Source organism: Pyrus communis, chromosome 10, assembly GCF_041283825.1.
Source record: "Pyrus communis isolate YQ-2024b chromosome 10, ASM4128382v1, whole genome shotgun sequence".
Lineage (NCBI taxonomy): Eukaryota > Viridiplantae > Streptophyta > Magnoliopsida > Rosales > Rosaceae > Pyrus > Pyrus communis.
In genome coordinates, this window is record NC_142574.1 from 9,790,159 (window position 1) to 9,862,247 (window position 72,089).

The window sequence follows — 72,089 nt, forward strand, 5'->3', positions numbered from 1 at the left end:
TATAATTTTCATAGAGCGTAATGATTCTTGCTTGTATCTCTATTATGCAATCATGTAGGGGACTTGTGGGGAATGTTTTGGGTTGTCGTATGCAATCATCCAATTCAATAACGTTAGGAAGATTTGAAAGTTAATTTAAGCGGACCTAATTAACTTGGAGCATTGAGAATTCATGGTTTATTGAAATGCAATTGGAAATCTTTTTATTATGCAAGTGTAACATGTGTGGAGATGAACCCCTTGGCTAGCATCCATTCATTCCATTTCATCAATTTCATATTTACATTCTGTTTTAATTGCAATTTGTTCATTTAGTTTAATTTCGTCAAAACCTAAATCCCCCTTTACTTTAATGTCAAATTAGTTAGAAATCAATTTAGTTTGTGTTTTTAAGAGTCTTAAGTCAAGTTACAACTTAATTTCGTCCAAATTTGTGTTTGTACTCAAAACTGCCCAGAAAGTGTTTTTAGGCAGATTTGAGTGTGTTTGTGCTGTTTTGAGTCTTTTAGTTTGTTTGAGTGTTTTAAAGTTTAGTTTTGCATTCTTTGAGTCTAGTATAGTGTTCTATATTGTGTTTTGACGTTTTTGAGTCAAATCCAAGTGATTAACAATCCCTCCTAATCCTCGGTCCAGAACGATCCCTACTTATACTTATACTACAATTGTCAAAAAGAGGGTTTAATTTGTGTGCGTATAAATCATGCATCAGGACCCAACCAGTAACCCATCTGAATTGGACCCACAAGTTTATGTTTTTTAAGCTCCCATACTGGTTCAAGCTAAAATTGAGACACAACCTCGATGTTATACATGTTGAGAAAAATGTGTTTGACACATTGATGGGCACAATTCTAGATATTGAGCACAAGTTGAAGGACAGCTCATCTAGATCTAGAGCAAATGGGCATACGACCTAGTTTATGGATGAATAAGGATGGCGACATAGCCGAAAGGTTCCTTGTGTGCGTTTTTTTCACCAAAACCGAATGAAAGAAAATAATTTTTTAAGGTTTTATCTTCAGTCAAGTTTCCAGATAGGTATGCTTTAAATATTGGGTGTTGTGTGAAAGTTGACAGCAGAAAACTTGTAGGACTAAAGAGTCATGATTGCCATGTGATTCTACAACCCTTACTTCCGGTTGGTATTCAGCACATGTTGCTCAATGATATCATGAAGCCAATTATATTGTTGTCCGTATTTTTTTCCCAATTGATTGCAAGGTCGTGAAAATTGGATATTAATCAGTTGCAGCACGACATTGTCCAAGTCCTCTACAAGTTTGAACAAATATTTCCTCAAGCTTTCTTCACAAGTATGATCCACGTTATGGTTCACTTGCCGGAAGAGGCATTGCTTGCTTGACCAGTTAACTATCGATGGATTTACCCAATAGAAAAGTATAAACTCGTTTTTCAAATGTTTATTCGTCGTCATATGACATGTTTATCTCATTTCTTTGCTAATGATGTTTGTATTTTTGCAGGCTTCACAGTGACCTAAAAAAGAGTGTACGAAATATGGCGAAGCCCGAAGGATCCATTATAGATGCTTGGGTCACATACGAGACCTTTACATTTTGTGGAATGTATCTAAAAGATGTTTAGACGACTTTTAATCATCTTCAGTGAAATAATTACGAGGGTGTGTGAAAAGAGAAACTTTTGGTTTTTGTCCAAGTCACATGACCCTTTGGCGAGCCTGTTCAAAGGGAGTCATTTACCAAAAAGGACATGGAGGTTGCACATTGGTTCATATTTAACAATTGCGATGAGACAATGATTTACCTGGATAAGCATGAATGGATGATGAAACGGGATTATCCCTCAAATATATGTGCGAATAAGCACCGTGAATTGTTTCCTCAGTGGTTTCTCGAATATGTAAGTTTTAAGTGTTTGTATTGAACATGTTATACTAATTTCATCAATATATTCGAAGTGGCTAAAAGAAAAGGTTATTTTTTGCTATCATGTCAGGCAAATCAGTTAAAAGCATCCAATTCACCTGCTTACACTGAAGAGTTATATAACTTGGCATTCAGTCTTATTCAGGAAAAATTGTACTCTGGTTGCCATGTTAACAGGGTCAAGTTTTTTGAGGCTGAGCGTGATGACAAGTTGTGTACACAAAACAACGGTGTCTACGTCTCAGGTGGTGGCGAAAGTACAAACATTGAGTTTTATGGCAAATTATCAAGTGTCAGACAAGTGTTGTACGAAAGCAGTTACCAAGTGATCATTTTTAAATGCCAATGGTTTGATACAAACCCATATAAGCAGGGAAGTGTTAAAAGGGACCATGGCTTACTCTTAGTCAACACTACCAGAACTTGGTACGATGACGGCCCTTATATTTTGGCAAGTATGGCAAACAGGTTTTTTATGTAGATGACCCGAAGGCCGAAAAGGGTTGGAAATTTGTTCAAAGGATAAGCATAGGAACATGTATGTTATACCAAACCAAGATCCTAGTGCCAATAAGGATGACATCAACGTCTTGAGTTTTCGACAGAAATCGGTGTGGAAACAGTACGAGATAATAATCTTTTCTAAGAACCATTTCAGAGATCGGTAGTTGTTGGAATCGAAATACTAATTAACTCAATTTCAATTGACCTCGATGATCTTCCCCAATACGACCCACCAGAGGTTGCGAACGACGACGGTGACGTACCTATCGACGAGGAGGAATGGGACACTTAAGTTAATAATAACGACGATAGTGAAAGTTATTATAGTTTGGAGGAGGATTAATATTAATGTAATATAATTTTGAATTGTTTTGTAAATTAAATGCAATTGTATTTGTAATAAAATAATTTTAATTAAATATATGTAATTTTACATATTTATCTAATGCTGGATTTTCCAAAAAAATTTCAATTTTTTTTTTAAAATTCAGACACTTGTGCGACGAAATATTTAAGTTCGTCGCGCAAGGGTTTTAATTTTATGTGGGGATACCAATTGGTATAAATGTAAGGGACCATGCTGACAACTGAAGACAGGGTAGGTTACCCGGGTAACAAACAATCGTATCACGATAGGATACGAAGAGAGGCATCGGTCTACACTTATAGTGGGGCAGCATATGCATTAGCCCACGACGTGGGACATGTCGTTAGGACCGAGTACCCTTTGTTGTGGAAATCGTGACGAGATCCCCGCGGAGACGAAGACCCTGGTCTGCAATTGTTTATTGGTAAGTTCTTAACTTTGTTTTATTCAATTATATATCAAGTTCATATTTTTATATTAATTTTTTTTCCTTTTTCAACTTTAACTTTAATTTTCATTTTGGATTTTTTTTATTATTTTAATATGCAGTTTGACATCCTGAACTATTTTTTTGGTAAATTTACCCCCGAACTATTTGAAATCAGCCAATTAAGCCCTTGCCATTATATTCCGTCAAATTCAAAGGCATATCAGTCTTTTCATTGTCATTTCTTACTTACCATCTATAACCACCAATAAAATTATGACACATGGTGTCACATCCCGGCTCGGGCAGGACCACATCTCGGGCCCGACTCCACCGTAGCACGATATTGTCCGCTTTGGGCCCCCAGCACACCCTCACGGTTTTGTTTCTGGGAACTCACACGAGAACTTCCCAGTGGATCACCCATCATGGGAATGCTCTCACACGCTACGCGCTTAACTTTGGAGTTCCGATGGAACCCGAAGCCAGTAAGCTCCCAAAAGGCCTTGTGCTAGGTAAAGATGGGAATATACATATAAGGATCACACCCCTGGGTGATGTGGGATGTTACAATTCACCCCCCTTAGGGGCCCAACGTCCTCTTCGGCACACCACGGCCAGGGTTAGGCTCTGATACCAATTGTCTGGGAAACTATACAGGTTTTACGGCGAGGGGTTAGAACTTTTGTTAATGAAACGATTTTGAAAAGCTTTGTTTTTGCCCACTCACACTTTCTGTTTTGCACCCCTCCAGGTTCTAGTTTGGATTGCTCTTTTGGTGGCTCACGAGGAATCCACGGTATATCTGACAGATTATCACCAGTGTAGGACCCACCTCTGGGTATGTTTAGCTAGTGTTTGTTCCTCTGGACTGCATTGGGTTTTCTATGCTCTGAATATTGTTTTTCACACTTACGCTTGCACATGTATGTTAATTACTCTGTGTGTAGTTTGATTTTTATTTATTCATATCTTTATTATTATTTTTGCTTCCGCGTTGTGCACATGGCTACGTCACCCTCACGTGACAGCCAGCACGCCCTGATTTCGGTCGGGGTGTGTCACATGGACACATAATAATTCAAAAACTTAAATCATAATAAGAAAACATAAAAGAAACCAAATGTTTATATAATGAACCATTTCACATTGTCATTACACATCATTATGGGTCCACTTGTCATAATTTTATTGGTGATTACAGGTGACAAGTAATAATTGATGATGAAAAGACTAATTTGCCTTTGAATAGACAGAATATGGACGAAATATAAAAGTAAAGGGTTAGTTTTTTTATTTCAAATAGTTCCGAGGGTTAATTTACCAAAAAAATAGTTTAGGGGTTAATTTCAACTAGAGCGATAGTTCAGGGGGTTACTAGGGAAATTGTAGACAAACTACAATTTTGATGACATAAACAAGTTGATAGACAACTACCTAGACATGTTGTTTTACAAGCGGTACAAGCAGTGGAAGAGCGACCTCCACAAACATTTTGAGTTGTTTGATGATCCGAATGTCGCTCTAGAAGAGGGTTGCCTGCTAAAGTTGGAGGATTGGGCGGACGAGTGGGCGAGGCTTTGCGGCCATTTTCAGGAGCCCGTCTATGTGATACGTTTTTATATATGTATTACTTATTTAATTTTAATTTAAAAAAAAAAATATTCCTACTTTGGGTTATGCGTTTATTTCATTTCCTTTAAATATTACACTAATACATTTATTTTATGTTAATAGAAGAAAATGAAGGCGAACAAGATCAACCGGGAGAATAAGACTCTTATCCACCATTATGGTTTGAGACCCTTCTCCTATAGGATGGAGGCGCGACGATAGGTAATGAGTGTTTAATATTTGCACTTCCAATTTCTTACAAATATTCAATTTGTTTTCCACACTAACAGTGTCTTTATAGTTTTTTAGGGGGTTATGAATTCCTTGAGATAGGCGTCTTTAAGGACGTCTATGTTCGGCCAGAGGATAAGCTTGTCGACCAGTTGCACGTAAGTACAACTTCATTTGAAATTCCTATTTTACGCTTCCAAATATCACAAAATTTAGTTTAATATTAATTCTTACCAACTTATTGTCATAGGCGACGATGGCGGAGAAGAGCCAAACCGTCATTTCAGAGTCTGCCTTCCAGCTTCCCCCGGACATCCCCATTGAGTCTGTGGCTCCACCTGAGGATGCAAGGTTTCAGATCTTGACTGAGACCTTGGATGAGACCCTTAGGCAGAGGTTGGGGAAGTATTGTCGGGGGATAAGGTAGGCTCGTCAGCGCGTTATTAGGGCCTCATCATCATCGCAACCACAAGGTCCCAGAGTCACTGAACTGACGCATGAGGTGGCCGACCTTAGGAGTAAGCTCGCGTTGATCATTGAGGCCCTCAACTCTAATGGCATCCTTCTCCCACCTGGCATTGTTATCCCCTCCACCTCCGAGCCACAGAACCCGTCAACCTCCATGCCCGTCCAATAGCCTGACTGTCATCCTCCCCAACATATCGACTCGCCACCCAACTCGCAGCCCATTCAGTAGCTCTACTTCTAGCCTGACCTGCAAACGACCCTAAAGATGACCCCATTTAATGACCAAATAGATTATAGGTCTCTTTTTTCTTAGTTTTAAATGTTTTTACTTGTACATACATTTTTCTTTGATATATAAATGTTATTTTTTTCCTCAATTCATTATAGTTGCAATTTTAATAAATAAAATAAAAAGTGGTTATTATTTACATAAATTATGTAACCAGAACAAAAAAAACAAAAGGAAATTTTTTTTAAAAAAAAATTAATTGAAAATTGATCCTTGCGCGACAACATGTTCATCACATAAAGTAATATCGACAATTTTTTTATTTTTTTAAGTTAAAATTAATTAAAAAAAATTGACCTTGCACAAAGATATCGTCAACTAGTGTCCGATATCACATATTTGTCGTGCAAACTTACTGGCCACGAAGGCCAATCATTCGATGTACTGTTTCCCGTTGAGCTCACTTTGTTGCATCAGCTTACGCACGACAAACTACTTTCGTTCTCTTAAATTTTGTGCGACGACGTCTTTGTTGTCACGCATGTTCAATCTTGTGCGACAAAAATTTTGTTGTTGTTGCGCAAAGTCTGTTTTCATGACCTTTTCGCGATGAAGTTGTGGTCGCATAAATTCCAATACGACGCTATTATGCTTTACATGAAGAATTGCCATTCGTCTCGAAAAGTGCTAAATGGAGTAGTGATATTAGTTGCCACAAAATATAAATTTCCAACATAAATTATATAATATGTAACCAATGATCAAATGGGTATTGAATTGAATAAAAATGGACTCAATTTGAAATTACATTAGGAGGGCAATCTCTTAACTAAGAAGAGGGTTAATAATACATCTAGGGTTTCAAGGAAATTGTTTATGCTCATGTGATTTTTTTCATCCGTCGATTCTCGGCTTGTAAAGAATAAAAGTATTTGCTCGAAGGAGGAATCCTAGAATTCAGTCTATTTTCTCGGTTTGGAAAATTGCGGATTTTCAAGAAAAGGAATCCTATGATATGTTGGGAATCCTTTATGATAATCATCCACACCTGAAACGTATCTTAATGGTAAAAGTAATGGTGTTCACATCATGGCAGTCCATACTGTTTCATCAACCTCTACAACCTTATTCTCGATGTTGGCGGCTTGAGTTGTAGGGTGAAGTTGGTGGTTTTGAGTTGGGATTGGAGGTGATGGTCTGATGTGGGTGGTGGTGATTGTTAGCTGGTGAAGGCTATGCTTCAATGATCTTTAATTGATTTTGAAGACAAAATAAGTTCTAGTTAATTTAACAGATTTTTAAATGGGGCTTAACAAATGTGACATTTTCAATAGGTTGGGTACTGTTTGGAATGTTTAAAAATGTTGAGACAATTTTACAATGAAACTAAAAGGTTGAGGGTTTTAGGTACTTAATCTTTTAAAGTAAAAATATGTGATAAGTTTATACATAATTTAATATAAATATATTGATAACACCACGTAATGTAAATATGTAGTACCCAATACAATCTTATTGTGCATATAACTGTGATCAAATTTCCAGTTTTCTACATTCATGCTAATCATAATTTGACATATTTTGATGAATTATTGTTGGACACACATTAGAAGGAGCCAAGCAATTTACACATTAAAATATTAATAGTTGTGGGAATATAACTTTCAATATTAATTCATGGGAAGTGTTATTGGCACTCTCAAAATTTCATTCTACATTTCTCACAAGTGTATTTTTCTTTCCTAATATAGAAAGCTTGGAGTGTATAATGATATTTTTGAAGTGCTAATAATAATTCCCTTAATCCATGTGATCAGTATACAATGAAATTATTGTCATCTTAATACAAAATGAATGTATAATTTTTATTTTTGAATAAATATATAATTAGTCACATCATAAAGTTTATGAAGTTAACATTATTTAACTATTCATGAAGTTAGGATATTCTAAATAATGCTACTTGTTACATAAATACCCAATACACGTAGATTGTATATTTCAAATTAGGGTAAATTACACTTTACCACCTTAGATTTGAGGTTTATTACAACTTCATACAACATCTTTAAAAAATTTCACTTTCATACCTCATATACTATTTTATTTCAATATAATACATTTGTTACATTTTTCATCCATTGATCCGTTAAGAGTTGACGTGGTAGTAGTAAACCCCATTACACGTTAGCCCACGCCCACCAAATCTTGGACACGTAAATATTCATCAGCCATGTTAAATAGGTTGAAAGAGTTGCAAAAGGTTATGGAAAGGGATAATGGTAGCTTCAGGGATCTCAACATGTCGATGCAGAGGATCCTCGACAGACTAGTTAGATCCGTTCCCGGCGACCCACTTCCGATGCGCCTCACTCGTGGCGGTAGGCTCTATAGGCCTAAGCAAATCGTTTTTCTGCAATGTGCCTTCCATTTCATCTATTCTGCTAGGCAGATCTAGGATTTCAAAATTTTGAATTTCTGGGTTGGAATTAAAATACCAGACGGATGTGAAGGAGTTTCTACACCGGAGTAAAAGTGAAGAGCCGAGCAACAGCCGCAGAGTTCGACCTTCCTAAACTTCGCCGAAATCAGAGAAATGGCCGTGACTGGTCCTTCTTTGAATCGGCAATCATTCTCCACTTGTTTCTCCAATCCAGTTCTTCCATGGTAGCAACTTCAAATCCCTTTTAGGTCAAAACCCCACAATCCCTTTAGCACCATGAAATTTCCATTTATCAACCAAATCCCATTTTCCTAACCAAATCCCAAACACCTAATTTCTCACTCTCACTCCTATTGAACACACTTGTCAGCAAAATCCCAAATGAAAATCTCATTTGCTTCCCAAATCCCACTTCCCAAATGCCAAAATCTGTAAAAAATTAGGATGAACCCAACACGCAGAGCATCAAGATCTGCACTCCAATTTATTTCTGGCCGCATTTAACATCCCCCATCAACCTTCTTCCGATCTCTTCATTCTTTCCATGAATTCCTGGGTCCGCTCATTATTCAGCATTCTCCTTCTCATTGTGTTCACCGCCACGTTGAGCTGCCCAACTGTGTGAGATTTGCAGGGAGGAAAAATGTTGCATGAGGAAGACGAGGTTGAAGTTCTATAGAGCGGCGGAAGAAGCTTCCCAAACCCAGATGAGATTATTGGTTACAGACAAGCACAGAGGAGATGGGATGAAGTCGAACAAGAGTGGGCTCGACGTCGTGGTCACGGCAGCAGCCATGGTTTGTGTTTTCCGACGAGAACTAGCTGGATAGCTGGGTACCGAGTTTGAAGGGGTGGTTTATAATTTATATTTTAGTCCATGTGTACATATTTGATTGCCACATCAGCAAAGATGTGAGACCCACAGTTGACACATCATCATTTTAAAGGTCAAACTAACAGATTGACTAACGGATGTATGAAATTGAAATGAAATAATACTAAATATATGGAATTGAAATGTTTTAAAGATGTTATATGAGTCTATCACCCTAAAAAAAAATTAAATTAACTTATTCGACAAAAAAATTAAATAAAATTGCTACGTTTAAAAGAAATTATAAATTATGAATGAAAACTGAGAAGAAGACCCAGAGTTCAAACAAACCGATCTGCTTAGTTTAGAGACACAGAGACGACGGTATCAAAATGCTTGCTTTCTCACCAATCACTTAGTCATGAATCCTATTAAATCCAGGTTCGGATCATTCCCCACCAACACATCAATTCTCGACGACCCACGTCCTCAATCTCCATTTCTTTCAGAAAACCTCGCTTCTTTCTTGGACAATTGTTCAGACGCTTTTTCACTGAGAAAACTCCACGCTCGCATTTTCGCTCACGGCCTCGGAAACAATATATTTCTCGGCTGCAAGCTCCTGAATTGCTACGCAAAGTTCGACCTTTTATCAGATTCCAGATGGGTTTTCGACAGAATTGTAACGGGAATGTGTCTCTCTGGAATGCAATCCTTGTTGGGTATTTCAGAGCTGGTAATTCGACGAAGTTCTTCGGCGGTACGTAGATTTGAGGCGGACAAAGCAGATTGGATCCGGGATTGGGTAATAATTCATCTTTAGAGTTGCTTTGTCCGGAAAATGGGGTTATAGCAGTACATAACAGTTGGCGAGCTGGGCCAACCCAAGCTAGTCATAGGCGAGCACTTTCCGAGCTCAATCTTATTATTGGCCAACTCATTTAAATTATTACATTATTGAACATAAATACTTTCTTTATCAGAAAATATTAAACGTTAATACTAAGGGCTGGTTTGATATTTTTGTGCTTTGAAAAAAAGCTGCTTCTGCTGTGCTGTGAGAATAAGTAGCTGTGAAATAAAGCAGCAGAGTGTTTGGCAAACTTTTTTGTGAAAGTGTTTTTGAAAAAAAAAGGCCGTATTATAGTGTTTCGTAAACTTTTTTGTAAAAGTGTTTTTGAAAAAAAAAAACAGTATTATAGTATTTGGTAAATTTTTATGTAAAATAGATGTGAAAAAAAGCCGGTTTTTCAAAGCTGGGTTTTGCAGCTTCTTGTTTTCGGCTTTTTTTCATTCAAAACTGTGAAAAAAAAGCTGAAGCTGAATGTTTACCAAACACAAAAACAGCTCCCAGCTTTTTTCAGAATCACCTCAGTACCAAACCAGGTCTAAACAACCCTCTTTTTGCATGAATTCAAAGAAATCATTGTGAACTAACCCAACCAAAATACGAATCATGTAAGTACTTATTTATTTTCTTTATTCAGCCAAAACATTTTTACAGTTTAGCCATTAACATGAGTTGAAATAAAAAAAGGTAAACAATCTTGGGAAAAAAAAAAATGGTTTTTATAGAGATGATTGTAACTTGTTGAGTGACATGTTGAGACAATCTTATCACAATGTAGTTTTTAATATTCTTTTATTTGGCTGCAATCAATCACATACACTTTCTCCAAAACAAATTTTAATGTCTTTGAAACCCTTGAGGAATGGTTTAGTATTTTAATGATCAATCACTTGCTTAATTGCATGATTAAATAAGAGCTCTCGGATAACGCAAGGGTTAGTTGCTTCAATGTGGTACGTATTATCAAAACTCCAGCTTATCCTAAACACTGTTTCCGTCCAAGTTCCAAAAGGTGGTTTGGTATTCAAATCAAAGGCAAATATGCATATGGTGAAAAGCAAATAAATACATTGGGAAATTTGTCATTTAATCTGTACCACTATCAAACATACAATTTTACGTGGCCAAACCAACGGCTTCATCACAATGATAAATTACTTTAACCATTAACTGCGAGTTTAAACGTATCAATGAATAGACTATAAGTGAATCTCATTTTCAAATTGTTGACAAGAGCTATGGGGGAATGTGACTTTTGGTCGGCTGTAATAAAATTTTGTCATGTACTCTGTCAGGAGAACACACACTACTGCAGCACTAACATCGTTGACTCCTAAAACTCCAAATGACAGAGATATCGTTTGTACAACATAAAAGCCATCCAACAAAAAGACTCCCCCAAAAGAGAGCCCTACAAGACGGACTTCTAAAATAGTTCCTCGAGAGTTCAGGCACAGTTATGATGATATCAATTAGTCTTCAGGACCCTCTTGTCTCTTGCACAGCCCGTACACGAAGAATGTGCCATTTGGCTATTCAAACTTCCACTATAAGAAATCAACCAGAATACCTGCATGTCCTGAAAAAAGTTCCTAGCGTAATAACCTCATGTATTCTTCGAGCATGACACATTTGGTAATATCGGCACACTTGGTAAGATCTGTAGGCTCACCATGAGAACGCAGATCTCAACAATGTCTTCGACTGGTGGATTGTTCGTTACTCCATATCCTCTAATAAATCAAAGAAAATGTGTTCTCAAACTCAAAAGTGCATACTTCCATCAACAGCTGCGAGAGACCCAAAGCAGGGTAAAGACCCCTGACACGTTAAATGACATCAGTTCCATAACTAATGTTTCCGACAACATACAAAACATTCATCTAAGAAGCAAGAGATGAGACATAAATCAGCCATTGCTACATACAAAACCATCAGACCTATGCTCCATTTGGATCCTATCAAAATGCAATACAACAAAAACTAGAAAGTATCGTGGGTTGCTGTATCGAAACAAAAAGAAAATCAGTCTCATACAATAATCTGTATTTGTCGAGTCCTTCAGTTCTCAATACATACGCAGACAACCTAGAGCATGCTTACACAAAAAGCAACAAAAATTTCAACTTTCTTTACCTTAACATGCTAATCAACCAAATGTCGAAAAACCAATAATAAATATTGAAATCACTGAACCCATCAGAGATTTCACAACTCTAATGAAGGGTCCATTTAATTTCCAAGGATTTGGCATTCCATTGGGACCTGATTCCTTGCAATGCCGAATCCAAATGTAAGGAGGGTCCTCAGACCATACTAAATCATTGAAACTGGGCTAATCTAAGGGCTACCCCCATTAAAAAATCTTGAGAAGTGAAAAAATTGTGTGGGGAAAAGCGAAGCAGCTGCCTGCAGGGCATCTTCCGCCAGCAATCCAAACGCAGACAAATCACTAGAGTGATCCTTGATTGTAGATAGAGCTTGGGTGGAGTCGCTATCAACCATGACCTCCCGTACGCCTAAGCCTTGTGTCACCCGAAGCCCCTCCAACACTGTCAACATCTCAATGTGTAACACAGACCCAACGCCCTCTTTTCTCCAAGCCCCAGCTGCTATGAACCTGCCATTCCAGTCCCTGATAACCACGCCCACCCCACCCAAGTTATGCACCAACCGAATAGCTCCATCCACATTAATCTTGACCCACCCCTCTGTAGGATCTTTCCATTTGACTTGAACTGGTTGTTATGTTACTCTCGGCTGCAAGCTAGCCAATTTAAAGGATTGATGCCAAGTAACACCCACTGGACCACCTCCAACACGTTTGCCCTCCCAAACCAAGGAGTTTCTCCTCCTGCCACAACGCCCAAAGCAACATACAGAATAATTCAAAATTAGTACCTTTATGTTCCACAAGAGATAGCAGCCACTCCCATTTCGAAACTCCGTGTAATGTCAAGAACGCAATCCAAAGGGGGAAGCAAACCACACTGCCCTCGCGAAACTACAATCCCTGAACACGGTCTAACCTTACTCCTTTCTTCGCGAGATTTATTTTAGTCGAGAGAATGCCCTGACTAACTTTCTAGGTAAATACTTTCACCTTGGGAGGGATTTCAGCCTTCCAAATTAATTTACAAAGAGCTGAATAAGGATTACTCTCAGAATTAAACGTAGAAGCGCTAAGAGATGGAGATTCCACAATCCTTCTAGTAACCTTATAACCACTTTTGAGTCGATTAGCTAACACCTAAGGCTAAGATACATTTATTTTGCTTCTTGGTCCTCAGCCCCAATCTTCTCAGCTAGTTCCTCATTATCACTACAAAGAAAGAGTATCTTTCTTTGTAGTGATAATTTGGTATTAGAGCCGGATCTGATGAGGACCCGGACTGGGATGTGATAATTTAGTATTAGAACCAATCCTTGGGCGGAAGTGTGCCGATGAGGACGTCGGGCCCCTAAGGGGGATGGACTGTAACATCTCACATCGTCCAGGGGAGTGAATCCTATAAGCCTTATATGTATATTCTCATCTCTACCTAGCACGAGACCTTTTAGGAGGTCATTGGTTTCGGGTTCCATGGGAATTCCGAAGTTAAGCGAGTAGCGCGCGAGGTCACTTCCATGATGGGTGACCCATTGGGAACCAGAATTGAGTCTGGAATGTGATGGGAGACGGGGCCGGGATGTGACACATAGCTTATACACAAACTAACTGTATTCAACTAAGCAATTCCTAAATAGTTTTAGAATCCTTTTCTTTTTTGATATATTCAACCATGACTTTAAAATTTTATTATCTCTCAAATCCTTCTCCGTATACATAACCATACACTCAACCAAACCCTCAGGGGTCTTCTAAATTCTTCCCAAGCCATCAAGTTATTATGGGGTGAGGTGTATTTAATTGAGATTTTGAGAAATTTTAATAGGTTTATAAATTCAAGTTTTTGATGGAGTTTAATTGCTTTCTAGAGTTTTAATATAAAATTTTAAGTGAATCACTCAAATTCTTAGGAGAAGAAGTGTGATTTATGTGACATCCCGTCCCGGAAATATCGAAACGCACATGTGAAATTACAATTTTACCCCTAGTTTGTTTTCGTTATGTTTTTGGTTACTTGGTGTGGTGTTGGCAGGTACTGGGCCACACACACACACTGTCTCACTCTCCCTCTCCCTCTGTCATTTTTCCTGTCTCTCTCTCTCTCTCCCCCGAGTCCTCTATTCTTCTTCTTCTTCCTTCGACGTACGGACAAACACACAAACCACCAAATCCTCACAGATCGAGGGAACCAAGGACACAGTTGAGCTCGTGAGGTCGAGGGGAACACAGCCATACCATTTTCAGGTGAGAACTCCGACGTTTTCACGTCGATTTCATGAACTCCGATTTGTGTACTGTTCATGCAAAAATTATTCATTGAGTTTTTGGGATTTCTAAGCTCGTAGGTAGCTTGGTGGTGTCACGGGGAGCCTAGGAGTGTTTCGTTGGAGGTGTTTTGACGTCGGAGAAGCTTGTTTCGAAGTTGACCGAGTTTTGAGTTTTGAGACAGGTATGTTCCCGTGGTTTTTAGCCTTTAAAGGTAGTCTATCGTGATTCTACTAGTCCTAAGCTTCATGTTGGTTTAAGAATCATGAAAAATGGTTGAGAAACGAACGAGAAAACACGATTTGAGCTCTAGATGCAGCCGTACAGGTCACATTAGGTGACTCCGGCTGCCAGATTACATGATATTGATATGTTTATACTTGGACACTTGCATATCATTATGAGATTTCGGCATGGCATATTATTTGAGCATGTTTGGCATATGTATTATGTGTATATATTTTCTGGGAAGTATACAGGTTTTACTGCGAGGGGTTAGAAAGTATTTTAGAAATGGTTTTAGAAAGATTTGTTTTTGCCCACTCACGCTTTTGTTTTGCGCCCCTCCAGGTTCTAGTTGAGTAGCAGTTTCGGTGGTCTCCCAGAGGATTATTCCGGCTTTTCTGACAGATACTCACCAGCGTAGGGTCACCTTCGGGTGTACTTTTGTCGCAACTTTTCTTTTGGACTGCTATAGTCTCGCTCTGAATTTGTATCTCGCTACGTTAGCACTTGTTCTAGGACTTTGTATGCTAGTTTTTATTTATTCGTACTTTTATATTACTGTTCTATTAGCTTCCGCACGTGCACATGGCTACATCACCTTCGTGTGATGGCCAGCACACCCTGATCTCGGTCGGGGTGTGTCAGTTTGGTATCAGAGCCTAGGTTTGGCAGTCCTGTGTCTGTGTGAGTATTCTAATGGTCTTGGTGTCTTCTGTCAGAATTATGCCGCCTCGTCGGGAACCACGTCGCTCTTCTGAGTCTAGTTTCCCCGATGTTGCTCAGTTGGGGGAAGTTTTTGCTACAGCCCTTCAGTCTGTGATGCGCCCTCCCCAGAGGACTCCTCTGGAGACTATGTACAATCTGAAGTTGGATAAGTTCAAAGGTAGTGAGGGCCACGAGGGCGCAGAGCGTTGGCTAGAACACATTGAGAAGACTTTCCGTGTGTTACATAATCAGGGGAACCTTCCTATGGAGAGGTGGGTCGAGACGACCTCATGGTTTCTGGATACGGAGTCTGCAGCTTGGTGGGAGCAGGAGCTTCGTAGGTTGACTCCAGATCAGAGGACTGATTGGAATGTTTTTACGGATTTGTTTAAGAGGAGGTACGTGCCCCCTGAGTACATCGATCGGAAGAAGCAGGAATTCACCGAACTGAAACAGCGGAAGATGACGGCGAATGAGTACTACCGCAAGTTTACCGATCTGTCCCGCTACCATCCTGATGTTGCTGGTAATCCAGCAGAGATGCTCCGTCGTTTCCGTTTGGGCACCAGGAAGAGGTGGCGTTCTATGGCAACTGTTGTCCACAGCGAGACCTACCAGGATTTCTACGAGATATTATTGAGGATAGAGGATTCTGAGAACATGTCGAGCGACAGTGAGGAAGAAAAAGACGGCAATCAGAAGAAGGACGACAAAGGTAAAGGTCAAGCATCGCTCGGGCCCCGTCAGACTCAGAACTTCAAGAGGGGTGGTGCTAGCTCGAGTTCTTCAAGTGGTGGCTTCAGTGCCACTGGACAGGGTCGTGGAGGTAGATTTTCTGGTGGTGCTAGAGGCCAGAGGCAGGGCGTTGGTGGTCGAGGCCGAGCCCCTATTTGTCGCAGGTGTAACAACCGGCATTTTGGCGAGTGTAGGCGTGGTAGCAGTGGTTGCTTCACGTGTGGACAGGTGGGACATAGAGCCGCGAATTGTCCCCAGGGTCAGCCGCAGAAACCGCAACAGACTTTTATGCCACCACCTGCACCGCTCTAGCAGATCCAGGGTCCGACTAGTTACGGCCAGACGGGTCGAGGTGGTGCTTACCACTATCAGGGTGATGCTGTTCCATATGCTCCGGGGCAGTATCAGTATCCCCAGGATCCCTATTCCCAGGGTGGCTATCCTCAGTATTCGGGCGGCTATATGCCGTATCCTCCAGCTCCAGTAGGTGGCTCTCAGTGGTACCAGGGAGGACAGTATCAGCAGGGTGAGATTGCCACTAGCAGTGCAGGGTCTTCGAGACAGTCGGGTCAGCCCAGTCAGGGGCGTGGTGCTCAGGGACGCGGTGTTCAGGCGAGCAGAGGCCGCGGCGGACGTCAGCAGGGCCAGGGGCGTCTTCACAATATTTCTCTGCAGGACGCTCAGAACAACCCAGACTTGATTATAGGTACGTTAAACATTCTTGGTTGTTTTGCTAGAGTCTTAATTGATTGTGGAGCTACACATTCCGTAATTTCTCATACATTTGCTCAAGTGACGCAACCTCGCCCCACACCTCTAGGGTACGATTTAGAGTTCGCTATGCCTAGAGGAGAGAGATGTGTTATAGATTGTGTGTACCCAGGATGTCCAGTGATGGTCGAGGGTGTTGTTTTATCAGCTGATCTTATCCCGTTAGATATTGTCGACTTTGATGTGATTTTGGGCACGGATTGGTTGCACTTCTATCGTGCCAACATTGACTGTTACGGGAAAGTAGTTACATTTCACCGTCCTGGACTACCTGTGGTTACTTTTGTGGGTGAGCAGAGTGGGGTGAGACATGGCGTTATCTCAGCTTTGCGAGCGAAAAAGTTATTGTCTAAAGGTTGCCAGGGGTACCTAGCACATGTGGTGTTAAATGAGGCCGCTCCTGGTAGAGTTGAGGATGTGAGAGTGGTCAGACACTTTCCTGAAGTTTTCCCCGAGGATTTACCTGGTCTGCCCCCAGATCGAGACGTGGAGTTCACCATTGAGTTGCTTCCAGGTACTAATCCTATCTCTTTAACTCCTTATCGTATGGCTCCCGCGGAGTTGAGGGAATTGAAGGTTCAGTTGCAGGAGTTAGTGGATAAGGGATTCATTCAGCCTAGTACTTCGCCTTGGGGCGCTCCAGTTTTGTTTGTGAGGAAGAAGGATGGAACTTTGAGGCTGTGTATCGATTATAGGCAATTAAATCGGGTGACGATTAAAAACCGTTATCCATTGCCTCGTATTGATGACTTGTTTGATCAGCTGAGAGGTGCTTGTGTATTTTCCAAGATAGACTTGTGGTCTGGGTACTATCAGCTGAAGATCAGTAGGGATGACGTTCCTAAGACGGCGTTCAGGACTCGTTATGGTCATTACAAGTTTCTGGTTATGCCATTTGGGTTGACGAATGCACCAGCTGCTTTTATGGATTTAATGAACCGGGTATTCCAGCCTTACTTGGATAGATTTGTTATTGTCTTCATTGACGATATTCTGGTGTATTCTAAGTCGAAAGCAGAGCATGTTCGACATCTTACTTTGGTGTTGAAGAGGTTGAGGGAACACCAATTGTATGCTAAGTTTAGCAAGTGCCAGTTTTGGTTAGATCAAGTTGTGTTTTTGGGGCACATCATTTCTGCTCAGGGTATTTTGGTGGACCCTCAGAAGGTTGCAGCTGTGGAGAGTTGGGAGCAACCGCGGACCGTCACCGAGGTGAGAAGTTTCCTTGGTTGAGCGGGGTATTATCGGAGATTCGTTAAGGATTTTTCGGTGATTGCCTTGCCACTGACGAGGTTAACGAGGAAGGATGTTAAATTTGAGTGGGATGATAAGTGTGAGCAGAGTTTCCAGCAGTTGAAGCATTGTCTCACTCATGCACCTGTTTTGGCACTCCCAGACGATAGTGGTGATTTTGAGGTTTATAGAGATGCTTCCTTGAATGGTCTGGGATGTGTATTGATGCAGCATGGTAGGGTGATTGCTTATGCTTCGCGGCAGTTGAAACCTCATGAGTTGAATTACCCTACACATGATTTGGAGTTGGCTGCCATCATCTTTGCGTTGAAGTTGTGGAGACACTATCTTTACGGAGAGAAGTGTAGGATCTTTAAAGATCACAAGAGTCTCCAATATCTTTTTACTCAGAGGGAACTTAATCTTCGTCAACGGAGGTGGTTGGAGTTGCTCAGCGATTACGATTGCACGATTGATTATCACCCTGGTCGTGCGAACGTAGTGGCTGATGCACTTAGCAGAAAGTCTCAGGGCCGCATTAATGCGTTGTACGCTAGCCGTATTCCTCTTTTGGCGGATCTGCGTGCGACAGGAGTGAGGTTAGAAGCAGAAGACCGAGATGTGGCTTTACTTGCTAATTTTCAAGTTAGGCCAATTTTGGTCGATCGTGTGCTTGAAGCTCAGGTAGCTGATCGGGAGACTCAAGAACTAATCCAAGCTCGAGAGCAAGGAAGGAGGCGAGACCTCAGAGTTCGTGATTCGGATGGCATGTTAATGCTAAAGGGTAGAATGTTCGTGCCTAATAGTGTGGATTTGAAGAAAAAAATTCTTGATGAAGCACATATCTCGGCTTACGCCATGCATCCAGGAGCTACTAAGATGTATCATACCATTCGACCATTTTATTATTGGCCGGGTATGAAGAGGGAGATAGCCGAGTATGTGAGCAGGTGTGCTATTTGTCAGCAGGTTAAAGCGGAGAGGAAGAATTGTTGCAGCCGCTTCCCGTTCCAGAGTGGAAATGGGAAAATATCACCATGGATTTTGTGTACAAGCTCCCGCGTACACATAATGGCTTTGACGGCATTTGGGTGATCGTTGATCGGCTCACTAAATCGGCACATTTTATTCCAGTGAGAAAGAAGTATTCTCTGAGCCGTTTAGCGGAGTTGTTTATCCCGAAGATTGTGAAGTATCATGGTGTCCCAGTGAGTATTGTCTCGGATCGTGATCCGCGATTTACATCGAAGTTCTGGGTGGCTTTTCAGGAAGCTTTGGGCACGAGACTACTTTATAGTATAACGTATCATCCACAGACGGACGGACAGTCAGAGAGGACTATTCAGACTTTGGAAGATATGTTGCGAGCTTCGGTGCTACAGTTTGGTGATGCTTGGCACCAGCAGTTAGATTTGATGGAATTTGCCTACAATAACAGTTTTCATTCGAGCATTGGCATGGCGCCATTTGAGGCCTTGTATGGCAGAGCTTGTCGCACACCGTTGTGTTGGTCAGAGGTTGGTGAGAGAGTTTTAGTGGGTCCCGAGATTGTCGAGGAGACTACTCAGAATGTTCAGGTAATTAAGTCTAACCTGAAAGCAGCTCAGGACAGGCAGAAGAGTTTAGCTGATCGGCATGCTACAGACAGAGTGTATGAGGTCGGAGACTGGGTATTTCTGAAGCTTTCACCGTGGCGAGGTGTCGTGCGGTTTGGAAAGAAGGGGAAGTTGAGCCCCAGGTACATCGGACCATACGTGGTCACAGAACGAGTGGGTGAGGTAGCTTACAGGTTGGAGTTGCCACCAGAGTTGGCTAGAGTGCATAACGTTTTTCACGTGTCTATGCTCCGACACTATGTTGCTGATCCATCTCACGTGATACCTCCTCAACCGCTTGAGATTAACCCAGATTTGACATATGACGAGGAACTGGTGACGATCATCGATTGGAAAGAGAAGGTTCTAAGGAACAAGACGGTAAAGTTAGTGAAAGTTTTGTGGAGGAATCATTCAGTTGAGGAAGCTACTTGGGAGACAGAAGATCGGATGAGGGATTTGTATCCTCGCTTGTTCTTTGACCACTAGGGGTTGTTACTTGGTTGTTTTGAATTTCGGGACGAAATTCTTTTAAGGTGGGAAGGTTGTGACATCCCGTCCCGAAAATATCAAAACGCACATGTGAAATTACAATTTTACCCCTAGTTTGTTTTCGTTATGTTTTTGGTTACTTGGTGTGGTGTTGGCAGGTACTGGGCCACACACACACACTGTCTCACTCTCCCTCTCCCTCTGTCATTTTTCCTGTCTCTCTCTCTCTCTCTCCCCCGAGTCCTCTATTCTTCTTCTTCTTCCTTCGACGTACAGACAAACACACAAACCACCAAATCCTCACAGATCGAGGGAACCAAGGACACAGTTGAGCTCGTGAGGTCGAGGGGAACACAGCCATACCATTTTCAGGTGAGAACTCCGACGTTTTCACGTCGATTTCACGAACTCCGATTTGTGTACTGTTCATGCAAAAATTATTCATTGAGTTTTTGGGATTTCTAAGCTCGTAGGTAGCTTGGTAGTGTCACGGGGAGCCTAGGAGTGTTTCGTTGGAGGTGTTTTGACGTCGGAGAAGCTTGGTTCGAAGTTGACCGAGTTTTGAGTTTTGAGACAGGTATGTTCCCGTGGTTTTTAGCCTTTAAAGGTAGTCTATCGTGATTCTACTAGTCCTAAGCTTCATTTTGGTTCAAGAATCATGAAAAATGGTTGAGAAACGAACGAGAAAACACGATTTGAAATTTTTCGAGTTTTCCGGCGCTGGCGACGTCGCCGGAGTCTCGCCGGAGAAGGTGACGGAATATTCCGTCAAGTCTGACGGAATATTCCTGACGCCGTTAACGGAATCTATCAAAACTGACAGAATATTCCTAACGGCGTCAGTTGACGCCGTCAGTGTGCGCCGCACGTGCCTGCTCGTGGCCGGCGCGTGTGGCCGTGCCTTGGCAGGCGCGTAGGGGCGCGTGCGGCGGAGGAAATTTTTTCTAAAAATATGGTTGTGATCCTGAGGTTGTGTAGAGCACGTTGGTATATTCATTTGTCCATTTTGAGCAATGTATGAGAAGTTATTACGAGAAGTTGGTTATGTGCTTTAAAGTTAACGTTTTTATAGCTATTTCGCATATAGGTGACACGTACCCCGAGGACGAGCGTGCACACGCGAGGAAGGGGGGCTACGACCCTTCTACATACCAGTGAGTGGGCTTTTGGGTTTTCCGTATATACCTATATACTATATTTTCCCAGAACTTGAATAAATGTTTATTCATTATGCCATGCATTACATTATCGTTTTTCGTGCATCGTTAGGTACGTTATTAGTTGCATATATTTATACATATGCATATTGGGTGCTGTGGACGCACATGTAAGTGCCAGGTAAGCGTTATTGACGTTTATGTTTCAGTAGTGGTTTGAGATAGTTAGAGAGCTCATAACCTGCACCCCCGGTGTTAGTGCTCCCGCCCGTGGCCAGGGCACAGTCCTTCACGTGATGTTCACCTCCCGCACCTTATGCTCACCTTGGATTCAAGGTAGGTGCACAGGCCTGTCGTACAGACCACTTTAGGTGGTTCCGACTCGTAGGTGACCCGCGATTATTCGCCCAGTCTTCACGTGATCGTAGCACTTATTTACACCCAGGCCTGTCGTACAGACCACTTTAGGTGGTTCCGACTCGTGGACAGGTTTAGATATTGAGATTGAGATTTGAGCTCTAGATGCAGCTGTACAGGTCACATTAGGTGACTCCGGCTGCCAGATTACATGATATTGATATGTTTATACTTGGGCACTTGCATATCATTATGAGATTTCGGCATGGCATATTATTTGAGCATGTTTGGCATATTTATTATGTGTATATATTTTCTGGGAAGTATACAGGTTTTACGGCGAGGGGTTAGAAAGTATTTTAGAAATGGTTTTAGAAAGATTTGTTTTTGCCCACTCACGCTTTTGTTTTGGGCCCCTCCAGGTTCTAGTTGAGTAGCAGTTTCGGTGGTCTCCCAGAGGATTCTTCCGGCTTTTCTGACAGATACTCACCAGCGTAGGGTCACCTTCGGGTGTACTTTTGTCGCAACTTTTCTTTTGGACTGCTATAGTCTCGCTCTGAATTTGTATCTCGCTACGCTAGCACTTGTTCTAGGACTTTGTATGCTAGTTTTTATTTATTCGGACTTTTATATTACTGTTCTATTAGCTTCCGCACGTGCACATGGCTACGTCACCTTCGTGTGATGGCCAGCACGCCCTGATCTCGGTCGGGGTGTGTCAATTTAAGAATACTTAAAATGCACTACAAAATCTCTCAAATTCTCTCGAGTTCCCCTAACATTTTAAAATATTTTAAAATCAATTTCTACTTGAATATACCTAAAATGTTATAAACTTTTTTTAAAATTTTGATGGGATACATCTAGACTTTTAGAGAATCACTTAAAATCTTAATTGAATCCTATCTCAAGATCTCAATTGAATACACCCCTGATATCTTTGTTGAATTACAAATCCAATTTTCTCTCAATTAATCAACAATGTATATATCAATGGTGTCGAATTATGAAACCTACCTTCCTCGAAAGTTTTACAATCTGTTTGTTGATATTTCATTATTTCTTCTTGAGTTATCAAGTTAAGGATTGTTTTTAATTATGAATGTAATTTCTTGTCGATTAAATTCGTTGAGAACTAAAACACGAAGATAAGCCATTTAGTATTATGGTTTAGTGATATTCATTTTCAATTGTAAGTGAGAGATCTTAAGTTATATTCTTTCTAAAAGTGAATTTGGACCACATTATTGTTAACTCATTGTGAGGCATAACCTACCATCTTCCCGTTAATATAAATAATAGTTTTTGTTCAAAAACACCAAGAGAAATAAGTTTTGTTTTTTTTTTTTTTTTTTGAACAAATGATATTAGCTACACTAAGAGAAGAGAGTGAGCTTAGTCTCACAATGAGTTAACAATAATGTGGTTCAAATTTGCCTTTACATAAAAATCATACCTAAAATCTCTCATTTACAAATGAAGAATAATATCATTAGATCGTAGGTGAAGAGAAATAAATTTTAGACAAGATAAATTTTTTATTTTTTAAAGAGGTGGAAAAAAATATGCAACTTTATCATTGAATAATATAAGATTCTTCGCTTCAACTTCTTACAGAAGTTTACATATATACGAGGGAGAGTTGGAGACGGCCAGCACCAATAACATCAATACATCAATATACAGCCTTTAAGAGAGGGAATCTTCATTTAAAAAAAAAAAATAGGGATATTTTCTTAACTATTAGATTTGATTTTCATGAAATTTTGTGGTTGAAATTAAATTATAGGTTATAAAATCTCAACTGAAGGATTTCGTTAAAATCAAATCTAACTGTTAGAAACTTATATTTAAAAAAAATAATAGGATCCCTTCCTTAAAGCTTCGTATCAATATATATATATATATATATATATATGTATATATAAATATATAGACACACACAAACGCGCCGAAATTAAAAACCCCGCGAGACGTGGACGCGCATAGGCAAAGGCACCAAAAGTCTGGAAAAATAAAAAAAGAGGAAGAAAGAAAAAAAAAATTAACGATCACCGTCACCGTCACCGTCGTCGTCGTCGTCCCTGGTGTTCTTACACCTCATCAAAAACCATCTTCTTCTGAAAATTCATGAGGGTTCGACCTCGACCTATCAGCCGCCCTAATTCGAAACGCGCCGTTTCACCCTCCTAAATTCCCATCTTCAAACCCTAATTCCACAAATTTCCAACTCAATTCCGAATTTCTCCGCCGTCATCGTAGTCCGTGGCCATGTTTCCGTGGAACATCGCGAAGTCAGCGGAGGCGATGTTCTCGCGGTGGGCCGTGAAGAGAGTATGCAAGTTCCTGTTGAAGAAGAAGTTGGGGCAATTCATATTGGGCGACATCGACGCCGACCAGCTCGATGTCCAGCTCTCCGAGGGCACCATTCAGCTCAACGACCTCGCGCTTAACGTCAATTTTCTTAATCAGAAGGTACGCACCCGCGCTTTTCTGTGTTTCGTTTTGGTATTAGCTCGTGTTTGGCTGCCAAGAAAGTAAAAGTAAAATAAACTATGTTACTCTCGTTTTTCTTTCTAAACATGTGAATTTTGCCTCACCTGAGGTAGCTGAAGTTTGAAACCCGAATTCGGAGTAGTCTCGGTTTGATAATTGTTTAGGGATTTTGTGAATTTTAAAATAATTCCACACAAAGCTATAGTTTTGAATGGAAACTGTTATTAGCACTCCAATAATCGCAATCTACACTCCTTACATTTGTATTTTTCTTTCTAAATATAGAAAGTTTGAAGTGCAAAATGAGAATTTTGGAGTGCCAATAACAGCTCCCTTTTGAAATATGCAGAATTGATGTTTATAATGATATGAATATGGATACTGCTATTTTAAGTGGAGTAACTTGCATGTTATATTTTGCTGGGGTTTAGAAAACTATTATACTTTTGTTAACTGCGTCTTAAGTTATGTTTGATGTTTACATGGAATTGTTAGAGTTTAATTGTTGTCTTTGGCAACTCTTTTCTTTCCCTGCAGTTCGGTTCAGCAACATCCGTGATAATAAAAGAAGGATCTATTGGCTCCCTGGTAGTTAGAATGTCTTGGAAGGGCGAAGGTTGCGAGGTTGAAGTGGATGAACTTGAGCTGGTGTTAATTCCATGCGCAGAGTATAACTCACCAGCTAGTGCCGAAAGTTGTAACATCGATAAGGATGGCAACCCAGGGAAGTTAGATGGTGACATGGCAGACGATGGTGCAAAATCTGCTTCCAGGGATGTGCATGAAGGTGTTAAAACAATTGCAAAGATGGTAAAGTGGTTTCTCACGAGCTTCCATGTAACCATAAAAAGGTTAATTGTTGCATTTGATCCTTGTTTAGAGAAGGATGGAAAGACATTAGGGTGTTCCTCAACCTTGGTGCTCCGAATTTTAGAAACTGAATGTGGAACATGTGTTTCTGAAGATGATAGTCAAAATTCTGATGTAAGATTTGACAACTTTCTTGGGATTAGTCAATTGACCAACTTTGTCAAGTTTCAAGGAGCATCACTTGAACTGCTTCAAATGGATGATGCTGATAATCAAACGTGCATTCCGTGCCAGTCAGAAAGAACATTTGATGAATTCTTTCCAGGGTGCCGTCCACCGGGTGCTACCACACCAATATTGGTTGGGAAAAGAGGTGGATTTTCAGGGAATATAAGATTAAGCATACCTTGGAAGAATGGGTCTTTAGACATCCGTAAAGTAGACGCAGATGTTTTTATTGAACCTGTAGAATTAAGATTTCAGCCCAGCACAATTAAATGGAGTTTACTTGCTTGGGAAAAATATAAAAGTCTGGTGAAAGACAGGAGCAATCACAAACCAGCAGATTCTGTTTATCTTGATTCAACATCTCACTGTATTTCACCAAGGTCATTTTATTCTACAGCAGATAAGGTGACCCAAAGTTGTGGTAGTTTTCACACTGAATCCTCTTCTTTTACACTACAAGAATCAGTGGCTGAAGCTCTGCTACCTAGGCCACATATTATATCAGATTGGGTACCCTTTTTCATCCATCAAAATAATAGGGATGGTATGGAAGAACTTGATTTTGGAGCAAGGTCAGTATCATTCTGCTATCAGTGTTTTCATCAAGGAACCGCTGTTGACATAGTTTTCAGATACGTCTAGGGTTGTTTAATTTATTAATATCTTTTATCTGTTTCTTTTCATTTGGTTATCATGTTGATCTGGCAAAAAAAGTTATTTGTTGTCCTATTGCTGAACATAACATATAAATCAAGCTACTTGTTACAAACTTTACAAACTTTACACATCTTATTTGTCTGTATTTTGAATGTTTTGGTCTTTGTGCAGTGTGGATCAGTTTTTTGAATGTTTTGATGGAATGAGAAGTTCCCAATCAGCATTAGGTAACAGTGGGATGTGGAACTGGACGTGTTCTGTTTTCACTGCTATCACAGCTGCATCAAGCCTTGCTTCTGGATCTTTGTATGTTCCACCTGGTAGTGCAATATCAACCCTATTAACCTAGAAGTTTTAAAGTAAATTACTTAGTTGCATATCTACGTTAATATTTTTTTGGGTAAGTTGTATAAAAATTAAAAAAACTGCATCAGTAATCATTGAAATGTCAGGAATATTTGTGGTGTCAAGTTGTTGTACCCAGATTGTTGAACTCAGTTTGAAACTTTGCATAAAATTGACTATGTTTTAATTGCTTTTAGATATATGATATCTAACATTTCCATTTAGGAAGAGCATGAAAGAAAGTTAAAAAATACGTGAAAATATAGTTTTCTTCTGGAGATATACAAGCACTTGATCTGTTGAGTCTTTAGATGTTACAGTCTCCGATATTTCTCTATGCTAGTAAAGTTTTCATACTGTGTATCTTTATTTTCTTCTAGACATTTGTCACTGGAATTTTGATTTGAATCTTTGTCTACAGAACAGCAGCATGTTGAAACAAATCTTAAAGCAGCTTTAGCTGGGATTTCTGTCGTATTTTCATTTCAAGATGAAAAGCAGACGCATTTTTGTGATTCTAAGGGGGTTGATTCAGATGTTCTGTACCTAGGTGCAGAGTGCCGAGACATCCTTCTTGTTACGCAGGTAATACCTGTGCTTGGTGAGCATTTTAGCTTTTGAGTTTGATATCTATGATATTTACTTGTTATCTGGTTCTACATGATTGTCAGCAACACTAACTTGAAACATCTGATAAGGTCCACAGGTATGCCCTCAAGAGATAAGGTTCAAAGGAACAATGAAGTATATTGAGGTTGCTAATTACTCAAGTTACAAAGAAGATACCCTTGAGTTTGGCTTTCAAGGGTCTAATACCAATATTAATGGCCGTACTCTTTTGGTTCAACATCTTCAAGCTGATGTTCAAAGTGTCCTTCCTCTGCATTCCTCATCTTCTGAAGATTCGGTTGAAGAGGTTCCATTTGGGTACAAGAATGATGTTGTCAGAACTACGTTGCTTAAAACTTCAGGTGTTACTCACTGTCAGTTTACTGTGAGTTCAAGTACATCAAATGTGAGTTTATGTGGGACAACATCATTTTCACTGAAACTGCCACATCTTGTTTTTTGGGTGGACTTCTCCTTGCTAAATATGCTATTAGAACTGTCCAAGGAAGTTGGAAAGCCTGTCAAAACGAATGGTAATCAGACTGAGTTTCCTTCTGAGATCTCCAATAAGAAGCATGGATCATCTCGTGGGGATCTTAGAAGATCTTCTAGTCATGTTAAGACCTTGTCTTCAACAGATACTCTGCGAGGTGATATATTGATTCCTAATGCAAGGATAATTCTCTGTTTTCATAAAGGTGGTAAAGATGTTAGAGGCTTCTGTTCCTGGGACCAGTTTATTGCTCTTGAGTTTTCTTCACCATCAAATTTTAACAAAGGTGTTCAAGACCATGGCCCAACTTTAGATGCAAGGTCGGATAAAAGGTATTCTTCAACAGCCACATGTTCTTTACATTTGAATGTTGGTAATCTGGACATTTTCCTTGTCAGTCCTGCAAGCAAGGATATTGCTGGAATCAGCTCTGGAAACATGCAGAGGCAGACATTTGCTGCAAAAAATATAATGTCCGTCCGCAACAGTACATGCCGTCTTTCTGTTATTAGTATGCTTTGGCAGGAGGGTTATGTGACTGGTCCTTGGATAGCAAAGAAAGCCAAGTGCTTAGCTGGTTTTGAGGAATCAAGGAGCATCTCTAAATTTGTCGGAAAGGATCATGAATTTGCTTCAGTATCAACTGTGAAAGATTTGCAAGATTTGAATTCCCAAACTCGACAGGAGATTATCTTGAGCTCAGCGTTTTTCCTATGTGTTTGTCTACCCTCTGTTTCAATAAACCTAGACTATTCTCAATATGAAGGTTTATATTGTCTTTTAGATCAAATGATAAATGACTTAAACACGGATTGTGGTTCAGTCAATGTTAAGGAAGCATCTTCCGCGTCTCAGACATCTATCCTTGTTAACTGTGATTTTGCTGAAATTTTGATTAGCCTGGATGTAAAGGAGATTGTCAAAAGCTCAATACAGAGTGAACTTCCTGGTTCGTGGCATCAGCTAAAACTGAAAATTCAGAAGCTAGATATGCTTTCTGTCTCCAATATTGGAGGTATATCAGGTGCCAATTTTTTCTGGCTGGCCCATAATGAAGGCAGATTGTGGGGTTCTGTAACTGGTGTTCCTGATCAGGAGTTTCTTCTGATTGCGTGCAGCAACTCAACATTGAAACGCGGTGATGGAGGGGGCTCTAATGCATTATCCTCCAGGCTAGCTGGTTCTGATATTGTACATTTGTGGGATCCCAAAAGTTTCCATGGTTCTACATCTGTAACTATCAGATGTGCCACAATTGTTGCATTAGGTGGTCGCTTGGATTGGGCAGATGCACTATACTCCTTTTCCATTATTCCTTCTGAAATTGAAGCGGACAAGTGTAACAAAATGGATGAATGTAGTGCACCTTGTGGATCTTCCTTTGTTCTTAACTTGGTTGATATTGGATTAAGCTATGAGCCCTACCTCAAGAATGTGGTGATAAGGAGTGAAGCTTCAGATTCTGAGCCCATTTTTTCATATGTCAAGGAAGAGACGGGTGAGGAACATGTTTCTTGTCTTTTGGCTGCATCTTCCTTGAATCTTTCAAACTCAATGACGGCTGGCTCAGTGGAAACTGATTACAGAATTAGAGTGCAAGATCTTGGGCTTCTTCTCCGTGTAATGTCAAAGCCTGAGGATGTTGGTGGCATTTATAGTGTACAACATCTACACAAGATCGGGTATGTTAAAGTTGCCAGGGAGGCACTGGTTGAAGCAATTTTGAGAACTAATTGTAATAATGGCCTTCTCTGGGAGGTAGAATGTTCAAAATCTCATATCTATGTGGAAACTTGCCATGACACCATGTCCAGTCTGTTTCGTTTAGCTGCCCAACTTCAACAGCTATTTGCCCCTGATGTGGAGGAATCAGTTGTGCACTTGCAGACTAGATGGAATAAGGTGCAGCAGGAACAAGAGAGCAGAGGTTTTCATGATGAAGCAAGGAACTGTGGTAGTGATTCTTTTCAAGCAACTTCTCAATTGCACACTTCTGGTGCAGTTACAGAGAGTGAAACTCAGTTGGTTGGGTTAATGGATGAGATATGTGATGATGCATTTCTCTTGGATAAGAATCAGACCTGCCATTCTGAGTCACAAATTTGTATCTCATTTGACCAAGACCTTGGAGAGGCTCATTATTCGGGCATTGCAACTCCTGATATTCTCTCTCTTGGTGCACCTTATGATGGGTCAGTGCCTGAACCAGAGTTGGAAAGTAGTCAAACATCATTTCTACAAGAAGGTAGTGTTCTGGAGTTAATAGAAGGGTATTGTTTATCTGATTTACGGCCTCTCTCGGAATTATCTGCCAACAGACAATCATCGCATGAGATTCTAAAATGCAAATCCAAGAATTTCATAAATGGAGATGTTGGAGGAGAAAGTAATGGATGGTATGGTACTTCCATTCGAGTTTTAGAAAACCACATTCCTGAAGCGAGTGAAAATAGCATGAAAGAATCTGTAGAAGACAATCTTCCTTTTATTGAAGGTACAAAGTGCAATGATTTTGGAAAAGCCATTGGACGTGTACTTCTTAAGAACATTGATGTTAGGTGGAGAATGCTTTCTGGGTCAGACTGGTGCGATTCTAGAGCAACTGGTCAGCGATTGGTGGATTTTAGTGGAAGGGATGCTACTGTATGTTTAGAGCTTGCACTATCCGGAATGGAGTTTCAGTATGACATTTTTCCTGTCGGTGGAATCTGTGTATCTAAGCTTTATCTTTCAGTTCAAGATTTTTATGTATATGACAGGAGCAAAGATGCCCCTTGGAAACTGGTAAACCTGCTATATGCTTTCACACCAAAATTTACTTTTTTGTGCTTTACAGAATTGATTAATTATCTTTTACCTTTTTTGTTTGGAAGGTACTCGGATATTATCATTCAAAGGACCGACCTCGAAAATCATCTTCAAAAGCATTCAAGCTGGACTTAGAATCTGTCAGACCAGATCCCTTAACTCCTCTTGAAGAATATCGGTATTCCTTCTGCTTTATATTATAATTAGCGCTTGGTTAAGTTGGTTTTACAAATCTGCTTCATTGATGGTAATGTAACAGTATTATTTGAGTCTTGATTCTTATATTCTTTCCTTTTAGGTTACGTGTTGCACTCCTTCCCATGCGATTGCATCTTCATCAGTCCCAACTTGATTTTCTCATTAACTTCTTTGTGGCCAAGAGCTCTTCAACTGATCAGTCTTCGGGTGGTCGTCAAGATGCTGATGGTTCAAAAATCTTGCCAGCAAAAAGTAACGATGTTTTAGGGCATATCATTGGAGAGGAGGCATTTCTTCCTTATTTTCAGGCAAGTTGTTTCCTTCTCCCTGGTGTTCTTTGAGTTTTAGCTTTCAACCTAAATGTAACTTTCAGCTTTATGTGTGTTTGCATGGGAAATATCAGTCTTGCTTGATTAAGCCTTGTTGGCTGATATTAGTTGAAGCAGAATTCTTTGATTAAAAGATCAAGCAAGAAATCTCATGTAATTAATAGAGTTGATTCTAAAGAGTAAATACAGATTGTAGGCAGTAGATTTGCAGCATTCATATTTGACTTATTGTATTTGGTTTCATACTTGGTCTAGATAGTTTGTTGCTATATATATCCTCTAATAATTTGGAGAATAACATTTTAAACTTGCCTTTTCCCAGTAAATTGGGTTAACTGCATTATTTTCATTTTTTGAGACTGCTGATGTCCTCAAATATGTATTACCATTGAGCATGTTTGAAGCCAATCTCCATTGTAATGATTATATCCTCTTTGCTTAAGAGGAAGAAAAACGAATGGGAAAATAGAGAAATACATACAAAAGAGTGGTATCAAATTTTTCTGTGTAGTTCATAGAAGATAATAGATCCTGAGAGAACTGGCGCTCAGGTAGGGGGTGATGCCCATAAATTTTTATGCTCTTAAATGTAAAGTATGTGAAGGGACGCACTAGTTTGTGTCTCTTTTCAACTCGCAGACAGCGCTTTGTAGGCTGTGAGTAGGTTGAAACTGATTAGTTGATGGTTCTTTATTAGAAATGAGAATAGTGAAGCAAGCTGATATCCAATTTGTTGTCTTTGCTGCCTGTGCATTTCTAGGTTGCTCTGATTATGTCAATTTTCAATATGTTCATTTTTAGAATTTATGCCTTGTGATTTTTCTAAATGATGATGTGAAAATACATGTTCAAACTGCTTACATTTTCGTTTTTTTCCCCTTCAGAAGTTTGATATATGGCCTATTCTAGTTCGGGTTGACTACAGTCCCAGCCGTGTTGATCTGGCAGCATTAAGAGGCGGGAAGTATGTAGAACTTGTAAATCTTGTCCCGTGGAAGGTAAATGCTTTGCTTCTTATGTTGACATTGTGAGGTTATGTACAAGGGTATAAAAAGGCTATACTTGATACTTATTCGTCCTCGTAGAGCTGATTGTGAAAAGAGAGAAAATTGTTACATAATCTCATTAAGGATGCTATTCTTTGCTCCTGGTATTGCTTCCCATGATTTTTATTGTTCTTCCATGTAAACCATGACTCCATGATTCTGCCGCTTCTGTTTGGTTGACATTAAACTTCTAACCTTTTTATTTTTCCTATCCAGTATGCAAAGTTGAGCCATGGATCTAAAAATTTTAATGTGACTTATTTTTTTTGTTTTTTTGTCTTTATTTTATGCTGCTTGTTCTATCTGTTAGTTTGATTCAAGAAATTGGAGTTTTAGTTTCATTTTTCTTTTATAAAAAGCTTGGAAAATTTGTATATACCATTTACTGGAGGTCTGTAATTCTGGGATTAATAGAGTAAACAGAATGGTTTGAATGACGCCCACTCGATATAAATGTATATACCCCATGCACACAAACAAGCACATGCATATTTTTATAGCTCTAAAAACTTCAACGAAGTGGGATATAACTTTTAAAAACTTTTAAGAAGTGCAATATTTATAAATTTGTAAGCAATTGAGATTTCCTTTTTTTGTTTTTTTTCTGCTACTCGGTCCTAGTGTTCATCTTGTTGTGCTTCTCTTTCAAAATCTTGGTATCTAATTATCTGATCTTTGTGTTCCATTGCCTGTGTTTAAATTCTTCTTTTCATTGAAATTTACTGAGGAACTTATTGGCCATACTTTCACAAATAAATGCAGGGCGTCGAGCTACAGCTCAAGCATGTTCATGCTGTTGGTATCTATGGCTGGGGTAGCGTATGTGAGACGATTGTAGGAGAGTGGCTAGAAGATATTTCTCAAAATCAGGTTTTAGTGACTTTACCTTTACATTTTTTGGAATTCTGCCCCCTTTCAAATGCTAGTGTATTTATAACAAGTTACTGTATTTTGATAATGTAGGTTCGTAAAATACTGCGAGGTCTTCCAACTATTCGGTCATTGGTAGCAGTTAGTTCTGGTGCAAGGAAGTTGGTTTCTTTGCCAATTGAGAGTTATAAGAAAGACAAGAGACTACTTAGGGGAATGCAAAGAGGTAAGTTTATTTCATTCAAATGTTTTCCTTCTGTAAACATGTGCATGTCAGTCAAGTTGTTCATATTTTAGTTGAACTATGTAAAAACAATAAAACAAAAGAAACAAAATAGCTCCTAAATTTGATCCTTGAGTCAAGGTATATACAGTGTCAATTAACTGAGTTTAGATAAATGAGTTCTTTCTGGTTATTCAACAGTATATAAAGCCGTGTTGTCACTTGTCACTGGGATATTTTCATTAATTAAATAATTTAGTATTCATGACAGTCTACTTGCTTCCAGGTACAATTGCATTTCTTAGAAGTATTTCTGTTGAAGCTGTTGGACTTGGAGTACATTTGGCCGCTGGGACTCATGATATTTTGCTCCAAGCGGAATATTTACTTACAGGCATTCCTTCTGCGCCATGGTCTGTACCACATAAAATGAAAACCAATGTTCGATCAAATCAACCTAAAGATGCTCAACAAGGAATTCATCAGGTGAATATTCCAACCTTGGTAGTTGCTCCTAAACTCCCAACAGTGGGGGAGTAAAATTGTAGTTCTTTCAAACTCCGAAATTTCAACCCAGAGCTGTTCTGTTGGGATCAAACTCGATATAAAAGAAAATGATCCTGAAAACAAGTTAATTGTCTCTCTTTGACAGGCTTATGAAAGCCTTAGTGATGGCCTGGTGAAATCTGCTTCTGCCTTGGTCCGGACTCCCCTGAAAAAATACCAGCGTGGAGCTGGTGCAACATCAGCTTTGACAAATGCTGTTCGGGCAGTTCCTGCAGCTGCTATAGCTCCGGCTACTGCTTGTGCTAGTGCTGTGCATTGTGCTCTTCTTGGCTTCAGAAATAGGTTACTCCTGTATTCTTGATTTTGTTTTGTTCATTATGACAATATATAATCATTTCATAATATATTTGACACAGTAATTTCAAAAACCAAGATTTAATGTGGGGCTCGTGTGTGCAGCCTTGATCCTGAGCGAAAGAAAGAGTCCATTGAGAAATATCAGGGTCCCCCCAGCCAAGGGAACAAAAGTAATGGTTTGGTCAAATAATTCTCTGATTAATACTGCTATCTTTTGAGCTGAATATTTCTTGCAGATCCATCACATAGCACATCCCAGATTGGTAGCTTACTTTGTGTTCGTTGTTTTTTTTCTTTTTCTTTTTTTCTATTACTGTAGGTGATTAAACTCATGACTGAAATGTTGAACTACTTGTATTCCTGGAGAAGAGAAGAGATCAGTAATGAGCCATCTATTCTTGCATTAGAACTTACGTATCATGTGAGTTGATCCTTCTGTCCATGTTAAATAAAGGTTTTTGCAAAACACGTTTGTGTGAGTGTGTGGGTGTCTGTCTCTCATATCGGATTTGATTTATAAGGTTTACGATAATGATGTCAGTTGCTTGATTTACAAGGTAGTTACGCTTGGTCTATCAATTGCAGGTGTAGAGTTACCGGAACTATTTACCGGATTCTTTCCATTGGAGCAAGACCATCAGGTAGTTTTGTACAAAATGTAAATGTCCAAATAGTGCCCATAATTCTTAGCTTTCTGTCTGTTGTAAATATTTATTCATTCAATTATTGCATCTCAAGGAGCAAGGTTGCTAGTCAGCAAGATTTGTTGAGGCTTTGTGATAGGATCTTCTCCTCGTAATCGTTTTTCTTGGCTTTTATAAGGCTGTTTCGTCTCTTTCTTGAACAAATCATTCGTTCAGCTATTCGTACATTAGTTTAGTCCGGAGAAAGAATTAACAGCTGCATATACGTGTTTGGCAAGTTAATGATTTGATCTCCAACCGACGCTTGCTCGCCCTCTTGACATGCGGCTCCTGAACCAAAATATTAACAATGATAATCTACACTAGGGAGTAGGGGGCGATTGAGTATCTTGATGTTAATGCGGAGAGCAATGCTTTGATTGCTCTATACGAAAACGAGGCGACAACATAAACAACTCGTATTAAAATATGAACAACATAAAAACAATTGGTAATATGAGTAGTAAATCCGAACATTTCGCAGCAACCTGAAGACTGAAACCCTCGCTCAACCACGTAAGAGAACTGTTAACATGGGATGATGCCGCCATAAAATTTGACTAACTTGACAAGAGTTTGCTCTTGTTTTGGGTCTTAAGGCATGTTTGTGCAGCCATACTCAGAATGAAAATAAGGAGTTTGATTCCGATTATGGATCTATCTTATGTTTACTAAGACATAGAGGAATTAAGACTGTGAGGGGCCACATGAAAAATGGAATTCGGCTCCTCCTTTTGGAGGAATTGGGTTCCTTGGTGGGAGGTCGAAATTGAACTCCAAGAGCCGGAGCCACTCAGGAATACATGAGTCTTACTATTTATCCCCCATGTAGGCAGTTAACGGTTCTCCTAGCTTATTAGGACCTAACGGAAGTGATATTTCCTATATGTTGGGTATTCTTTTGGAATGTATTGAGAGATTGAGACTAATTTGGAATCACACCAAAAGATTGAAGGATTTTAGGTACTTAATCCTAAAGATAAATATAATAATTATGTGATACCCACGTCCAAACATTGTCGTAGACTCCAAATTATAGTGCAAAGCAATATATTTTTATCTTCAAAAATATATGATTATTCTGGATTTTTTCCCTAAGGACAATTGATCGGATTGGTAAAAAAGATAAAGGATCATTTACGAGTCAAGTTTTACAAGTTGTCATGTAAAAGATACAAATTGTTTAGGAGCTTTATGAGCCGAAAATATCAAAACTTAAGCTTGGTTCATTTTTCTAACCAGTTTAATATTGGGAGTTTTAACAAAACACTATTGGTATTGTTCACTTGTAACGAAAAACCACAATTTTACCTTTGCCTGATACTATTCACTACACCATTGTTTGTCATTTTTTATTAAAACTAAAGTTTTTTTAGACTTTTCATTAGTTTTCCCTTTAATATTTTGTTCAAGCGCTCATTTGACGTAGAAAGTGAATTTGAACAAGCCAAAAGCAAGCCGAACTGAAATCGTTTGAGCCGATTCACGGTCCTAAACCACGTGGATGATAAGTGCAATTCCGCCAAAGTTGCACTGTGGTCAAGAGTCCCTTGCTTAAATTGATGCTTGAACAGAATCTAAAGGACTTAAAGGGATCAATCATTTCGTGATTCTTCCTTGAAGAGAGTGGCCATTTGGTTGGAAAGTTCGGTAGCTGTAGCACCCACTTGATCAATTCCCATGACATGAGGGCTTAAAGAAAGGGATGCCCATGTATTTATGCATCACAAGTTCCAAAGGATCATGTAGGACAATGCTAATACTACTAACCTTTAATGCAACGTAGCTAATGAGTTGGGCATTTGAGATACTTCACAAAGATAAAGGAGAAGAAAAGAGAAAAACTGGTTTAAATGATCTGAAATCGAATTTCAGTTGTTGAACTGAACAAAACTATATATCTATGACCTAGCGAAAAGTATCGACAACATACTTAAAACTGATCATTTCAGGAAATGAAATTTGAAAAATGATAATTTGGGCCAACTTGTCAGGAATTATAATGTGAAACAAAAGAAACCACAATCAGATAGATCAACACCATAGATTTAATTACATAAAAACTCAGAGAACTTCTCCATCAACTGCAAACACTTGTACAAAATGGAACAGCCAAATATACCTTCTTCTTGTTGTTCATCATCTTCTACTTCTTTGGAGAAGAGAGGATGAAAATGTTGTCTAGAATTAAATGGAATAAAAAAAATAGAACTGGGAATTGCTAAGCCAAAGAAAAAAAAAAATAGAACTGGGAATTGCGCCAAACCCTAAAACTCATACAATTCCTCATAAAAAACACTCTCTAATATCAATATACCTTAAAAAGTTAGCAGGAATTAATTTTCCTTGCATAAAAATACCAACTTTCCATATCATCAGATTCCATCATCTCTGCAATTGAACCCTCCAAATAGAAATTCCTGCAAACCACAAATCGTACATTAGAGGATTTCGATTAGTTTCCGTGTTACATAAAAACACCAAATCGACAAAAGAAAAAAAAAAGAAAAAAGCATCTTAACTGTTTACCTGGCTGTCCTTGCTAATAAGCACAGCCTCATGGACAAACACAGGCCTCCTCTCTTCAGCAATCCTCTCCAAAACCGAATGACCTCTATCGCCTTTTTTCGGAACAATTTGAGCCCTCTTGAGCCCCAAACGCTCCTTCCATCTGTTCAAACTATTTGTTGCTCTTGGCAACACATCCCCATAATCCTCATCATCAGCAAGTAGCTCATCTCTCAAAGTAGTAGTCTTATTCCCTGGCTGGTTGTTGGTACCATTATCCTTTAAGGGCAACAATGTGCCCTTGAATATGATCTCGTCCGCCGAGATCATACCAAAGTTGTCCACGGAGAATTCGAAATCCGATGAGACGGGTGCTTCTCGGTAGCTTGATTCGTGCTTGATGGCCTGTTGAGTGTCTGCAAAGTCATTGGAGAAGGAGATTCTAGGATCCATTAGAGCTAATTAGATAGAGAGAAGTGTAGGTGCAGTACTACTAATAATACTACTACCAGTGAGTGAAGGATGCAAAAGGGTTATGTTGCGAATTGTTAAACATGATTAAGCATGGCAATGAACGTTGAAAGGATGCCCTAATTATAAAGCCCTTTTAAATTTGTGGATTTACTTGCATACAGTTAGAATCCACATGGAGATGTTTGCATTTATATTAGGGAGAGCTTGTTTTATGCGTATGACTTGTAGACATCTCATGTTACTCAGATTTGTCATCTTTTAAATTAAAAATGCAAGTAAAAAAAGATTTTAATCTCTTTGCATTAGTATAACGTCAATTAGCATTACAGTTTAGTAATATCTTTTTTTTCGGAATGACCAATTCATTACTAAATTATTATGACTTTACATACTGTATTGCTTAATTCAAATTTCACAACGGTAAATACATCTTTGTATTAAAAACAGAAAATACTTTACAGATAATAACTAACATTTCTTTTGCTTGGGGCTGTGGGTGGCCAATCTCATTCACTTGTAAAGAGGGATGAGTGGATGATAATTGATGGAAAAGGTTTCATATTTCCACATTAGTCAAATGTGGCAGACACTTTTATAAGCTTTTTTTTCTTTCTTTTATGCAAAATGGGTTAAATGCTGTGTCAGTCCAAATAAGGAGCATGTGTGACTGTCACATGTCATGATATGGGTGAGATCGCAACTCCTATATGATCTTTCCAACGCAGCCCTTGTCTGGTTTTTTGGTGGTGGTAGAACAAAAAGGAAAAAGAAAATATGAGAATATGTTATTCCCACAGGTTTTTTATTTTTATTATTTTATTGTATTTTTTATATATAAATTCTAAATTTGCACACAACATCATTGAATTAAACATATAACTGCTTGATACTAATTTGAGAATGCCTAGAATTACAAGAAAGGTCAAGTTATCCAACATTGTTTCCTTGAGTTAATTGTAGCTATAGCGGTAAAGAATGTTTACTTGCTCTCACAGTCCTTCAGTCTAGTCATAAATGAAGAGATATGCACACTACATCATCACATTAAACAGATAAAAACTTCAGCGTGATAAAAGAAGGCTCCTTGAAATGAAAGAAAGGTCAAGTTATCCAACATTGTTTCTTTGAGTTTAATTGTAGGCATAGTGGTAAAGAGGAGCGTTTACTTGCTCTCACACTCCTTCAACGTAGTCATTAATGGATAGATATGCACACTACAACATCGTATCGAGCAAATAACAACTTCATAGTAATGTAAGAATGCCCCTTGAGTTGCAAGAAAGGTCAAGTTATCTAACATTTTTTTCTCACACTCTTAATTACTATTCAATTCTCATCCTCATCTTTTCATTTATCTTAAAAGTAAACAAAGGATATTGGGATCCAATGTCAAGTTTTTAATTAAATAAATAAGTGAAACTCACATCATCACGCTTTGATATTTCCTACATATGTGGTTTGACATATTATTTTAATAGTTTAATTCTCATATTACTTGTCCTCTATTTTAAGCTATTCCATATAATTGGTGTCACTAGATCTCCCAATCAAGTTCACCTAGTCTCTTTTTAGTGTACAAGTCAAGTTTTTTCCACTAATCTCTCACTCATCAAGATAGAAAGGCTCAAATCTAGGACCTTGGATTGCCCTAAACTGTACTGAAAGAATAAACGTTTGTTTATTCCAACCCTCAATTATGCAAGAAAGAATAAAGATTCTCACCCACATCCCTAAGTTATTAGGACTATTGACCTTCACACGGTGACAACTTGAGCAGGTATTTGAAGTGAAGCATTGCAATTAGGATCATGGGTTAGTCAGAGGAAGAAGAACGCTTGGTCAAGGGGCATTGTCTCCCATTTTGTTAGCAAAACTTGTCTTTTGCCCTCTAGTTTAAAGGCTACCTTCTGTCTTCTTAATATTAATCCAATTTTCAAGGCTCATTTTACAATGTCAGATCAGGATTTAAACTGTATTATGTTGGGTGATATGAACGTTACCCTAATTATACATGCTTATACTTTTCTAACATGCTTTGTGTAGAAGTATTACAAAATTTAAATAAGTGGCTCGTCACCATCTCATAACCTTATATGCTCTGGCTTCATAGTTTTTAATTTTAAAATTATATGGCAAATCACATATTCAAGACTATGAGAGTTGTCAAGGAATAATCAAAACCCTAATCTTTTTTTAGAAACAAATGAGTGTCATTTTTATTTTTTAATGGAAAATTTTGGTGGCTATTGGGTCAAGCTTAAGTGGTGAAGGTGAGTGGGAAATGGGTCAGAATTAAGCTACGTTAAGAGTTTACTTTTTAAGTAAATATACTCATACGTAGATAAATACTCATGTTTAGACGTTAACATCATTTTATTTGAATTTATCTTTGACTCCTAGTTCTCTTGGCCGAGTTTGTCATATTTTATGTTGTTAGTTGCATCTTTATTCACCTTGCATCCATTTCATTGCCTTTTCCCTAGGTTTTACCCGTTCTACACAGGTTGCCTCGTTTAACTATGCATTTGAATGAGAGATTTTTGAGTACCTGTTTAGGTTAATATTTAACACTAGGCTTTGTAATAATGAAGGCCGAAAGGCGCGAAAGTAAATGAAGACTTGCCCGAGCCTAGTCGATAGGCCCGAAGTAGATTGAAAGCCCTTTTAGCCAAAACTTAGGCCACATGCCTATGATTGAAGTGATGGGTGACAGAGACCAACTCACCATCAGCCAAAAAGCACTTTTTAAGGGCATGACAAGTAAGTAAGTGATGACTCACTACCCTCCAAATGTTATCAACTAAAGACAGAGATGAGATAATCGGGCCAAATGGTCTATAAAAGCTGAGAGAGGCACCATAGACAAGGACACTCAACCAACCAATCAAAAGACATACAAACTCTGCTCTTAAGCCAGTTCGTACCCAGAAAGTTGAATCTTGTCCAGATCCAGTCCCTTTTAACTATAGTTCCCTTATAGAAAGCTATCTTTTGTCAAGTTTCGAAGCTTTGCTACTTTCCCTTAGTGTTGTAGTATCGATTCCCTCCAGTAAAACCTATTTATTTTTCATTCTTCACTGCGTACAAACCTTTGTAAACACAAAGAGAGGTGACTGCAAGAAGTTCAACTTTGCCCGACAAGGTTAAATCTTGCCCGATTCTCTCTTCTTTGTCATTACATTTAGTAGATTTGTCATTTAATGTACTTTCGTTCATGTATTTAAGTCACTTTCAATTGTTTTTGACTTAAGAGTTCCATTTATGTTCAAATCTGATTAAGTTATTAAGCCAGTTTTCATTAAAATAAACTTTGATCGAGAAATGGTTAAAAGGGCCCTAAATCCCTTTCATTTTGGTCATACAAGACTATGTATTAAAAGTCCTTTTTTACAAGGCAAGAAAAGAACTTAATACAGACTTAACCCATCTGTGACAATCATTTGATAAACAAGAAGTCTAAGTAACTTGGGACGCAAGTAACCAGCTTAAATCACTTCCATTCAACAATCTGTTATACAAAGATAACAGTGGCACACTCAGATCCTTATTAGTTTTGATTGTGAGTCTCAAGGCCTATACCAAAGGCCCCATAAAGGCACCTTTCAAACTAACTGTAAACTTATCTTGCAACACACTAAGCCGCAAGATCTTGCCTGACAGGCAAGAATGAGCCACTTCCTCAGGAGTTGTGCAAGGGTCCAGGTCTAGAAATCCAGCCTGAACAAAATTTTGGCATGCTCGGTGGGGCATATCTTGCGATTTTGTATGCTAAGAAGAAGGAAAGAGCGAACGTTCAAGTGGAACGTAGAGTACGGGCAACCTCTTTGTCCAGCAAAAGCAAGTATGACGGATCATCCAGAAGATTTCCCCCCATCACACATCCCAACAATTTTAGAATGCCCGACTTTTTCTGAGAAGTTAGGTGGAAAAGTTACTAAACTAGATTTGCAACCTACCATGATTCAAGTGCTGAGAAACATGGAAAAGATCTATCTCGAAACTAGAGGAGAAGTCAGTCGGCTCTGTTCCCTAACAGGATCGTTGCAAAGAAGGTTAGAGTTAAAATACTCTTCACCAAAAGATGGTTATGTCAGTGAAGTAGCCACATAGGTGAACCTAAAAAAAAGACCAGCAGTGCCCTCGTATCCAATACTTGAAGAAAAGAAGGACAAGGGGGAAAAAGAAGGAAGAAGCTGAAACCAGCCATCGAGAAAAAGAATTTAAGGATATGAGCTTGCCTGATCTTTTCCCAAATGTTCGGAAGTAGTTCGGGCAAGAAGGACTAAAGATTGGGGCGCCTAACTTAGTAGGATAAGATAGTGAAAAAGGTTTGTTTGCAGCTGGGGGCAAGCCTTTACCCTACAGGCCACCACCTTTGGCTAAAAAAGGAGGTGACAGATGGAGACAACCAGATCTACAAAAGGGAAGCTTTCTCAGGCGTTGATCGTAGCCCGAAGTGGGGGACTGCTTACACCCCACACAATAATGTGGCTAACCAACAACTCAGAAATGAGTTGGCAGAACTAAGAAGGATGGTGGTGCAGAATGCTCAACTGCAGGCCCACCCGATGTTTAGTATAACCTACCAAAAGCTTTACCTTGAGTATATCGATGAGCATAACGTTTTCGCTCTCAATTTCAAGATGCCCGTATTCCCAGCCTATAGTGGGGGATGACTGTAATGTGTCTTCCAGAGATCATAGTTTCAAGTTTTCAAACTATTGTGTGGCGTTTGAAGACAACCCCAACTATAAGTTGAGACTGTTTAGGAATTCATTGGTAGGCTTGGCCTCTCAATGGTATTCTCTGTTACCCCTTAATTCCATTGCCAATTGAGGGCAAATGGAGATGGCCTTTCATGAGCAATTTTATAGGGTGGAACCAGAGATGACCATCATTGATCTAGTGGAGGTGAAGCATATGAGCATGAGTTTATCGAGGATTTCATGATGAGGTTTATAAAAACAAGGATGAGGTGCCAGTTCCCAATCAATCACGCCCAACTCATAGCCATTACCCAAAAGGCTCTGAGGCTACCTTTGAGGAAAAAGTTCTATGGTGTGCAATTTAATGAGCTTCAGGAGTTAGTGATTGCGAACTCTAAATATGAGAAGTTGTTGGCTGAGGAATAATAGGTGAAGCATTCATCCAAAGTACCTATTTTCTACAAAATTAAAGCCCCAATACACCAGTTACAGTTTGAAGGCTTAGAGCCGGGAGAAAATGAAAACAGCTTGGGAGAAGGGATTAAGTTATGTGCAGTAGAGATGACCACTCATTTCAAACCTTTAATGGGTGAAGGGATTGGTTCAACCTATCAAAGACCAGAAGATAGTGATAAATGATGGAGGGTTTGTGCCTATGAAACCCCCAAAGTGCCAGACATACTCGTTTGATCTAACCAAGGCATTAGATATTTACAAAGAACTAGTAAGGGCTAGGGTGATTTTGCCTGATAGTACTAAGAAAATGCCTAAGCCTGAAGAGCTTAAAGGGAAGAAGCATTGTAAGCTTCACTACATCTTCAATTATTCCATAGCCAATTATGTGCAGTTTAGAGATTGGATCCAAGATCTCATAGTCAAGGGAAAATTGTTGTTGGAGAAACCTCAAGCCAACATGACGATTGACACAGATCCATTCCCTAAAGCCCCAATCAAAATGATCAACCTTAATTGGGTTGAGAAAGGAAAAGGAAAGGCTACTTGGGATGAGAAGGGAGAAAGAATGCAAGCTATTAGGCCATCAGAAAGTGTTAGAAGGTTGCCTGATAGGCCTAACGTAACTATGGTCAATAATGCTAGTGTGAGTGCGAACTCAAGGTGCCAACATTAGGCACCCTTATTGGCCAGGAGTTAGCCAGAAGAAGAGAAATAGAAGAATAAGATGCTCGCAAAGGTAGTTGAGAAAGAAACCTCTAAGAATGTGTTCCAAAGATTAGGGGAGATTCAGAACCTAAAGGCCTTTCTGAAGTGTTTAGAAACTATAATGCCTCTGAAGAAGCCGAGGATAAAGATGAAAAGTTACCAAGATGGGTGTATGTGAAACCTCCCCGGCCAAGTTATCATAGCAGTATAAGGCAAGGGTGGCGAGAGAAAACCATGAACCTAATTTCCTCAGTCACTAAGAAAGATTCAGCTCGACTTGGTCCAAAGTGGTTGATGCGAAAATTAACTTAACACACAAATTAAACCCTCTTTTGACAATTGTAGTATATATGTAAGTAGGGATTGTTCTTAAACCGGGGATTATGATAGATTGCTAAACACTTTAAACTGACTCAAATAACTAAAACTAAACTTTAAAACTCTTAACTCAACTTAAAAGACTCAAAACAAGTTCACAAGACCCAAAATAAGCTAAAAACACTCAAAACTGCCTAAAAACACAAACTGGGTAGATTTGATTCTAAACACAAATTTGGACGAATTTTGGTTCTAACTTGACTCAAAACACTTGAAAACACAATCTAAAACAGATTTTAACTAGTTAGACACTCTAAACTAAATGGGGATTTGGTTTTGGACGAAAATAAATAAACAAAACAAGAATTTAAACTAGGCAAAATTCACGAATTTGATGGAATTAAGTGGATGGTAGGCTAGCTAGGAGGTCTTTCTCCACACATGACATACTTGCATACAAAACAATCTCCAGTTGCTTTTTCAATGAATCATTAACCTCAACACCCCAAGTTAATTAGGTACGCTTAAATTAACCTTCAGATTTTCCTTAAGTCATTGAATTGAATGGAATTAGCGCATTGCAATCAAATTATTCCTTAAAAGTTCTCTACATGAAAGCGCATAATAGAGAAACAATCAAAGATCATTAAATTCTATGAAAATCATAAGTGTTGACAAGGCGTTCATAATTATGAAAGCGCATGATACTTATGCCAATAATTTACTTAACATGATTGTGACTAACAACCTTTACTACTTATGAATATAAGTTCACAACGATTAGGTGAAGCTTCCTTATATCCTAGCATCAGCTTTATGCATGCAAATTAAGTGTGCACTCTCAACCCACATACACAAACAAGTTTTAACAGATAAGTAAATTGGATTCTCAATTCATGAAATCACAACTGGAAGTAATCAAATCATATTGCAAATATAGCCATGGTTTCGAAATTCCCCCTAGCCAAAAGGGGATTAGTTCCTCATACTCGCAAAGCAAAGATTCTTGAAATTAAACATTGAAAAATACAAGAAAGATTACACCTAAAACGTTCCAGCAACTCCAAGTTGAATGGCATGCACAGCTAGGGCTTTCCTCCTTCTTCCTTGCTGCGGCAAAAGGTGTGGGTGATGGTTTTGGGGGTTATGAATGATGTATTCTTGCTTGGGATGATGAATGATGGCTGATTATGGTGGTAGAGTGCGGCAGGTTGTATATGGAAGTGTATGGAGTGAATGAATGATGGAGAATGGAGGCTAGGGCTTGCGGCAAGGATTTTCTAAATGGCATAAGGGGTTCATCCGAATTTGTGACTGAAAATATCTTTATATAGTCCTAGGGTTAATTAGATTAGGGTTACACTTAGCAGATTTATTGGATTAAGGCCCTAGGGTTCGGCGCAAGTGAGTTAAATCTACTTAGGAGAGGGTTTGACCCAATTAGTTTCATAAAAGGATTTGTGTAACCCAAATCCACAAGGAATGAGGCCCTATAAATCAGAATCCAAAAGGGAAAAGGTTTAGGAAATTCGTCCAAAATTGGGCCTTCTAGAAACTAGGTGTTTTATGGCTGATTTTGGGTTTTCTAGAAGAGATAAAAGGGGGAAGGGTGCAATACCCTTTTAGGGTTAGATAAGGCTTCTAGAAATCATGTTTTTAGGTCTACTTGCAGCTAGGATTAAGGTGGAACAAGATTAGGTTAGGATAGGATAAGATAAGATAAGGTTTTGGATAATGTTTCCTCTTTTGAGCTAATTCCTTATCCACTTTGTCTTGAGTTTAATTTCTTCATCTTCTTATCAGATTTCTAGCCTTTTGAACTCCAAATTCGTCCATCCATGTTGGCCCATATACAAGCTATCCATTTAGTGCCCAAAATTGCTCCAAAATGCACCAAAATGCACTTTCTTGGTACTTTAACCCTTTGGACCTACAAACACACGAAAATGAGTTGAAATACCACATTAACTAAGAAATAATAACACAAAGGCACAAGAATAAGCTAGCTAAGTCGCTTAAATATGCTCCTATCAGTGGTACATAGTAAGGAAAGATGGGAGACCAGTTAGAGAAATGGAGGCATCTATGATAAGAAGGGTTCAAAGATAGCATAAGGCTCATATGACCTCATTGAAAATTCCTACTATGTCAGAAGCTTTCGGAAATGTCAAGTTTGAAGAGGTCACACTAAGAGGAAGAAGACAAATTCACTGGAGAAGTAAGAAAGAAGTAGAGAAAGCTAGCAATAAAGTTGAAGGTGAAGGCGATCATGTACCTTAAAACCCTCACCCAGGGAAGTACAGAGTGCTAAGGAGAGCTTAAGAGAATGTAGTAATGATGCCTACACCAAGATGGAATCCAGAGCCTATCTGTTTTGGGATTATTTCCCCTGAAAAGGGGATACCTTCACCTTTATTGGTAGACACTCCCTGTGAAATTCCAAGGCAGTTGTATAACTGTGATATACCAAAGGAAGAGGAAGTGCCCAAGCTAATGCTAACCAACGATGCATATGCATGGATGGATCAATTTATGTATCAGTTTGGAGGAAAAAAAGAAGAAGTGCCCAGACCAAGTAATTTCCACGTGAACATGACCTATGTCTTGTCGGCCATGTTTTACGCAGAACCTAATAGGAGCATATTTATGCGACTTAGTTAGCTTGTTTTCTTGCATTTACATAGCTTATTTCTATTTATTAGAGTGTTGTAGACTATTTTCGTGTGTTTTCAGGTTTAAATGACAAAGTTGGCAAGAAAGTGCAATTTGGAGTTTTTAGAGCAGTTTTGGGCTTGGAATGGATATCATATGCATGGAGTAAGGTGGATGGACGAATGTGAAGTTCAAGAAGGGCTAGGAATGTGCTTAACATCCGGAAGAATTAATTCAAGACATTGAAGATAAGGAATCAGCTATAAAGAAGGAAACATTATCCAAACAACCTTATCTTATCCAAACATTATCCAAAATCTTATCTTATCTTATCCTAACCTTATCCTAATCTACCTTAATTCTAGCTACAAGGAGGACATCCAAATGATATTAGGATACCTACAAATCAGGTTTCTAGAAGCCAAAACCCTATCCCTAAATCTATGCCGCACCACTCCTTCTAGAAGTTCTAGAACTTGCCGCAAGGATCATTCCTTGTCTTCCCTGGAATCTTATTGAAAGTGTCTTTGTTCTTTGTTGATTTGGAGTCCTAATTCCTCTCCTTTTCAGCCCGTGCCGTGCTTCCCTTCTCCCTATAAATACATAGTGCCACAGCCTTCATTCACTACCCATCTTTCATCGCAATTCACACCAAACATCCATCATACACATAAATCTCTCATTGTGCCGCATCCTTGCAAGGAGAAAGGAGAGGAGACCCTTGGAGCTGTGCCTTGCCATTCAAGCTTGGATTGCTGGAACGTTCTTAAGTGTATTCTATCCTTTGTTTTCAATGTTTAATTTAATTTATCTTTGCTTAAGTGCAAACATGAGGAGCTAAACTCGTTTTACCTAAAGGTGGATTCCAAGCCATGAACACATATGTGATATGAATTGATTTCCTCTAGTTATTGTTTTGTAAAACATGAATGTGATTTACTTATCTATTTGATTGATAACTTATTCTTGTATGTTGATTACGGATGCATACTTAGTTTGCATGCATGAATTTGATACTAAAATATAAGGGAATTTCACCTAATCGTTATGAACTTATATTTATAAGTAGTGGAGGTTGCTGGTCACAATCGTGTTAAGTAAATCCATGGTAGAAGTATCATGAAGTTTGTAGTTACGAATGTCATGTCAATGTTTATGATTTTCATAGAACTTAATGATCTTTGATTGTATCTCTATTATGCTGTTCATGTAGGGAACTATTGAAGAATAATTTGGTTGCCGATGCGTTATCCATCCAATTCAATGACTTAAGGAAAATATGAGGGTTAATTAGTGCTGTTCACGGTTAATTTGGGACATTATCATTCATGGTTTATAGGAATAATAACTGGAAGTCGATTTGTATGCATATGTGTCATGTGTGGAGATGAACCCTCTAACTAGCCATTCACTTAGTTAGAACCTGTTTTAATTTGTTTCTTTTAGTGTTTTGAGTCAAAGTTAAGTTAGAATTCGTCCAAAGTAATCCTTAGTTTCTGTTTTGAGTCATTCTAGTTTGTTTTAAGTCATTAGAGTCTAGTTTAGTGTTTTTGAGTCTAATTTGAGTAGATTAGCATCCCTTCTAATCCCCGACCTAGAACGATCCCTACTTACACGTACTACAATTATAGGGTTTAATTTATGTGTTAGTTTATATCACATTAAATTTTGGCACCGTTGCCGGGGATTAGCAAAATTGCCAATCTCCCCTTTGTTTCTGTTTTGCTTTTCTTTTTTTCTAATTTTGTTTTGTTTTCTTTGTTTTAGATACTAGTGTATGACTCGACGTTCTCAACCTGTTTGTGCACATATATTGGAGTTTGATGACAATTTTGAACGAACTTTGAGAAGGAAGAGGAAGCAACCAGAACCAAATCCACCTAGTTCTAGCTTTGAATCCGAATTTGAAGAAGAAGAGGAGGAAGAACAAGACATGGTAATGGACAATCAAACAATCAAGGAACTTTCAGCCTCGGGGTTAGACAATGCCGTGCCTATTTGCATTCAATACCCTAGGGTAGCTCCAGACAAGACTGGTGAGTTTGAATTGAAGTCTAGCTTGTTGCATCACATTCCCGAATACCATGGGTTGTCCATGGAAGATCCGAACAAGCATTTGAAGGAATTTGAACTAGTATGCTCGAGTATGACACCCATTAATGTGGATGGCAATATTTTGAAGATGAAAGTCTTTCCATTCTCTCTTGTGGAAAAGGCTAAATATTGGCTCTATGAACTAGCACCTGGAATCGTCACTTCTTGGGAAAGCATGAAGAGAGCATTCTTTTGAGGAAAAGGATTAGTGGAATTCAACAAAGCCAAGGAGAATCCTTTCCAGCTTATTATGAGCGGTTCAAGACTTTAGTTGCATTTTATCCATAACATCAAATGAAAGAAGAGCTTCTAATTCAATATTTCTACGAATGACTCCTTCCACTTGAAAGACTAATGCTAGATGCCTCGGCAGGAGGTGCTTTGGTAGACAAAACCCCAGTTGCTGCCAAGATCTTAATAGCCAATCGAGCCTTGAATGCACAACAATACGAGGGAGTTGGACAAAGAGACTCCTTCACGGCAAACCCAAGTGAATGAGGTAAGTACAATTTCTGAACTTCAATCCCAAATGGCTAATCCCACTGTTCTTTTGTCACAGTTTGTTGAAGGATCAAAAGTGCAAGGAACAAGTACTTGTGGTGTGTACTCTATACAAGGACACCTATCTGAACAATGCCCTCAATTGATAGAGAATGGGGATGGGAAAGTGACAATGCCATTAGGTATCAAGGCCAAAATCAGCCCAAATATGAAACATACGCCAACACTTACAATCTGGGATGGAGAGATCACCCAAACATGAAGTGGAGAGAGCCTCAAGAAACTCAACAACAAGGAGGATTTCGACCACCACCCCATGGGATGTTTCCAAGGCTATATGCACTAACATAACCCCAGTCACATTCGAGCCAACCAAATTCAGGTATGTCTTTGGATAATGATAAAGTTCCTCACCACTTTGACGCAGGGAATGCAAAATCAAGCCAAAAAGGTGGATGAATTGGAGAAGTAAATGGGGAAAATGGCGGAATTCATGGGCCAATTCAGAGAGCAAGGCAAATTGCCTAGTTCAACCATTGTAAATCCAAGGGGAGGATTTGAAACCGCCAATGCTATCACTTTGAGAAGTGGCAAGGAAGTTGGAATCGACCCACAACCATCCAAATCAAGCCAAAAGGAAGATGAAAAGCTATTGCACAAAGAAGAGGAACAAGACAAGGCCACGGCAAGGGTGGAGCAACCCTTGCTGCAGCCCCCTAAGTACCCTATGCCGTCCAATTTAACTAAGTTAGGTCCAAATTCAATTGTTTCTAAAGTTATTCCACCCAATGTGCCTTTCCTTCATAGATTTATGCAATCTAGGAACGAAAAGGATGAAAAAGACATTCTAGAAACGTTTAGGAAGGTGCACATCAATATCTTGCTCCTTGATGCTATAAAGCAAATCCCGAAGTATGCTAAGTTTTTGAAGAGGGTTTGTACAACAAGGAAATAGATTCGGGAGAAAGAGGTGGTACATGTAAGTGAGAATGTCTCTGCAATGTTGCAAAGAAAGCTGCCACCTAAATGCAAAGATCCAGGTAGTTTCACTATCCATTGTATAATTGGTAATACAAGGTTTGAATATAATATGCTAGATTTAGGTGCATCAATTAATGTCATGCCATATTCTATTTATGCATCTATGAATCTAGGAGAGCTTAAAAATGATGGTGTTATTATTCAATTAGCCGATCGCTCTAATGCATACTCGAAAGGAGTTTTGGAAGATGTTTTGGTGCAGGTAGACCACTTGATTTTTCCTATAGATTTCTATGTGCTTGACATGGAGAACTCAGCCCACTCTCTACCTTCGCCAATCTTACTTGGACTACTTTCATGAAAACAGCCCACACCAAGATTGACGTGGCCAAGGGAGCCTTAACTATGGAGTTTGGTGGCGATACGATTAACTTTAAAGTTTCTGAATCTATTGAGAATCCTAATGATGTTCGTTCTTGTTTTTCCATTGATGCAATTAAAAATATAGGGCAGGAATGTTTAGCACCAATTAAGAAGGATGCATTTTGAACCACCAACGAAAAGGGAATTAGAATAAAGCACAAGGGACACGCCCCTGCAATCAAGAAACCCAATTTGACTGAGAGCACCCATAGTGAATTTGTTCGTAGTGCTACTACTTTTGAACCGACATCGTAGTATATTGGTAAGCCACCTATTCCAATTCCAATTCCCATTTCAACTAATAGGTTGTTACCTTCTTTGGTGCAGGTTCCCAATCGAATCCAAGGTGGTGAGAGAGTTTACATGGACTTTAGGAAGCTCAACGCCACAATCAAGAAGGATCACTATCCCCTTCCATTCATTGAGCCTTATTATGAGTATTTTGAGGAGCATGTCATGAAGGATGTACCCTCCATGCCGTGGACCCTAATGGAGCTTAAAAGGAGGTATTGTCCGGCTAAAAGACGTTAAAGCAAGCGTTTCTTGGGAGGCAACCCATGCGTTCAAATAAAGAGACCTAGGACTCTCCGGCTCCTACAACCAGATTTGCTCTCTTTTATCCTTCTCTTTATTGCTTTTACTTTGCCATATTTGTCATATTTTTTAGTTGTGTTGTTTGATTGTTTGTGTGTGAGTCTATGTTTGAAACATTGAGGACAATGTTTGGTTTAAATGTGTGGGGCGGGGGGGGGGGGTAAACAAATTGTTTTTCATGAATTTTCATTAGATTTTATCACCTATCACTTCTAAAGTTGTTACTCACTGTTTTTAAGTGTTTTTATTGTGTTTTAAATGTGTTTTGAAAGGAAAATACCAAAATTTGAAGAATAGTTCGAAAAAGTATTGAAAAACCAAAAAAAGAGAGTTGTTTTTAGAGTCGTTTTTGATGTGTGTTTGTGTCTTAGGGTACCTTCCAACACAATGATGAGGATTTGGTTTTTAATTGCATGACTATGAAAGATAGTTACAAACATGGATGGAATTTTGATATGCTCTTTGGTTTATACTTAGTTGTAGTTGTCATTTATGAATTCATATGTAATCACAAAGGAAAAAAAATCAGTTTTTGTAACATGCTTGAAGGAAGGAACTCAAACTAACTTTGTTTGGAGAGTTATTAATTTGTGATGTTTTTGTTTTCTAAAGTCGTTGCATGATCTCATTATTTCTTTGCTTGGTTATTACTTAGAATGCATTTTCATCATTATAGTTCCATATACTAGAACTCATGCCCGTTTCATTCAAAGCATAAAAGTTGAGTACATAACATAAAACAAGATGAAGTTGTTTAGTTAAACTAGAGCCAGAAAGCCTTGTCCCTTTTCATTTGTAGTGTAGGTTTAACCCTTTTGAGCCTTATTTAGCCTATTTTCTTTGTTAACCACATTCTCCTTACCTAGCCTAGAATAGGACTATCTATACCCTTGTTCTTAAAGGATAGTGGAGCATGACTTAGAGAGAATTCCTTTTGATCTACAATTTGCAGAAAAACAAGTGTGGGGGAAGGTTTTTTGTTGGAAATCTATGAGGATGTACATCTAGTGTGCCAAAGAAAGAAAGAATAGGGCACGAAAAAAATAAAAAAAAGAGGTGAAAAAGAAAGAAAAAAGAAGAAAAAGAGTTGAAAAATAAGTGAGAATGAACTCACAAGTATTGGTTGTTGAAGAAAGGGTCCAAAAGTTTGAATCTGGCCCTAAGTGTTGTGTGAAGTTTCCCTTCGTGTTTAGAGTTGGTTTCTGCATTCAAAAGTGAATTCTAAGTGTTTATTTCATTACTTTGCTTACTATTGCTTTAAGAACTTTTGTTTATTCTTACCTTTCTTTGTTAGCCAATACCTTAGCCCCGTTACAACCCTTAGACTTCTATCTTGATTGTTATGTGTTTCAATATGTGGAGTTTAAAATTGGTATGAGCATATGGTGTCCCTGGTTCTCGCGTCTAAGTAGTGACATTCCATTCATGAGATCATATACATGTTAATAATTCCTGAAAATGCCTTCTTTGATTATACATATGTGAGTGCTAGTCTACATGTTTACATCAATTTTCTCACATATAACTAGTGTAGGGATTGTAGTTAGAAAATCTGTGTGAAAATAGAGAGTATATCCGGTGAGAAATTGAGAAATTGAGGGATTCTCTAAGGCTTGTTACTACATTCAAAATGTTGTTTTAATTGATTAAATGTGAGCTAGTGAGTGGTGACTGTGGTTAAGTATATGCTCGAGGGTAGGGATAGCTAAAATATGTGGGCGTAGTGATTTTTAACATGTTATGTTGCATTGAAAATCCCTGAGGCAATTGTTGGAAGGTTTAGGTTGTGTTTTGTTTTCTTTGTTTTGCTCGGGGACTAGCAAATGCTAAGTGTGGGGGAATTTGATAGGAGCATATTTATGTGACTTAGTTAGCTTGTTTTCTTGCATTTACATAGCTAATTTCTATTTATTAGAGTGTTTTAGACTATTTTTCATGTGTTTTCAGGTTTAAATGACAAAGTTGGCAAGAAAATGCAATTTGGAGCATTTTAGAGCAGTTTTGGGCTTGGAATGGATAACACATGCATGGAGTAAGGTGGATGACGAATGTGAAGCTCAAGAAGGGCTAGGAATGTGCTTAACATCTGGAAGAATTAATTCAAGACATTGAAGATAAGGAATCAGCTATAAAGAAGGAAACATTATCCAAACAACCTTATCTTATCCAAACATTATCCAAAATCTTATATTATCTTATCCTAACCTTATCCTAATCTACCTTAATTCTAGCTGCAAGGAGGGCATCCAAATGATATTAGGATACCTACAAATCAGGTTTCTAGAAGCCAAAACCCTATCCATAAATCTATGCCGCACCACTCCTTATAGAAGTTCTAGAACCTGCCGCAAGGATCATTCCTTTTCTTCCCTGGAATCTGATTGAAAGTGTCTTTGTTCTTTGTTGATTTGGAGTCCTAATTCCTCTCCTTTTCAGCCCATGTCGTGCTTCCCTTCTCCCTATAAATACATAGTGCTGCAGCCTTCATTCACTACCCATCTCTCACACATCCATCATACACATAAATCTCTCATTGTGCCCCAGCCTTGCAAGGAGAAAGGAAATGAGACCCTTGGAACCATGCCTTGCCATTCAAACTTGGATTGCCGGAACGTTCTTAGGTGTATTCTATCCTTTGTTTTCAATGTTTAATTTAATTTATCATTGTTTAAGTGCGAACATGGGGAGCCAAACTCGTTTTAGCTAGAGGTGGATTCAAAGCCATGAATGTGATTTACTTATCTATTTGATTGATAACTTATTCTTGTATGTTGATTAATGATGCATACTTAGATTGCATGCATGAATTTGATGCTTAAATATAAAGGAATTTCACCTAATCGTTATGAACTTATATATATATATATATATATAAGTAGTGGAGGTTGCTAGTCACAATCGTGTTAAGTAAATCCGTGGCAAGAGTATTATGCAGTTCATAGTTATGAATGTCATGTCAATGTTTATGATTTTCATAGAACTTAATGATCTTTGATTGTATCTCTATTATGCTGTTCATGTAGGGAACTATTGAAGAATAATTTGGTTGCCGATGCGTTATCCATCCAATTCAATGACTTAAGGAAAATCTGAGGGTTAATTAGTGTTGTTCGCGGTTAATCTGGGGCGTTGTCATTCATGGTTTATAGGAATAATAACTGGAAATCAATTTGTATGCATATGTGCCATGTGTCGAGATGAACCTTCTAGCTAGCCATTCACCCATTTAAACACCCAATTTCGTCCAAGTTATTTAGAGTCTTTAATTTTGTTTGTTTTTACTTTAATTTCGTCAAAACCAATCCCCCCTTTAATATGTCGTGTTTACTTATAACCTCTTTTAATTTGTTTCTTTTACTGTTTTGAGTCAAAGTTAAGTTAGATTTCGTCCAAAGTAATCCTTAGTTTCTGTTTTGAGTCATTCTAGTTTGTTTTAACTCATTAGAGTCTAGTTTAGTGTTTTTGAGTCGAATTTGAGTAAAATAGCATCCCTTCTAATTCCCGGCCTAGAGCGATCCTTACTTACCCATACTACAATTATAGGGTTTAATTTGTGTGTTAGTATATATCACATCAGAACCAGATCAACCAACAACAATGGAGGGTGACTATTTGGCAACAAAATCCATGACATCACTTGTGAACATTGAAGAGGTTGGAAGAGAGGAGTTGGGCTTGGCAGACTTGCTCGACCTTGTGTGAAAAAAGCCCAAAAAGGTTTATTCTGAAGCCAATATAGTGTTCAGCAACCTAAGTCCAACCCTAGCAAACCATCTGAAGCCAATATATATAACAGCCCATCTGAAAGGAGTCATCTTCAAGAGGGTGTTGATAGATATGGTGGGGCAGCAGTCAATGTTCTCACATTCAAGCAAATGAGGGGTTGTGTAGAAGTGAGGAAGATCTTATTCTCATTAATCTCATGGTTTCTAGTTTCTCTAGGGCTATCACCAAAACCTATGGGATATTGCCTTTGGAGGTAGACTTGGGGTCCAAGCAAATCATGTTGGCATTCTTTGTGGTGGACAACAGCTCTACCTATGGGGTATTGCTAGGGAGAGATTGGATTCACCAAAGTTTATCTGTACCATCCACTTTACATCAACAAGTTATTGTCCACCATGAGGCCAGGATTGAGGAACCAGGATTTTGGGAGATAATAGAGGCCGAATCACGGCCATTTCACCCCACAGCCAATATTGCAAAAGCAACTTTTACAATCCAAGTGTTGGGATCTTGTAGTGTTTGGAAGTTAAAAAGAACAGTCGCCCTACCAAGGTGACGACCCAAAATCTCTTGGAACAAGGATTGTCTCTCACCAAGGAGGAATGGGAGATGCCTCACATTGTCCCAGCCCATCAACACCAATAATGTCAGAGCAGAAGAGGAAGGACCAAGTGATTGCAATCAAGTCTTTAATCAAGAGACTGCTGGTGTATAGGAAAGAGAGAAAAGAGATTAGAAGGAGCTCAGCCAAGGAAGTGGCAGGGTGTTGAGTGCATATAGTTATATTTATACGCCCTCTTTTACTTAGGTTTTTGACTTAAAATCTCTATGCATTACAAGGTATTTTGTTGTTGGTATTGTATTTCAGGATGAAAGTAAGGACTTGAAGAAATCATCTTATTTTGAATATTGTAACAAGTGACCTAAGATTCGCCAGAAAAGGCCCTTGCAGAACAGCCAACTTGCGAGCTTTGCCCCGAAGTGCTCTAAACAAATTAGAAAATGGGCCATATATGGTTGGAAAGCCCTGGAATTATTCTTTCTAATGGTCTTTACAGATTGTGATTTGGAGGTTTCGACAATAAATTATGATAGAATAAAGAGAAGCTGTTTAGTTTCAAATTCTGATAACAGCTAGTTTTCAGTTACTCCTATACTAAAACCTGGTTGTAATGAGTTATAAATGAGAGTCAATTCAAGGATGTAAATACGTCAGATATTAGAAAACTCCTAAGCCTTTTAATAGGAGAGAAATACACAGAATCTGAAAGAGAAAAATGAGGAGATTCATAACATCAAAGAGGATGAGGAGTCCACCTTGAGCCGTTTCTAGGTTCTTGCTTTCCTAACTTTTTATGTATTTCATTTTTATGTATTTTGTTATGTTTTTAATTTAGGTTATGGATACTTAGGGCTGCTTTGAAGCCCTAGACATGATTGAATTAATGTAATGATGCAGTTTTAGTTTATCAATTTCATTTGCAAGCTAGAATCAGTTCTTTATCTTAATTGTTTCAAGCACATATTTTCAAGCTTAGCTACCTTGTTTATGTTTGCTTTCTGTTCAGAATGATAAGGATGACTGCCATGTCTTCTTTCATTCCTTAGCAACATGTGGTTAGGTTCAAAACTAATCATGTAATCTGATTCCATGAAAATCTAGGATAAATGCCATGTCCTAGGGTTCATGTGATGTTCATAATCCTCTTCGTTCTTAATGAGTTTCTAGGTGCTAAATCTGAGTATATGCCATGCTAGGTTACACCTACAAATATAAGTTTGATGTATATGCCACGCATCTAACATGCAAAGAAAGTGAGGATTCATACAATCTAGTTATATGCCATGCTAGATATGTGAACATCTTAGTTGTGCATTTGAAAAGGATAAGTTAAAAGATTATCTCAGTGATTCATGAATGTTTAGGGGAAGGCCTTAGCTTATTTTAAGTCAGATTTACGTCCTAAAAATGTTTCTAACCAATGTCTCAGGTTTGTTTTTAGGAAGTTCTAATTTTTTCCTTTTCTTTCCGTCTTTATTTATTTTCCAAAATTACTTAAACCCCCTAAATTTAAATCATAGGAGTCATTAACTGATGCTAATATGTAAGAGTCAAAGGTTTTACTAAGTCATTTATCAGTCCCTGTGGTTCGACACCCTTACTTGTGCCACTATATTATCCTTATATTTACACTTGAATGGAACTTCAACACAGGGTGAGGAAAAGGAACTTCGGGCACCAAGGACAAGGAAGGAGAAGAGTTTTTGGGAGAGGAAGTAGAAGCAGCTATTCACATGGTTGAATGTATATATGACTTGGACTGGCCAGAAGATGAGCTTGAGGGTCCAAAGTCAGTTGAATTTTTGTGTATTGAGCTTGATAAACCAGCACCAGAAGTACAAGACTCCTTGGAAACCATTAACTTGGGGACTGAGGGAGATCCAAGGCCAATACAAATCAGTGGCTTATTAGAGGTTGGAGATCAGACAAAAATAGTTGACCTTTTACATGAATTCAAAGACTATTTTGCGTGGCATTACACAAAGATGCCTGGATTGGACCCCAGCTTAGTGGAACACTGAATGCTTATCAAAGAAAGGTACAAACCTATGAAACAAACGCCAAGAAGAATGTCGAAAAGGATAGAAGAAAAGGTCAAAGAAGAGATTGAGAGGTTGGATTTATTAGGCCTGCAAAGTATGTCGAGTGGTTGGCCAACATTCTACCTGTATTAAAAGCTATAACTAATTCCATTTGATGTTGTGTCAACTATAGAAACATTAATGAAGCCACGTCGAAAGATGAATACCCTATGCCCAAGGCTGACCTGTCCATAGATGCAGTTGCAAAACATAAAGTTCTATCTTTTATGGATGTGAATGATGGGTTTAACTAGATAAAAATGGCTAAAGAAGATATATATAAGACAACATTTAGGTGCCCAGGACATATAAGAGCATATGAATATGTGGTCATGCCATTTGGATTGAAAAATGCTGGTGTTACCTATCAAAGGGCAATGAATGCTATTTTTCATGATTTAATCAGGCATAGTATGAAGGTGTATATTGATCATATTGTGGTGAAATCTACAACTGAAGAGCCACACTTAGAAGATCTTAGACAAGCCTTATTGAGAATGAAGGCCCACCAGTTGAAGATGAATCCTAAGAAATGTGCCTTTGGGGTTAAATCGGGGCAAATTTTTTGGGATTCCTAGCGCATCAAAGAGGAGTGGAGATAGACAAGAACAAAAGCTCGGGCTATAATGGAATCACCTGCCTCCATCAACAAAGTACAATTCCAGAGGCTGTTGGGAAATATCAACTTTTTAAAAAGATTTTTTGCTAACTTAGCAAGCAAGATCCAACCATTGACTCTTTTATTAAAATTGAAGACTCAAGATGAATTCGAGTAGGGCCCTCAACATTATGAAGCTTTTGACAGAATAAAAGTCTGTCTGGCTTTTCCACAATACTCATGCCCCCTCAGAGTGGGAAACCTTTGAAGCTTTATATCTCTGCATCTGAAAAGTTAAAAGGGAGCTTACTAGCACAAAACAATGAAGGTGGGAAGCAGTAAGCAACATACTACCTCAGTAGGATCCTTACTGAGGTAGAGACAAGATATACTTCAGTTGAAAAGCTATGTTTAGCTTTATACTTCAATGTTTGCAAATTAAGGCATTCCATGTTACCATGCCACATCCATATCATTGCCAAGATTGATGTGATCAAATACATGTTGTCTAAGCCAATGCCAACTGGAAGAATTGGGAAGTGGATTCTAGCACTATTAAAGTTCAGTTTTCAGTATGTGCCTCAAAGGGCAATAAAGGGACAAGCAATTGTAGACTTTTTTGTCCGAGCACCAAGAGTCCCTGGAAGAACTTGCCAACATCCCAGGAACTTTAGAAGTGGCCAGCCTATGGATCCCACCTAGTAAAGATCTCAGGCAAATAAGAATGGATCCAACAAGAAGGGAGGAAGATAACTAGCCTATGGATCACTCCTTGGAAGTTGTATTTTGATGGATCTTGCTCCCAACATCCTACTGGAGCTAGGATTGTTGTTATTCATTCCTTCTAGATTACCAAGATACTACCAATAACAGGGCGGAGTATGAGGCATTGATCATTAGCCTAGAAATCTTGATAGAGTTAGGGTCATCTGCTCAGGTATCCTATTTCAAGAGAATAACAAAGAGTCAAAGACTTAGCAAAAATGTTAAAGAAGTTAAATTTCAAAATCAACCTAGCACTCAAAGTTCAAAAAGTCATACCTTCAACTCCTCAACAATCTTGGCGAGGACTTCCTTATCTTCTTATTGTACTTCTGCACCCGACTACCTTTCTATAAGAGTAGGAGCAGGCTTTTTGGTGGCTGGAGGCCCTGATTATAAGGAAAAAGGGGAATTAGCTTGAGACTCAGAGAAAATCGAAAGTGAGAAGAAGTAGAAGAAGACTAAGACTAAGTTACTTACTGGAAGTCTTCGGTTTCTTTTTGCCCATTTCAACTGGATGGGCAGAAAAAGGTTTGAAGGCTTGAGAGGTCTGAGACCCAGGCAAGGCATCCTCCTCGAAGGCGTCCTAGAAGATTCGGTCAGAGAACCAAGGGTACCTCCTGAGCACAAAGGCACCCCACTCCAAATCTGCCAGAGTTCGACAAATCTAGAAGAAGTAAGGGTAGGCGAGAGTAGAATGGTTGGTGACGAAAGCTTCTGCTAAGATGTAAGCTGGAGCTACGTCTTCAGGGAATTCTAAGTTGGCCACCCGACACTTGGGGAAGTACCATTGGAGCTAAAGTTGAGCCATCTTGGTAGGCCTATTGAGGTTGGTCTCAAATGGCTTGCCCTTAGTTATCTCATGAAGAAGATGGTAGAGGTGCGCTAAGATGAAAGGCCATGTGGCAACATTGACGAATGAATACAGTGCTTACATCAAGGGGATCCACTCCAACTTCACTCCTTTCTAGTTAATGGGGAACACATGTTTGTTCAACCAATAGAGGAGGAAGTACATATGTTCCTCAGCCCTATCTACAGTGGGAGAGGGCAAGCTGAATATTTTCTTTGCAAAGGGGATGAAGCTTACGAAAGATGTCCCATAGCTCTTGAAGGTTGATGAATTATACTCCAAATGAGTGACTGAGTTGGAAGCCTCTGAGCCTTCAGCAGTTAGGCGAGGGCCAGTCATCTGTGATGTCCACACACCTGCCCGAGGGCTTCAGGTCGAAGACCTGAGCCATGTCTAGAACTGTGGGAGTCATAGGACCCATTCTAAAATCGAATGAGTTGGTCCCATCATTCCAAAAGAGGAGAACAGTGGTTAGAAGCTCAGGCTTGGCTATGCAAATTAAGTGTGCACTCTCAATTCATATACATAAACAAGTTTTAATTCAAACAAATAAGTAAATTGAATTCACCATTCATGAAATCACAACTAAAAGTAATCAAATCATAATGCAAATATAGCCATGGTTTCGAAATTCCCCCTAGCCAAAAAGGGGATTAGTTCTTCATACTCGCAAATCATAAGAAAGATTACACCTAAACGTTTTAGCAATTCCAGGATGAATTTGATGCACGGCTAGGGCTTCTCTTCCTCCTCCTTGCTGCGGCACAAGGTGTGGGTGGTGGATTTGGGGCTTGTGAATGGTGTGTTCTTGTTTAGAGGGATGAAGGATGGCTGATTATGGTGGTAGGGTGCGGCAGGTGGTGTATGGAGGTGTAGGGAGTGAATGAATGAAGGAGAATGGAGAATAGGGGTTGCGGCAAGGTGTTTTCTGTATAGCATAAGGGGTGGTGCGAATTTGTGGCTGATTTTATGTTTATATAGTCCTAAGGTTAACTAGATTAGGGTTACACTTAACAGATTTAGTGGATTAAGGCCCTAGGGTTCGGCAATAGGTGATCAAATCCACCTAGGAGGGGGTTTGGCCCACTTAGTTTCATACAAGTATTTGTGTAACCCAAATCCATAAGGAATGAGGCCCTAGAAATCAGAATCCAAAAGGGATAGGGCCTAGAGAGGTACGACACACATGGAGGGAAGGTTGGAATGGCTTGCAAGGCAAGGCAAGGCCTTCTAGAAGGGATTAGGCGCCATCTTTGTAGGGTTTCTAGAAAGAATGAGCTTTGTGGTTGATTTGGGGCTTCTAGAAGAGAATGCTTCTAGAAATAGGTTCTAGAAATATCTATTTAGGTCCCTTTGCAACTAGGATTAAGACATGATAAGGTTAGGATAGGATAAGATGAGATAAGGTTTTGGATAATGTTGGATAAGGTTTTAGATAAGGTTTTGGATAGGGTTTCCTCTTTTGAGCTACTTCCTTATCCACTTTGTCTTGGGCTTAGTTCCTTCCTCTTCTCATCATATTTCTAGCCTCTTGAACTCCAAATTCGTCCATCCATGTTGGCCCATATGCAAGCTATCCACATAGTGTCCAAAATTGCTCCAAAATGCACCAAAATGCACTTTCTTGGTACTTTAACCCTTAGGACCTACAAACACACGAAAATGAGTTGAAATACGACATTAACTAAGAAATAATAGCACAAATGCACAAGAATAAGCTAGCTAAGTCGCCTAAATATGCTTCTATTAGTGTCAGCCAAAGGTTTTTTGACATTCAAGTTAGTGAATTGTTTTTTACTCAAGCAGTGGGCAAGGGAATTGAAGTATAAAGATTGCATTACCATAGATGAACCCTAGATAGGTGTATTTATATCATGGAGAAAGAGACCTTTCTAGGATAAAATTCTCATTCTAAGTCGGGAGAACCCTATAGGATATCTAGAAGTAGATATTGCAACCTCTTAAGAGTTGTGATTACTAAAGACGAAGGATTATTGGCCACACCTGTTGGATGACCCAGACACGGCATTTATCCAGTCTACTGTCTTTCCTCTGATGAGTGGAAGACCCACGGTTCAAAGGATTCACAACCTTGAAAGAGGAAAAACATGGAACAATCGAATCTTCCCATCGCTTACTCAACCATTCCAACACATGAGGTTATTCTACATTACAGAACGTCCTTGAAGAGACAAATTTGCCTCCTGAGAATGAACAGATTTTAGTCCATCATGCTAGCTTAGATGTACTATGGAATCAAAATTAGAGAAGAGTTTATGATGTATTTGCATATGCAGTAGCTACTGATATCATACTGAATGATGACATCAAACCTCATTTCGTTGGTTAATGTCAACTTAGAACTAATTAGCCAAACTAGAAACAAGTAATCTAGGTTGAACTTGATTCTTTAGCGAAATGCAAAGTGTTTAGGCCTGCAGGTCCAACGTCTTTAAATTTGAAGCTAGTTGCATTCAAAGTGGGTTTTTGTAAGAAAGCGTAATGAGAAGAATGAAATAGTGCGATCTAAGGCATGTTTTGTGGTGCAAGGTTTCTCTTAATGCCCTGAGATTGATTATCAGGAGACTTATTCCCCATTAATGGACGTCATAACGTTCGCTACCTCATTAGTTTGGTAGTTTTTGATAAACTAAATATGCATCTTATAAACGTGGTAATCACATATCTATATGGGAATCTTGATACATAAATATAGATGAAAGTGTTTTAAGGACTTACATTGACTGGATCAAATAGTTTGAACACCCTTTCAGGCTGAGGCGTTCACTCTATTGATTGAAACAGTCTAGACGGATGTAGTGTAACTATCCGAGTGAGATTTGATTGGTCAGGGATATGTGAATAATGAAATACGCCCCTGCTTGTTTATCAAGAGATTACATTTCAGATTTGCGATAGTTGTAGTTTAAATCGATGACATGAATCTCATAGGAACTCCTGAAGAGCTTGAGAAAATTACCTCACACGTGAAGTCTGAATTTGAGATGACAAACATTGGGAAAACTTAATATTGTCTTAGCCTAGAGCTCAAGCATTGTTTTGATGGTATTTTGGCCCACCAGTCGAACTACATCCAAAAGGTGTTGCGTCATTTCTGATAAGGTTAAAGCAAAGCCTTCAGGTACTCTTATGGTTGTCCGAATGCGAGATGCTAAACGAAATCTTTTTTGTCCTAAAGACGATGAGGATAAGGTTTTGGAGCATGAAGTTCAATACATAAATGCAATTGGCACTTTATTGTATTTAGCTCAGTGCTCTAGAATGGACATCTCCTTTGCCATAAATCATTTGGCAAGATATAGCAACGGGCCAACATGTTGACACTACAATGGTGTTAAAGGCATCCTCTGTTACCTCATAGGTACTATGGATTTGGGCTTGAGATATTTGGCATTGATGGAAAAGATTCCTTTTCAAGCCAATCAAATGAGATCAAAACCTTGTTCCGTCTCTCCGGTATATGACAACACTTTGGATTCCTTTGTATGTGAGGTTAATTGCACTGTTTGGAAATTCAAATTGAATTCAATCGATACTTGTCCAGATCCAGCCATCACATGCCAACTCAATTACACCAATTTTTTATTCTATTTTTATAATATAAAACACAAATTGAAGCGAAAAATGAATCGACAATCGATTAAGCAAAATACAGAGAAGAAATCAATTTTGGAAGATTATGAGAGTTGTGAGAGAGAGAGAGAGAGAAGAAGGTCGCCTTGAAAATGGCGATGGCAGATCGAGAAAAGGTTGAATCGATGGAACTTTCTTTTCACATTGTAATGACAGAAGTCGATAAAAGAAGAAAAGTTCGTAAGGGCAACGTAACACAGAGCTCTAAGTCTCTAATCGATGAAGAGATATGGGAGGAGAGAGAGACTATCGGCGAAGGCCCTCAATGAGTCAAAGAGGGTGGTTATTGTCGCGGAGTGGCAGTGAGGAATCAAGAGTTAGTGAACAATTCTAAGTGTTTAGGTTGGGGTAAGTATAAAACAACGTAATTTTAGGTTTATTCGGTTCAGTTTCTGGATATTGAAACTGAAACCGAACCAAAAACTTTATGTTTAGTTTGGTTTTCTAATTTCATATTTTTTTTGTTAGATTTTTTCGGATTTTGTTTGATGTTTAGTTCGGTTTTTCAAGCATATCCCTAAATGAGACAATGCCAAGTATATTGCGCCAAAGTTTTTCTTTTCACCTCAACAACAAGTGCATCAGAATATTGAGATCAAGCAGATTCATTCCTAAGAGAATCTTGTCAATCTCTTTATGAACTCGCTACCAAAGTATTCCTTTCATAAGCTTGTTCTTGGAATTGGTATGCGTAAATTGTCTGAACTTCAATGCATGCAGTTCTCATGGGAGTTTTGTCAAACTCAAGGGGAGTATCTTGAAGTACCCTCATTTGACCGTAATGTACTTTTTATCTCTACAATCAGGATTATTTTGTCCCATTGGGTTTTTGTTGCATGGTGAGGAACTCATTCTAGGTTGGTCAGACCTTTATGTGTGTCTTGAAGACGTTAAGTGTTGACATATTGCATTAACTCACCTTTCTCCTTAGACTATGGGTTTCTCATATTGGATTTTACTATAGCCAAATTTTGTGAAACTTACTCTTATATGCATGATTGAGACATGCATACATGTGCCAACTTGACGAGGTGACTTCATCAACTGCTTCTTGATGTGTTAAATAATAGCACTCAAATTAAACCCTCTTTTTGACAATTGTAGTATAGATATAAAGAGGGATCGTTCTTGGCCGGACATTAGGAGGGATTGATAATCTAATGAAAACTGACTCAAAGATACAAAAATATGCTTAAAAACACTTAAATAAACTCAAAGACTCTTAACTAAACTTATATGACTCAAAACAAACTCAAAAGATTCAAAACAACTCAAAACAATAAAAAAAAGACTCAATTTAGACTCTAGGACTTAATTTGGACGAAAATAGAATTGGTTTTGACTGAAAAGACTCAAAAACACACTTTAAGACAGATTTGAAACAAGTAAGTAAAGGGGATTGGGTTTTGGACGAATTTAACAGAAAAACAAGTAACTAAAAGACTTAAAAGAGATTTGGACGAATTGGGAAAAAAACTATGGATGATTGGCTAGCTAGAGGATTCTTTTCCACACATGATACATTCAAACACAAATTGATTTCCAGTTGCTTTTTCGATAAACCATGAACCTCAACACCCCATATTAACCGTGATATCACTAATTAACCCTCAGATTTTCCTTTAGTTATTGGATTGGATGACATCATTCGACAACCCAAAGCATTCTTCAAAAGTTCCCTACATGACATCATAATAGAGATACAATCAAAGATCAGTACGTTCTATGAAAATCATAAGTATTGACAAAGCACTTGTAACTATGACATCATGATACTCATGCTAGGAATTTACTTAACATGATTGTGAAAACAACCTTAACTACTTGTGAATATAAGTTTGTAACGATTATATGAAACTCCCTTATATTCTAGCACCAAATTCAAGCATGCAGATTAAGTGTGCACCCTTAATCAACAAACAAGAATAAGTTATCCATCAAACGGTTAAGTAAATTGCATTCACAATTTATGAATCACAACTGGAATTAATGAATTCATATTGCAAATATAATCATGGTTTCAAAATCTCCCCTAGCTAAAACAAGTTTAGCTCCTCATGTTTACAACAAAACAAAGAGAATATAAATTAAACATTGAAAACAAAGATTGAATACACCTAGAAACGCTCCTACAATCCAAGCTTGAATGGCCAAAACGTCCAAGGCTTCTCCTCTCTTCTTTCTCCTTCTTTGATGCGGCACAAGGGTGTTTGGGTATGAATTATGGTGATGGATGGATAGGTTGGATGGTGGTAGAGGGTAGATGATGGCTGAATGAATAGAGAGTGTTTATTTCTGAGTATGGATGTCTAGAGAGAGCTATTTTGTGCGGCATATTGTGTATATATAGAGGGAGAAAGGTTAAGGCTTGAATTAATTAATTTGGGAATGTATTATGACTCCAAATCCCCCAAGAAAAGGGTAACAAATCAGAATTCTAAGAGGAAAAGGGAAGGAAAGTTGCGGCATTGACTAGGAGAGAAGGGAAAGGAGTTTTATTGCAAGGAAAAGGGGAATAAGGGAATGTGGGGTGCGGCACATCTAGGGAAAAGAAGATATGTGGCAGATTTTGGAAGAAAAAGGGCAAGGAGGGTGCGGCATAGACTAGGAGAAAAGGGACATTCGGTTTGTGTCCTAAAATGCATAGGAAACCTTCAATGTTGCTGGAATTTAGGGACATTTAGGATTAGGAAAGATTAAACCAAAATAGGAAACCTTGGCTTAACTTCCCTACTTCAAGTAGGAAACCTTCTTTGACTAGGAATCCTTCTTTGATTAGGGATCCTAACATCTTTAAGTCTTCAATTTCATCCATTCCTTTTGCCCCAAGCATATGCTATCCATTCCAAGTCAAATTTTGCTCCAAAAGGCTCCAAAATGCACCTTCTTGCTACCTTAGCCATATGAACCTATAAACACACGAAAATAGCTTTAAATACTAAAATAACTATGAATTAACAACATAAATATAAGAAAACAAGCTAACTAAGTCGCCTAAATATGCTCCTATCAAATTCCCCCACACTTAGCTTTTGCTAGTCCTCGAGCAAAACAAAACAAACAAAACAAGCAAAACACAATCTAAACCTTCCAACAATTACCTTAGGGATTTCCAATGCACATGACATATTAAAGAACATTACTCCCACGGTTTCTAGCTTTCTTTACACTTGAGCAAACACTTAACCATAGTTACCACTTACTAGTTCACATTTAATCAATTAAAACAACATTTTGAATGTAATAACATGCCTTAGAGAATTCCCTCAATTCCTCACTAGAATGCTCTCTATTTTCACACAGATTTTCTAACTACACTCCCTACACTAGGTATATGTGAGAAGATTGATGTAAACATGTAGACTAACACTCACATATGTTATAACAAAGAAAGCATTTTCTGAGATTATGACAATGATATGGATATGATCTCATGAATGGAATGCTACTACTTAGAATGAGAACCAGGGATTTCATATGCTCATAGCAAATTCAAACTCCACATATTGAACACATAACATCAAGATAGAAGTTGAGGGTTGTAACGGGGCTAAAGGTATTGGCTAACAAAGAAAGGTAAAGGATAAACAAAGGTTCTTAAAGCAATAGCAAGCAAAGTAATGAAATTGACACTTAAACTCACTTTTGATGGCAGAAATTAACTTTTAAACACAAGGAAAGATTCATGTAACATTTAGGGTCAAATTCAAACTTTTGGACCCTTTCTTCAACAACCAACACTTGTGAGTTCATTCTCACTTATTTCTTAACTCTTTTTCTTTCTTTTTACAACTTTTCTCTTCTCTTTTAATTTTTCCACGAATTTTTTTCCTTTATTTTCTTCTTTGCCGTGCCCTATTACCTTCCCCTACACTTGTTTTCTGCAATATGTTGCTCAAAAGGAATCCATTCTAAGTCATGCTTCACTATCCTTTAAGAACAAGGGTATGGAAAGTCCTAATCTAAGCTATGAGGATAATGTGGTTAACAAAGAAAATAGGCTTGAAAAGGCTCAAAAGGGGTAATCCTACAATACATATGCAAAAAGGGTTAGGCTTTTTGGCTTTGGCTTAACTAAACAACTTCATCTTATTGTATGTTATGCAATCAATATCATGCTTTGAATGAAATGGGCATGAGTTCTAGTATTTGGAACTATAATGATAAGATGCATTCTAAGTAGCAACCAAGCAAAGAATGATGAGATCATGCAACAACTTTAGAAAACAAGAAATCACAGATTATACTCTCCAAAGAACGTTTTAGGCTCAAGTCTCTCTGGGATATAGCGTTAGTTTGAGTTCCTTCCTTCAAGTATGTTGCAAAAACTGATTTTCTTTTTGTGATTACATGTGAATTCATAAACTCTAACTATAACCAAGCATAAACCAAAGAGTAAATCAAACTTCCATCCATTTTTACAACATTCTTTAATAGTCATGCAATTAAAAATCAAATCCTCATCATTGTGTTGGAAGGTACCCTAAGACACAAACAAACACACAAAAACAACTTTAAAACAACTCTTTTTTGGGTTTTTCAAAACTATTTTGCAATTTTTTTTGTAAATTTTCGTATTTTCTAATCCAAACACATAAAAACACTTCAAAACACACTAAAAACACTTAAAAACAGTGAGAAACAACATTATAAGTGATAGGTGATAAAATCCCACAAAAATCATGCAAAAACAACTTGTTTACCCCCCCCCCCCCCCACACACACACACACACACTTAAATCAAACATTGTCCTCAATGTTTCAAACAAAGACTCACATGCAAACAAGCAACAAAAACTAACTAGCAAGCCGAAATAAAAACAATAAAGGAATAGAGAGTCAGGAACGCAAATCTGATTTTGTTGAATGAATTCTGGAATTGCCTAAGTCCTTTCTAGTTGAATGCATGGGTTGCCTCCCAAGAAGCGCTTGCTTTAACGTTTTGCAGCCGGACAAACTCTCTTCTTAGTCTCAATTGGAACCCATGGCATGGAATTGATCTTTGAATGGAAGGTGATACTTGAAATGATTCGGTAATTGATAGGAGCATATTCATGCGACTTAAATGGCTTGTTCTCGTGCATTTACGTTATGTTTCTCTCGTTATTTTAGTCCTTTATGCTTCTTTTGTGTGTTTTCAGGTTCTAAGGGCCTAGGGAGCAAGAAAGTGCATTTTGAGGCCATTTGGAGCATTTTTTGGCATGGATTGGATAGCTTATCCATGGAGCCAAGAGGATGGACGAATTTGAAGGCCTTGTATTCACTTTGGACATAAAACAAAGGGCCTAGCCCATTCTCTCTTATTCTCTCCCTTATAGCCATGCAAAGAACCATCCATTCCATCAAAAACAATCCATCAATTCACATGCAAAACCACCATTAACACACATGCACCCAAACAAAGCCAACCTAGCTAACCCTACATGCATTCTTTATTCACTCTTCATCATTGCATTCATTCTCCAAACACTTTCATTAATTAAAACACATTTGCACATCCACTCATTCTTTCCCCAAAGCCGTGCCTTTCCCTTCCACTTTCCAACCTTTCCAAATGCAATTTCATCAAACACATGCATTCCCTTCACTTTCACCCACATGCAAATTTAATCATTCACTCAAGCACCCTTGTGCCTTGTTTCCCCCTTTGTTCCCACCAATCACATGCATCATCATCATTCAACCAAGCCTAACCCGTGCATTCCCCCTAATTCCAGCACCAAAACATGCACTCACATGCATTTTCACCACCATTCACACACACATGCATCCTGAAATTCTTGCCGTGCATTTCATACCCTTTCTAGCCATTTCATTTCATCATTACACCACCATTCACACCCCTTTAATCCACATGCAGCCACATATTCATTCACTTAATCATTAAGCCACACATTCACACACACACCCAAAACACATCCATGCCGTGGCCTACTCACAATTCCAGCATCTTCACATGTCTTTCTAGCTTTCCCTTTCATTTCCACCACTCATTCTTCATCATTGCAGCCACCTACATGCATTATTCATTAACCCTTCATCATATAGCCAGAAAATAAGCAAGAAAACACTCAATGCCGTGCCTTCACACACCATTTCAGCACATTCCAACACCTTCACATGCAATTCCAGCTTTCACATGTTTTTCTAACTGATTTTCCATCATTAATTAGCCACTTGCATCTTAAACAAACAGCCATATGTTCCATCCACTACTCCTCTAAATACCCTTGCATTCATTCATTCAAGAACATCTCATATTTCCATTCACAACACTTCACACAACACAAACACAACCCTTGTGCCGCAAATCATTTCCATTTCTGCGCAGTTTTTCTCCTCCATTGCAGCCACTATCCAACCACTTCCCATCCCTCCAAAACACTTCACGTAATCCCCAAAGCTCACCTTAGACCTTGTGCTACAACAACGAGGAAGAAAAGAGTGCCTAAACGTCATACAATTCAAGTTTGAGTTGTTGGAATGTTTAGGGGTTTCTTTGATTTCAAAGTTTAAATTTAATTCTCTTTGTTTTGTACGTATGAGAATGGAAGAGAAGAGTGCCTAAACGTTCATACAATTCACGTTTGAGTTGTTGGAATGTTTAGGGGTTTCTTTGATTTCAAAGTTATGAGGAACTAAACCCCCTTTAGCTAGGGGGTGATTCGAAACTATGTTTATATTTGCAATATGAATTGATTACTTTTGGTTGGAATTTCATAAGTTGTGGATTCAATTTGTTTAACCGTTTGAATGAATATGACGCTAGAATATAAGTGAGTTTCACCTAATAGTTACGAACTTATATTCACAAGTAGTGGAGGTTGCTTATAAACAATCGCGTTAAACGAATTCTTGGCATAAGTTTCATGCGTATTCCATAGTAACGAATGCCTCGTCAATGTTTATGATTTCTGTTGAACTTAATGATCTTTGTTGAATGTCTCTATCATGCGTTTTCCATAGTTAGGGACTTTGATTAAGAATAATTTGGTTGTAATGCGTATTCCATTCAATCCAACGAATCTAGGGAAATCTGAAAGTTAATTTAAGCGGACCTAATTAACTTGGAGCATTGAGTTTCATAATTTATCGAAATACCAACCGAAAATCAATCTTGTATGCAAATGTAACATGTGTGGAGAAGAACCCCTTAGCTATTTCATCATCCATCTTTTCATCACATTCATCTTTACTATCTGTTTTAAATTATAATCTGTCCATTTAATTTAATCTCGTCCAAACACAATCCCTCCCCATCTTTTATTAAGTCTTAATCATTCGTATTTGTTTTATTTTTGTGTTTTCAAGTATTTGAAGTTTTGTGTACTTGTTTTGAGTTCTTGTTAAGTAAGTTAAGTGTTTTAAAAATTAGTTTTATTTATTTGAATCAAGTGTTTAGCACCCCTAGTTAATCCCCGGTTAGAACGATCTCTACTTACATCATTACTACAATTTTCACAAATAGGGTTTAATTTGTATGCGTATAAAAATCGTATCAAATTTTGGCGCCGTTGCCGGGGATTGGCAAAGTTACTAATCCCTTGTCTTGAGTCTTGTTTAAATTGTTTAGTTTCTGTTTTGTTTTAATTTTTTTTTTTGCACCGTGTGTATGTGTTTTTGTGCCGTGTGTGGCAACTTGTTTTCTTACTTGTGCCAAGTCTATTAAGTTGGTTACTTATCTTGTTTACTTTTGTGTGTAGGTACTAGTTTATGACCCGTAGCTCACAACCTGTTCGTGAGCATATCTCCGACTTTGACGGTGATTTCGAGAGGACTTTGAGAAGGAACAAGAAATTGCAAGAGTCTAATCCTCCTAGTCCCGAACCTGAAGTAGAAGAGGAAGCCACGGATTGGGTTAAAGAGGAAGTACCAACCATGGCCGTGGACAATCGAACCATTAAAGAGCTTTCTGCCTCAGGTTTGGCCAATGCAGCCCCTCTTTGCATTCAATACCCCGCGGCTGACCAAGGCAAGACCGATGAATTTGAACTCAAATCCAGTTTGTTACACCATATTCCGAAGTTCCATGGCTTATCTATGGAAGACCCCAACAAACACTTGAAGGAGTTCGAGGTGGTTTGTTCGAGCATGACCCCCGTCAATGTGGATGGGAGTATATTGAAGATGAAGGCCTTTCCATTTTCACTTATGGACAAGGCCAAAGATTGGCTCTACGAACTAGCCCCGGGAACTGTGACTTCGTGGGAGAGTATGAAGCGTGCTTTCTTGGAGAAATTCTTCCCTACTTCGAGAGTGATTCTCCTACGGAAGAAAATTAGTGGTATTCAACAGAATCATGGTGAGACATTCCCGGCTTATTATGAGCGCTTCAAGGGCCTTGTAGCTTCATGTCCTCAACATCAAATGAAGGAGGAACTTCTCCTTCAATATTTCTATGAGGGCCTCATTCCTATCGAACGTCAAATGCTTGATGCATCAGCGGGAGGAGCATTGGTGGACAAAACACCAAGGGATGCCAAGATTCTCATAGCCAACCGAGCGCTCAACGCTCAACAATATGAAGGAGTGGGCCAAAGGGAAGACCCACGGTAACAAAGTGTAAATGAGGTGAGTGCTATTTCTGAAATTCAATCACAACTTGCTAATCTTACTTCTCTTGTTTCTCAGGTTGTGATTGGTCCAAAAGCACAAGAACACCAAGTTTGTGGCGTGTGCTCAATTCAAGGGCATCCATCCGACAAGTGCCCTCAACTAATCGAGAATGGTGGGTGGGAATCTGCCAATGCAATTGGTTTCCAAGGACAAAATCAAAACAACCCATACTCGAACACTTACAATGTCGGATGGAGGGACCATCCAAACTTCAAATGGAGGGAGCCACAACAAGCTGCCCAACAAGGAGGATTTAGGCCAAACCCCCCTGGTTTTTATTCCAAGCCGTATGCACCCCAACAACCCCAACAACCCCAACAACCTTCGGCATCATCTCATTCAGGTACGTCCTTGGAAAGTGATCAAGCTATGCAATTACTAACCTCTATTTCGCAGGGATTGCAAAATCAAAACAACCGGATAGCAAATAATGAGAAGGAGATGATGGATATGAAGAAACAAATAGGGCAGATTTCTGAGTTCCTTGGACAGATTAGAGAGCAAGGAAAGCTTCCTAGCTCAACCACAGTCAATCCAAAGGGAGGATTCAAATCCGCCAAGGCCATCACCCTAAGGGGTGGAAAAGAAGTTGGGACCGAGCCAAACAATCCCAAATCTGCCCAGAAAGTAGATGAAGAGACGACACAACCTGAGGCAGATCACCCTA

General features: G+C 38.7%; 2 protein-coding genes and 1 pseudogene across 4 annotated transcripts; 2 read left to right on the forward strand and 1 right to left on the reverse strand.

Annotated features, from left to right (window-relative positions):
* Positions 1-15,176: 15,176 nt before the first annotated feature.
* On the forward strand, positions 15,177-17,057 carry LOC137712191 (uncharacterized; annotated as a pseudogene).
* Positions 17,058-23,439: 6,382 nt separating this feature from the next.
* LOC148693506 (autophagy-related protein 2-like) lies at positions 23,440-34,231 on the forward strand. 2 transcript variants are annotated; one of them, XM_088677435.1, is made up of 15 exons: positions 23,440-23,974; positions 24,533-25,605; positions 25,862-26,010; positions 26,457-26,620; positions 26,742-29,921; positions 30,011-30,123; positions 30,244-30,451; positions 31,357-31,470; positions 32,281-32,388; positions 32,482-32,614; positions 32,898-33,097; positions 33,264-33,460; positions 33,578-33,645; positions 33,795-33,896; positions 34,061-34,231. In XM_088677435.1, exons 1-14 carry the CDS (start codon positions 23,771-23,773, stop codon positions 33,800-33,802), a joined length of 5,919 nt encoding a protein of 1,972 aa, XP_088533561.1. In that variant the 5' UTR covers positions 23,440-23,770; the 3' UTR covers positions 33,803-33,896; positions 34,061-34,231. The 2 variants fall into 2 exon arrangements, with proteins under 2 accessions (XP_088533561.1, XP_088533560.1); XM_088677434.1 differs by having other exon boundaries at positions 23,487-23,974; positions 33,578-33,651.
* A 1,932-nt stretch (positions 34,232-36,163) lies between these two features.
* LOC148693507 (uncharacterized) lies at positions 36,164-37,343 on the reverse strand. 2 transcript variants are annotated; one of them, XM_088677437.1, is made up of 2 exons: positions 36,681-37,343; positions 36,164-36,578 (listed from the first exon to the last, which is right to left on the reverse strand). In XM_088677437.1, exons 1-2 carry the CDS (start codon positions 37,117-37,119, stop codon positions 36,544-36,546), a joined length of 474 nt encoding a protein of 157 aa, XP_088533563.1. In that variant the 5' UTR covers positions 37,120-37,343; the 3' UTR covers positions 36,164-36,543. The 2 variants fall into 2 exon arrangements, with proteins under 2 accessions (XP_088533563.1, XP_088533562.1); XM_088677436.1 differs by having other exon boundaries at positions 36,688-37,333.
* Between the last annotated feature and the right edge of the window lie 34,746 nt (positions 37,344-72,089).

What these genes read in the sequence shown, in the direction of transcription:
- LOC148693506 (XM_088677434.1), top strand. Translation starts at nt 23,771, where the DNA reads ATGTTTCCGTGGAACATCGCGAAGTCAGCGGAGGCGATGTTCTCGCGG. An exon ending in GAACTTGATTTTGGAGCAAG is followed by an intron (nt 25,606 to 25,861) that starts GTCAGTATCATT and finishes GTCTTTGTGCAG; the next exon opens with TGTGGATCAGTTTTTTGAAT. An exon ending in AAGATGCCCCTTGGAAACTG is followed by an intron (nt 29,922 to 30,010) that starts GTAAACCTGCTA and finishes TTTGTTTGGAAG; the next exon opens with GTACTCGGATATTATCATTC.
- LOC148693507 (XM_088677436.1), bottom strand. Translation starts at nt 37,119, where the DNA reads ATGGATCCTAGAATCTCCTTCTCCAATGACTTTGCAGACACTCAACAG. An exon ending in TTATTAGCAAGGACAGCCAG is followed by an intron (nt 36,579 to 36,687) that starts GTAAACAGTTAA and finishes TGTGGTTTGCAG; the next exon opens with GAATTTCTATTTGGAGGGTT.